At 45.2% G+C, this 70,937-nt stretch overlaps 4 protein-coding genes and 1 long non-coding RNA gene across 9 annotated transcripts in view; 3 read left to right on the plus strand and 2 right to left on the minus strand.

Annotated features, from left to right (window-relative positions):
* Positions 1–3,866: 3,866 nt before the first annotated feature.
* Positions 3,867–23,593, plus strand: LOC147019545 (toxin MIT1-like). Of its 2 annotated transcripts, none has more exons than XM_085894121.1 (3): positions 3,867–4,791; positions 5,248–5,373; positions 22,595–23,593. In XM_085894121.1, exons 1-3 carry the CDS (start codon positions 4,717–4,719, stop codon positions 22,724–22,726), a joined length of 333 nt encoding a protein of 110 aa, XP_085750247.1. In that variant the 5' UTR covers positions 3,867–4,716; the 3' UTR covers positions 22,727–23,593. The 2 variants fall into 2 exon arrangements, with proteins under 2 accessions (XP_085750247.1, XP_085750248.1); XM_085894122.1 differs by lacking the exon at positions 3,867–4,791 and adding an exon at positions 4,820–4,907.
* Positions 23,594–24,969: 1,376 nt separating this feature from the next.
* On the minus strand, positions 24,970–28,730 carry LOC147019546 (putative G protein-coupled receptor 85). The gene has a single exon (XM_085894117.1). The coding sequence runs from the start codon at positions 28,243–28,245 to the stop codon at positions 27,085–27,087; it is 1,161 nt and encodes a 386-aa protein (XP_085750243.1). The 5' UTR covers positions 28,246–28,730; the 3' UTR covers positions 24,970–27,084.
* A 563-nt stretch (positions 28,731–29,293) lies between these two features.
* On the plus strand, positions 29,294–41,089 carry LOC147019547 (uncharacterized). Its single transcript, XR_015061455.1, has 5 exons — positions 29,294–34,035; positions 35,992–36,113; positions 39,553–39,717; positions 39,898–39,930; positions 40,841–41,089. It is a non-coding gene; the product is annotated as an uncharacterized LOC147019547 (long non-coding RNA).
* Positions 37,292–48,239, minus strand: LOC147019548 (uncharacterized). 3 transcript variants are annotated; one of them, XM_085894115.1, is made up of 12 exons: positions 48,162–48,239; positions 44,109–44,266; positions 41,269–41,305; positions 40,790–40,978; positions 40,227–40,382; positions 39,844–40,023; positions 39,472–39,711; positions 38,800–38,904; positions 38,461–38,658; positions 37,787–38,110; positions 37,566–37,664; positions 37,292–37,465 (listed from the first exon to the last, which is right to left on the minus strand). In XM_085894115.1, exons 1-12 carry the CDS (start codon positions 48,222–48,224, stop codon positions 37,382–37,384), a joined length of 1,833 nt encoding a protein of 610 aa, XP_085750241.1. In that variant the 5' UTR covers positions 48,225–48,239; the 3' UTR covers positions 37,292–37,381. The 3 variants fall into 3 exon arrangements, with proteins under 3 accessions (XP_085750241.1, XP_085750240.1, XP_085750242.1); XM_085894114.1 differs by having other exon boundaries at positions 40,227–40,415; XM_085894116.1 differs by lacking the exons at positions 41,269–41,305; positions 48,162–48,239 and having other exon boundaries at positions 40,227–40,415; positions 44,109–44,242.
* Positions 48,240–62,810: 14,571 nt separating this feature from the next.
* The window catches only part of EIF4E3 (eukaryotic translation initiation factor 4E family member 3), a 34,381-nt gene continuing 26,254 nt past the window's right edge, over positions 62,811–70,937 (plus strand). Inside the window, exon 1 of one of the 2 annotated variants that reach the window (XM_085894118.1) lies at positions 62,811–63,265. Coding sequence is in view for 1 of the 2 variants with exons in the window: in XM_085894119.1 (XP_085750245.1) it covers positions 63,093–63,265 (173 nt within the window). In the remaining variant the exon portion in view is untranslated. The remainder of the gene's footprint in view (positions 63,266–70,937) is intronic. The other variant, XM_085894119.1, reaches the window with a different exon arrangement.

Below are 70,937 nucleotides of genomic sequence, written 5' to 3' on the forward strand. Positions count from 1 at the left end.
CGATATATTCAGAGTTTGAGGAGAGAACGTTACCGATATATTTAGAGTTTGAGGAGAGGACATTACCGATATATTCAGAGTTTGAGGAGAGGACATTACCAATGTATGCAGAGTTTTTGGATAGGATGTTACCAATATATTCAAAGTTTGAGGATAGGACGTTACCGATATATTCAGAGTTTGAGGAGAGGACGTTACCGATATATTCAGAGTTTGAGGAGAGGACATTACCAATGTATGCAGAGTTTGTGGATAGGATGTTACCGATATATTCAGTTGAGGAGAGGACGTTACCGATATATTCAGAGTTTGAGGATAGGACGTTACCGATATATTTAGAGTTTGAGGATAGGACGTTACCGATATATTTGGAGTTTGAGGATAGGACGTTACCGATATATTCAGAGTTTGAGGAGAGGACGTTACCGATATATTCAGTTGTGGATAGGACGTTACCAATATATTCAGAGTTTGAGTAGAGGACATTACCAATGTATGCAGAGTTTGTGGATAGGATGTTACCGATATATTCAGAGTTTGAGGATTGGACATTACCGATATATTTAGAGTTTGAGGATAGGACGTTACCGATATATTCAGAGTTTGAGGAGAGGACGTTACCGATATATGCAGAGTTTGAGGATAGGACGTTACCGATATATGCAGAGTTTGAGGATAGGACGTTACCAATATATTCCATGTCTGAGGAGAGGACGTTACCAATATATTCAGAGTTTGAGGAGAGGACGTCACCAATATATTCAGAGTTTGAGGAGAGGATGTTACCAATATATTCAGAGTTTGAGGGGAGGATGTTACCAATATATTCAGAGTTTGAGGAGAGGATGTTACCAATATATTCAGTGTTTGAGGATAGGACATTACCAATATATTCAGAGTTTGAGGAGAGGACATTACCAATGTATGCAGAGTTTGTGGATAGGATGTTACCGATATATTCAAAGTTTGAGGATAGGACGTTACCGATATATTCAGTGTTTGAGGATAGGACGTTACCGATATATTCAGTTGTGGATAGGACGTTACCAATATATTCAGAGTTTGAGTAGAGGACATTACCAATGTATGCAGACTTTGTGGATAGGATGTTACCGATACATTCAGTGTTTGAGGATAGGACGTCACCAATATATTCAGAGTTTGAGGATTGGACATTACCGATATATTCAGAGTTTGAGGATAGGACGTTACCGATATATTCAGAGTTTGAGGAGAGGACGTTACCGATATATGCAGAGTTTGAGGATAGGACGTTACCGATATATTCAGAGTTTGAGGAGAGGACGTTACCGATATATTCAGAGTTTGAGGAGAGGACGTTACCGATATATTCAGAGTTTGAGGATAGGACATTACCTATATATTCAGAATTTGAGGAGAGGATGTTACCAATATATTCAGAGTTTGAGGAGAGGACATTACCAATGTATGCAGAGTTTGTGGATAGGATGTTACCGATATATTCAAAGTTTGAGGATAGGACGTTACCGATATATTCAGTGTTTGAGGATAGGACGTTACCGATATATTCAGAGTTTGAGGAGAGGACATTACCAATGTATGCAGAGTTTGTGGATAGGATGTTACCGATATATTCAAAGTTTGAGGATAGGACGTTATCGATATATTCAGTGTTTGAGGATAGGACGTTACCGATATATTCAGTTGTGGATAGGACGTTACCAATATATTCAGAGTTTGAGTAGAGGACATTACCAATGTATGCAGAGTTTGTGGATAGGATGTTACTGATATATTCAGAGTTTGAGGATTGGACATTACCGATATATTCAGAGTTTGAGGATAGGACGTTACCGATATATTCAGAGTTTGAGGAGAGGACGTTACCGATATATGCAGAGTTTGAGGATAGGACGTTACCGATATATTCAGAGTTTGAGGAGAGGACGTTACCGATATATGCAGGGTTTGAGGATAGGACGTTACCAATATATTCCATGTCTGAGGAGAGGACGTTACCAATATATTCAGAGTTTGAGGAGAGGACATCACCAATATATTCAGAGTTTGAGGAGAGGATGTTACCAATATATTCAGAGTTTGAGGAGAGGATGTTACCAATATATTCAGTGTTTGAGGATAGGACGTTACCAATATATTCAGAGTTTGAGGAGAGGACATTACCAATGTATGCAGAGTTTGTGGATAGGATGTTACCGATATATTCAAAGTTTGAGGATAGGACGTTACCAATATATTCAGTTGTCGATAGGACGTTACCAATATATTCAGAGTTTGAGTAGAGGACATTACCAATGTATGCAGAGTTTGTGGATAGGATGTTACCGATATATTCAGTGTTTGAGGAGAGGACGTTACCGATATATTCAGAGTTTGAGGATTGGACATTACCGATATGTTCAGAGTTTAAGGATAGGACGTTACCGATATATTCAGAGTTTGAGGAGAGGATGTTACCGATATATGCAGAGTTTGAGGATAGGATGTTACCGATATATTCAGAGTTTGAGGATAGGACGTTACCGATATATTCAGAGTTTGAGGAGAGGACGTTACCGATATGTGCAGAGTTTGAGGATAGGACGTTACCGATATATTCAGAGTTTGAGGAGAGGACGTTACCGATATATGCAGAGTTTGAGGATAGGACGTTACCAATATATTCCATGTCTGAGGAGAGGACGTTACCAATATATTCAGAGTTTGAGGAGAGGACGTTACCAATATATTCAGAGTTTGAGGAGAGGATGTTTCCAATATATTCAGAGTTTGAGGAGAGGATGTTTCCAATATATTCAGAGTTTGAGGAGAGGATGTTACCAATATATTCAGAGTTTGAGGAGAGGACGTTACCAATATATTCAGAGTTTGAGGAGTGGATGTTACCAATATATTCAGAGTTTGAGGAGAGGACGTTACCAATATATTCAGAGTTTGAGGAGCGGATGTTACCAATATATTCAGAGTTTGAGGAGAAGACGTTACCGATATATTCAGAGTTTGAGGAGAGGATGCTTCCGATAAAGGACAATACTATCTACTGACACAAACTAATGGACTGAGGCACAAAGCACAGAGCGGAGAGAAAAGGTCATATCCTGTGGTGGCTCGCAGTGCTGGGAAGGGTTTGTGGGAGATATAAAGAGTTTGCGTTATTCGTCTCGAGAGCTTCGTTTCATTATTCTCTCTTCGGGATCAACAAGGCCATCGCCGGACATCAATCAGTCGCGACATCGTAATGAAGGCTGTATTCACTGACGAGGGGTCCCAGTATTCACTGTACTTTTTCTGGGGGTCCCAGTGATCCCCAGCATCCAAGCGAACTTTATCCCCGAGCGTTTTACTCAACAAAGAAAGGCAAAAGAACGCTCGGGAATCACATTTCCTTGAACCTCTTCAACAAGTGCCTGGCAAAACGACGTTCTAAAGTTAGCTATTGACAGAGTGCTGTGAGGTGATGAACCTCCACAGCAGGAACTTTTTCATTCCTTCAGAATTTGTGTGTCTGACAGTGTCAACACATGATACAAATGGAAAGTTCAGTTGTGCATGCACGACATGCTTGGTCAACATCGCCGTGTCTCGTATTCAGATTTCCACTCGCTGGAATGCAGGTTAACACCTTGAGAACGCGCGAGCCGATTTGCAGTGTGGGGGAAGGATATGTACACACAGGTGGGCTTGGTTCAATTCGCATGTGGATGTGCCATCCCCAATACGTTGGGCAATGTTGCGCGTGGGTACCGTGTTTCATGATCTTTCGTGATCCTTGATCGGGTTTTGAATGTTGGAGTTGGATGAAAAAAAGGAAACGGTCACCATTGGAGCAGCAGTCAATGTCGCAAGGTACGTTTACGCTGTGTACCTTTACTAATGCCAAATGGGACTGGGCAGGCAGAATTCAGGTGGAGGACTGTGCAGGCGCGGAATGGTCTAGCCGAGCGTGACGTCAACGTGATGACTTACCTGCGGCCGGACAATCTCCAATCCGGCTCAGGGTATCGGAACAGGTAAGTCTCACTGCTCAGGTTCCAGACTGGTGGTCTTTCAAAGCGGTGTGAATGTAATTTAATTACCTCCCCAACCGGTCAAGTTGGCCATTAAGAGCGTCACGAGGGTGCTGCGGTTTTTCACTTCCATTAGTATAATTTAGAAGGACAGTATTTCTTTTCGAAGAACCAGCAGCATGAATGTTACTCCTCTTTTAATTGGCGAAAATTGCAGGCAACCGATTTTGACCCCCGAGCAACATGCCACTGAGCAAGAGATGGGCTCCAAGTTGGGTCGTTTCAGACTCGATCACACTTCACCCGAACCTTAAACGTAATGAACGTTGAACACAAAATTCCAAACATGCAACAGTTGCAAGATATAATCATCTTGTTTTCAATTTTCAAACTTAGAAACCCATTTATGTTCCAAATGCTTTTTACGCAAAACACAAGACTTAGTTTAATGATAATGGGTGAATCTTTGGGAAATGTGATGGTGTTTTCAGTGCTCTGCTGGAAGACATTCAGCATTGCCCATTAGATTTTTCTGAAGGAGAAATGCGAATGGACGATTTAAGTCGTGCTTTTTCATGCGTCATGTCGTCACCGGCGTATATATGTGGCGGAGTTGCTCATGAGAAGGCGAGGGTGGATGCTCGGAGCATCGTAGAGAGCGAACACAGCATCCGAGCTCAGGGAGTGAGCAGCCAGCCAAGCGATCATGCGAACTCTACTCTTCCTCTTGGTCATTCTTTGCATTTTCAGCCTCGTCACTCAAGGTGTTGTCATTACGGGGGTGAGTCTGTCCGGTTCTTGAGAAATCTGTGACTAGATGTTACTAAGAACTATGTATTGTGAAGAACGATGAGGCTTCACTGCTTCTTTCTGCAAGTTTTGATGAAGACATTGCAGGTATGTGAGTGATGGCCACATGATTATTATTCTTGATTTGAATTTTGGGACCTCACTTGGTCCAACATTCACCTGCCTTTCTCAATGGGGAGGTTCTAATGAAGGATCACATCAGATGTACAAAGATGGGTCAGTAAATGTGTGGACCAACTGAGATGTACTGTGATAAAATAATGGTGAATGATTGAAATTGTTCAAAAATAACTACTTGGGAACATATGTTTCATCAAGGTCTGTAATCGACTTTTTGACAAGCCACAGACTTGATGATCTTGCAAAAGAACCGTGCAAGATGTGCTATATTTTCTGCATCCCAATCACCTGGATGTGATATTCACAGGCGTGTGAAATGGACGATCAGTGCGGGACTCGGACATGCTGTGCTGCGAGCCTGTGGCTACCGGGTCTTCGGATGTGTACACCGCTGGGTCTACACGGAGACGAATGCCATCCGTATAGCCACAAGGTATTTGCAGCAATGTGATCCACTCTCCAACCCTTAATCCTCATGTAATACTCATAATAATTTCACAAATTCATCAGGAGCAACTTTTAATCCTATACTAGGTGTGTGCACTCAGCGCACACTCATCAAGAATGATGCGCAATCAATACAAACGAAAATCCAGCTAAATATGCAGATACCTGTGTGTGAACTGAATGCTTGGTGTTTCATATATATGTATATATATATATATATATATATATATATATATATATATATATATATATATATATATATATATATATATATATATATATATATATATATATATATATATTGTTTCTGTTTTGTCCATAAAATACCAAGCTTCTTAAACTTTGTTTTCTGGAATTAAAACAATGGCTCCAGCCTCCAGAAACAAGTATCAGCTCTGTGGCTTTAAAGGAGACATCCGAACGCTTGTTAAATTAATGGCGATGCAGAACAAAACTGCATGTGAATTGCACCAATCAATTTTTGCATTTATTCTTAACACTTAACTGCATTTGAGAACGACTCAGTCACGGGTATTTTCTTCCTCGAAAGACAAATGGATGTGCACAGCCACATCCACTGCATTTAGAACACTGCAAGTGCACGGTTGAAGGTCATTTCACCAATGGATGAAATATATATATAAATATATATATATATATATATATATATATATTCATACATACATACACATATACACAAACGTCAAAAGCAGTCAATACTTAAATAATAAAGACCCACCCACATCTCTCACCTGTGAATGGAGGTTTGCACCTGGTACATGCTTGGGAGCCTCATTGGTATGCAATCCTGTCTTCGCCATCGCTGATGATTCGCCAACATGTGATGAAACCGGTCCGGTACCTGATGGGGTGTCTGGCATTGGAATTCTCATGTGTGTACTATGTGTGAACGTCTTTACAGTTGTTGAAGAACTCTGGGAATGGTTTGAAACAGCAAAGCACTTCCCTTGTATGTCCTTGAGAGGACATTACCAATGTATGCAGAGTTTGTGGATAGGATGTTACCGATATATTCAAAGTTTGAGGATAGGACGTTACCGATATATTCAGTGTTTGAGGATAGGACGTTACCGATATATTCAGTTGTGGATAGGACGTTACCAATATATTCAGAGTTTGAGTAGAGGACATTACCAATCTATGCAGAGTTTGTGGATAGGATGTTACCGATATATTCAGTGTTTGAGGATAGGACGTCACCAATATATTCAGAGTTTGAGGATTGGACATTACCGATATATTCAGAATTTGAGGATAGGATGTTACCGATATATTCAGAGTTTGAGGATAGGACATTACCGATATATTCAGAGTTTGAGGATTGGACATTACCGATATATTCAGAGTTTGAGGATAGGACATTACCGATATATTCAGAGTTTGAGGATTGGACATTACCGATATATTCAGAGTTTGAGGATTGGACATTACCGATATATTCAGAGTTTGAGGATAGGACATTACCGATATATTCAGAGTTTGAGGAGAGGACGTTACCGATATATGCAGAGTTTGAGGATACGACATTACCAATATATTCCATGTCTGAGGAGAGGATGTTACCAATATATTCAGAGTTTGAGGAGAGGACGTTACCAATATATTCAGAGTTTGAGGAGAGGATGTTACCAATATATGCGTTGGCTTTCTTGGCTTTCTTTCTTTTCTTGTGTTAGCCTTCTTGGGTTGCTTTATGCAGCAGCTTCAGCTTGAGGAGTGTGGGAGGGGTTAATTATTTATATAATCCTAGCCACCTGGGTTTAGTTGATTAGGTGAGAGCTGAGTGGATATTCCCTCAATTCATAGGTGAAAGATGTGGGTGGGTCTTTAAGATATGTATATGTATATGTATATATGTATATATATATATATATATATATATATATATATATATATATATATATATATATATATATATATATATATACATATATACATATATATCATCAGTTAAACATTAAACAGAGTCCCTTATCCAAAGCATTAAACTTATCTTTTTCTACTGTTTGGAGAATTATATTCAGTGAATAAAAAATTTGGAACGTGCCAAAATTAACGAGCTTCTTTGAGTTATACGATTAAAAGAATGCATTCACTGCGAGACATCGCGCCCTCTCCCCCAGAGAGACTGCCTATCCATAGCATCTGCCGGATGTGTGTTTATATTTTCGGAGGTTTCGCGAGGTGCTCTGCAGAGGTGCTCTGCAGGGAATCCTCTGCAGGGAATTTGCTCTAACAGCAAATCTGGTGAAAAACGGACGTTTTAAAATAAAGTGATAATGGTTGCGTGGACCACGAACGATGTTCCACATGACGCGTGCACAGACAAGCAGGCAGCATGACATTATCTGCAATGTTTATTTCATGGGAGATTGAACTTTGCAATGTCTCCAGGGTTGTTCGACATTAAGCAGAAACTCTTTTGTGGATAAAGTCATTATTTGAATGAATTCATATAATTTCATTAACTGCTGCGGGCACGGTGAAGACCTATATGGTATTTAACTGCTGTATGGTATGCGGCTACAGTCTGGCCAGACATTCTTTATTAACCATTTAATTGGAGCGCATACTTGAATGCTTAAGCCACTTTCTGAGCACCCTTGTCATTCTGAGCGAATCATTTCCTGGACGCTTTTGCCATGCCATGTCATCCTGAGCGAGTGGTTCGTGCTCCATCAACCTGAGTGAGTGGTTCGTGCTCTGTCATCCTGAGCGAGTTGTGAAATAACACCCAATTTCCAAGCCGTTTGCCATATTAATGTGTTTTCTAAATTACCGAGCCAATTTTTTTTCCACCTGGTCACACGCAACTGTTTATAAAGATTAAGATTTGTGAACATATCCCTGAAATGTCTATATAAATGCAATGTTGTTTATCGGTGAGAGCTACTCAAGGCTCTTGGGTCGTGTACAGTACATACTGTAGTTGGTAATCACACTAACTCTAACCTGCCAATTCCCCAAAAATTGCCAATATCGGCCAAGCACTTGAGTGTGTGTGTGTGTGTGTGTGTGTGTGTGTGTGTGTGTGTGTGTGTGTGTGTGTGTGTGTGTGTGTGTGTGTGTGTGTGTGTGCGTGCGTGCGTGCGTGTGTGCATGCACTTGTGTGTGTGTTCATAAAGCATAACATATTCTCTCTGCTAAATCTCCTACCCCCACCCCTCACACTTTCTTTGTCCCATCCTTGCACTACCCCCTACCAAGAAAGTGCAGCATCCTCCTTCCACACCTCTCTCACTCTCCCCAACCCCATCCCCCCTCCCCCTCTCTGAGTATCTCTGTCTCTGGAAATATCCGGACTGTGGTTCTGCCTGGACGGTGTTTGTCCCCGGATGTGTCCGGGCAGTGTTTATGTCCGAACGGGAGTTTGTCTCCGGACTTGTCCGAGCGATGTTTGTCTCCAGACAGCTTGGCTCCGGATGCGTCCAGACAATGTTTGTCTCTGAAAGTATCCGGGCGGTGTTTGTCTCTGGATGTGTCTTAGCAGTGTTTGTCTCTGGACGTGTCTGGGTGGTGCTCGTCTCCAGACACATCCAGGTGGTGTTTATGTCCAGACAGGATTTATCTCTGGACGGAAGTTTATCTCTGGATGCATCCGGGTGGTATTTATGTCCGGGCAGTGTATGTCTCCGGACGTGTCTGGGCGGTGTTTGTCTCTGGACAGCTTGGCTCCGGTTGCGTCCGTGCAGTATTTGTTTCTGGACGGGAGTTGTCTCCGGCCAGGAGTTTGTCTTCGGATGTGTTCGAGCAGTGTTTGTTTCCGGATGGCTTGGCTCCAGATGTGCCCGGTGGGGTTTGTCTCTAGACGTGTCCAGGCCGTGTTTATCGTATGACCGTTAGAAAATGGATTTCAGACATTATTTTGGTTCCATCTACACTGTTATTCTCTGCAGAATAATTTTGTTGAAACAGTATGAATCGTAATAAAATACTCCACCGCATGTCTGCCTTCTCCACCGCACCATGCAATCTGTGGAGTGGTTTTTTGAATTCCTCAAACTGGACTCAAGGTGGGCTTTTTTGAGTAATTGCTTCCTTCTTGCCACCCTACCATACAGGCCAGACTTGTGGAGTGCTTGGGATATTGTTGTCACATGCTCACAGTGACCAGTCTTTGCCATAAACCGAGCTCATGGCCTCTCTGATCAGTTTCCTCCTTGCCTGGTCATCCAGTTTGGAGGGATGGCCTGATCGAGGCAGTGTCTTGGTGGTACCATACACGGCCACTTGTTAATGATTGTCTTGACTGTGTCCAAGGGATATTCAAGGCCTTTGAAATATTTTTATACCCATCCCCTGATCTGTGCCTTTCCACAACTTTATCCCAGAGGTCTTTTGAAAGCCCCTTGAATCTCATGGTTGAATCTTTGCTGTGAAATCTGCTACCCAGCAGAGGAAACCTCCAGGAACAGCTGATTTTATTCTGAAATAATCGGAATCACAACAATTTAACAGGTGGAGGCCAATTAACTTTGTGTGAGATTTTGAAGGTGACACCTGAGCTAATTTACAATTGCTGTTATAAAGGGGGGGGGTGGACACTTAACCAACAGAGATATTCTAGCTTTGTATTTTTCATTGATTTTCTGAAATTTGTCGAATTTGTTTTTCACTTGGAAGTTGTGGGTTACGATGTGTAAAGAAAGGTGGAAAAAGTCTCATTTAATGAAATTTAATTTCAAGCTATAAGGTGACAAATGGTGAAAATGTTGAAAAGGGGGTGTAGACGATCAATAAGCGCTGTATAATTCCTCAAAAATATCGGGTTTCCTCCCTTTCAGTGTCGTGTTCAACAGCATCAGTAACCGTATAAAAAGGTGGATAATATGTTTGGCTTATCTGGAATTGGAATTCCAAATAAGGTATTGTCATCGTGCACCATCGTCCGTCTGTTTCCTATTTCGACTTCTCTGGTCAAGCCGCTGGGCCGATCCGGCTAAAATTTGGCAGCAACACTCCGCACCTGACTGGTAACAGGGATTGCAAAGCTCATTCCGGTTACCTGACTTTAAGTTGGTCAAAATGGCGGACTTGGTAAATTCCTTCCAAAATCTTCTTCTCCAGACCCACCAATTAGAATGGTACCAAATTTGGGTTATCACATTCGGACAGGGTCCTGATAAATTTTGGAGGTCCTGCCGATCACATGGCCGGAAGTGTGTCAAAATGAAGGTCACGTAAGTTATTTCAAAAATCTTCCTCTCCAGACACACCGGTCAGAATGCTATGAAATTTGAGTTATAATATGAGGGACCAGAGAAGCTATAGATCCAGTGGTCCTTATGTTTTTTTTTTTCTTATGTTCGGGGTGCCCCACAAAACTCCTGATAAGCTATTTATACATATTAACTATCTTAACACAGATTTGGTTCAAGGTGGAAAAGCCCCTTGAGGACGAGGGCAAGTGAAGTCACGACAACCTCAACCATGTGACCCTTATAGTGTGTAAGCCAAAGGGGACCTATGGAGCATGGAGCATCAATGTACAAAGATGGGTCAGTCTTTGCTTTCCCTTCAAAAATGTTCAACCTCAGAACACGTCACCCATTCCTGTCCAAATGTAAGATTAAAATATCATGAGTAAGAAATTCGAATCAATGCTTCCATGCACATGTATGGGGAAGCATGTTTCTCCGTACGATTCATCGCCACCGTCTGCATCTGAGAAGTCATGTTCACTGGTTAAATCAAACTCATCATCACTTGAGTCCTCTTCTGTTGATTCAAGAACATCAACCAACTTCGGTGGAAGGGTGTCAAGCTTACACCACAATGGCTCCATTTTGTCTCCACTGGCATTCCAACCATGGTTGTCTGTCGGAGAGGGGATATGGGGATCTGGAAGATACATCTGAATCACCTCTGCATTTCTCTTTCATCATTTGTATCCGGGCTTCATCAGCATCTTTGACTCTTGCTTTGCCGTAGGTACAATGCACGTGTGAATTCTTCAAGGCCCGTTATTAATTCATCTTGAAAAGGACCAAGATTCTCCCAAGTTTCCAAGAGGTTGTCATGAACTTGGTAAATTTTTGCATCAATTGGATGGGCTTGATTTTCCGAAACCCTTGAAAGGCACTTGTGGAATCACAGCCAGTGGATGCATGTCGACCGAGTGAGGCAGAGCACTACTCTGGAGTGGACTGTTCGGCAAATTGAGAGACATCAATCAACCTTTTATTGTTTCCCCTTCCTGTATCAAAGAGCAAGGTAACATCTGAGATCCGATGAGCACAATGCAGCAAAATGATGAAAATGTCGCTGTCAGGGCTCTTTACTCGTACATTTTTCTTTATTTATTTATTTTGTATGTACTGTCGAGGCTCGTATGAGAGTGAACAAACAGAATGTACAAGGGGAGCAGGAAGGAAAAAAAAAACTGTGTGGAACAGAGACATGTGGAGATCTATGGGGTGGAGCGGGGTACACAGGGTAAACAAGATGGACACTACAGGGACTTTCAGGTCCTTACATGACAGGGGCTTTCGGGAAGGAAAGCTGGGAATTTGAAGAAGGTGGGTTTGGGGTGGATTAACGGCGGGGAGTAGAAAAGATCGAGGATTTGGATGGGGGGAGATAAGAGATGGTGGTTAATGGCTGTTTTAAAGACCTGGAAAGAAGAGTGGGATTGAAGAGAGTGTGGGAGTTTGTTCCAAAGGCGGGAAAAAAGAGGAATGAAAGAGTGAAGGTGAGCAGTGATTCTTGATTTTGGTAGTTTTACCAGAAGGGGGTTGCTGGCGGACCTTGAGCGCCCTGCGGAAATATGGGGGGGGGGTGGGGGGCATATCTCAGATACAGCAGGGGAGGTGAGGCTGGATAGGAGAAAGACCACCAACCTGCCTGTGGTGAGAGAGTGAGAGACCCAAAGAATCAGCCTCATCATGGGAGATACCAATGATCCTAAATGCCTTGGTTTCCACAGTGTGACGCTGAGAAAGGTGAGGCAGGAGCACCAGCCCAGAGGAAAGCAGTACTCCATCAGGCTGCGGATGAAAGCTTTGTATATGGTCAGGAGCTCAGGTGTGCCAAGGAAGGACTTTGCATGGCGGAGGATGGCCAATTGGTGACTTGCTTTGGAAGCCAGCTTGGAGATGTGGCTTTCCCAGGAAAGATCATAGCAGATAGTGAGACCCAGAAGCTTGAATGGAAGGACTTCTTCAAGAGGATTGTTGAGAAATTAGATTGGGGGGGGGGGTTCCAGACAGTACTTTCAGTGACAATGAGAAAGTAGATGACAGATTGGGGGGAGGGGGGGTTGGAGAGACAATCCTTGTGCTGTTGGTCTTTACCATGCATGCAGTAGAGAATTACACAGAAATCTGTTCTTTCCCGAGATTATTTCAAAAAAGTGATCTTCGATTGTCACACTTGCTTCCCATCTGGAGAGGTTAAACAAGTACGCAGCTCCTTCCTCGATATCATTTTTCCTGCCCTGAAGCTTCTTGGCAATGTCATCTTTACTCCATACATCTTGTTGGATTTCTATTCGCTGTTCCTTGTTCTCATCATTAGTCAGGAATTGTTTCCAGTCTCCTGGTTTCTTTGCATTCCCTGCCTGAATGATTCTCTTCTCTGCGTTTCACGTGACTTGACCGAGTCTGTGTTGTACACGTCAGTGCGGAAGATGACATCTGATCGGGACGATGCTGCATTGAAGATATTGAGGCTCATCTCTCGGAAATTATCTGGTAGCTCCCTCATGTCATAGGAGACAGCATTTCCATCTTCCACTATCACCGTCTCATCACTCGGAGGTGGAGTTGAATCGTCAACATCCTCAACAAGACGATGGAAGCCCTTGGATTTGTCAGTTTTTGCCAGAAGACTGTTCCCTACCTATTGAGTAGGGAACAGGGGTAGGTAAGTGGGTACTTCATCACCTCGTGCAAGTCCAATTGAACACCTGAAGCTTGAGCCTTCACAAGCAGTCGAAAAGCCACATTGCCTTGTTGCTTATATTCGATTACTTTTTGCCACGATTTCTTTAACTTGATTGTCTTTGTGTCCGCCGTGGTCTTAAGCTTTAATTTCTTGATTGGCTCAAAGAAATCTGCCTTCTTCTCTAACCTATTCCTTGAAGAACTATGCCAATGAGATGACATCATCAATTCAAGAGTTGAACTTCGCAAGTTCATCGTACTTTGTCCGAATATTATGCTTCGGACAATGCAGGAACACGTCGAGTTTGGGTTCATTTGAGCTCGAAACTACTGAGATACTCCAATATCAAAGTGCACAAATTTCAGGAACCTCGAGAAATGGTGGAAATGTGACAAGCCAACGATGAAAATTTACAAAATCAAACGAAGGATGTGTGATCCTTACGGTTTCGTATGTCAGACGTGACCGCGAGTTGCATAATTTGCTGGGAGCAAGGCTCTTCTGCTGATGCAGTGTCCCCTTGTAGGTTAGAGCAGCAATTTCTAATTTGGTCAGGGTGTCGGCGATAGCTCGCTTACTGCTCTTCGCCGCGAAGGACACCTTGGGATATTTCACGTCCACCGACTCATGCTGGCAGACGGGACGCCCGCTTAACGTCCATCAGGGGGATGGAGTACACATTCAGGAAACACCAGGATGACGGTTTATTGCTGGGCTGAGGGGTCAAACCCAGGCTGTGGAGGGTTTTCAAAGCTATCCCATAATGCCGTGCACACCCTGTTGGTTGTATTCACTCCCCTGGCAACGACAGCATCAGCAGCTCGACAATCGAGCACGTTTATCTCGTTATTCTGACTTACTGCAATGGAAGGTTACGCTAATTATTTGGCCTCGTTAGGTCTTGTTTATCTTTTCTCGCTCGTTTAGCTCGCCATCCAATACGTCATCCGAACACTGCATCATGGGTACTGAAACCCCTCCATACAGGGCAGAAGCTCGGTGCCATTGGACCTCATTCCCTTATAAAGGGAAGAGAAGGAGGAGAAAAAGAATTTTAATCAGCTCCGTTTGTCTGTCCGTCCGTCACACCATCTCCTCCTAAAAGGTTGTGCAGAAATTCACCAAACTTGGTGATGATCACCACATGGCAAGAAGGTGTGAGAGCCATATCATTTTTGGCCCCAACCTCCTGGGGTGCGGTCAAAAGGTCAGATACCAAAAATAAAAATTACGGGCAAATTTTTTGATGAAACTGTAGATGCAATCAGCATTGGAGGACGCATGGAATGCGTCATGATTTTTTGGATGTGACCCCCCGATTCATGCCCTGGGGCAATGGGATGGCGATGGCCCCATATTTGCGATGCCGCGCCATCGACTTCGCTCAAGTTTTACTTAATAATTGGCCTCAAAGGTTGCTCGTGAGTAAAGTTTGCACGTCACAATAAGCAATCGGTGAAAGCAAAATATTTGATAAATCAATTTTACTTTCTCCTTTATTGTCCCAGTTCGATTGACCATTTTGGTCATCACCTTTGCTGTTTCAGAAAACACTTTCTTTCATTGATCCATGTTCGTGACATTTTGTGTTCGGTTCGCAGGACTTTGTTTGAAGGATTTGCTCTTCACTCCCTCCCATTGCTCCGCTCCACCCATCCGGTTGCCTACGTTATTGCACTCCATCCTGAATAAGCGAATACATCATGCAGATGCAAATTGCTCGGTAAAATCGAGAGTACCAAAGCAATGAGTTGCATTTCCTGCAATCATGATCTTTTCTCAAAATGCCTTTCTTTGATGAATATCGTGGAATGCATTGTGCATGATGTATTACAATGTGCAAAGAGGGTGATGTGATGATATTGAGGAAAGAAAAAACACTCAAGAGGCTATCGGAGCAGTCTTTGACATTTCATTAGCCCGTATGTTTGGCTGAGTTTTCGTATAAAGCATTCATAGATTACCTTGGGATGCAGGAATACGATTCGATATAGAAGAAAATGAAAGTCGGAAGTTCAAGCGGTTCGTGGTAAACATTTTTGGTCATACCTGTATCCATCTATACATCTATTTTACACCTGCAATGCAAAATCATCCTTTTCGTTACCTCTTTCCAGGTAAAATGTAGTGGCAGCAGAAATAGCACATAGGTTTAAACTGGAATTAGATAGGTACCCAGGGGCATTGGGGATTGAGGGGTATGTGGACATTGGCAGGAGTGGTGGGTACCTTGGGTATGGATGATGAGTGATTGTGTACACGTGTCACGATTGTGATGTCTCTGAGAGGGTCTCGTCCAAAGGTGAATGTGCGGTCAGTGTTTATTCATTCCCCCCCTCTCTTTTTTCAGAGTAAAAAAAAAAAATAAAAGCCACACGGACACACACACGTTTCGAAAAAGCTAAAAAGGCGATTTGTGTTTTTCAGTGTTCACGCATATAATTCGATTGAAATAAAATAAACATTTCGAAGATCACAGGGGGAAATAAATAACTAAATAATAATAAAAAATAAATATATATATATATAATAAAATTTAAAAAACAGTAGTTTACCACCGTTGATGCAGCTTCGACACCACCTAATCGAACATGTTAAATTCGTTCCTCATGCCTGTTGTTTGTGTCCTTTATGACGTCGTTAAAAAACCGTAAGTTTCCTGTTTGAAATGATTTTCAATTTCCTTTGACTGCTGGATAGGCAGACAGAGGAAAAACATTATCCCACTCCCCTCCGCATACGTGCCATCGGGACAAATTCAGAGCCAAAGTACTGTTAAACTGCAGGTTTGTTTTCCGATTAATGTTCAAAATAAAACATTCAATTTAAATCAAGTTGTTCCTCGATCATAAACTGACATTCGTAGACAGGACAGACAGACAGACAGACAGACAGACGGACAGACAGACGGACAGAACTGAAGCAATTGCTTCTCCCCGCTTTTCGCTTTGTGTGCGCGGGGTAATAATTGTAATTATTGGTGAGGTACAATCTCCACTTATTCGTTCCTCTGACAACTGTATTCTGTCCAATCGCTGCTGGTTCAGCAATTCCTTCACAATATTAGGAAGTTGCACTTTTAAAGACATGAATCAAGATACGGCTACCCCAAAAATTAAACCACACACAACTTGGTAGATGGTGGCGGTTTTCAGCGAATACCAAACCAAACGGTACCGTAGCAATTTGAAACAGCTTTGAAGACCTGACACTGGTTCCTATCATTCACAGTCTTGAGGGTTTTGGCTCCAATGTGGTTTTGAAAATCATCTGTGCAGTTGACCAAGTCAACCCAAGGACAAAATGAATGGTGGCCTTACATGAGGCTTACATCGGCAAGCTATGCAATGAATAGTTTGCTGCAGAGGAGTCAAGGTGTGGGGGAAGGAAAGAAAAAAATAGCAGCATCTGTAGACCTGGCTGAACACTTTGCCTATGAAACAAGTTCAAGTGGTTTGGCAACATATTTTAGCGAAATGCTTGAATAAGGAAAGAGGTGAATTGTGCTTGTTAGTCTCATGATGCTGCAATCCCAGGATCAAATCTCTTACGACATGTGGATTTGTTAAGCTCTCTCCCAACACAGTGGGATGTCCAAATGTCCTTGTACTGCGTGAAAATTATTCACAAGCTCCTTCATGACACCTTCAATCACTGTAAAACAGAATAAAACGTCTCACAAACAACAGGGCAGAGGTATTCTCAATTAAGCTGAATACAACAGCTCGATGTCAGTGAATACCAAGGTTGAGGGTGAAAATAGAGGACCAAGAAAATTATTCCGCATCAAATTGACAAGCAATGTAAAACTGCAGTAACGTACTGAACAACCAAACACAACCTTCTTGCTTGGTGATGTCAGCTTTTTTTTTACTCTTCTTCTTCTTCCTCCTGTTAAACAGTAGTTTATCAAATCAACCATGACATTACAGTTTGACTTCAGTTGTGGGGAAGGTGTTGGAGACATTAATTAAGGACCATATGAGGAACCATTTTAACAAATACAAACTAATTAAAGGGAGTTAGCGTGGGTTTACCAAAGGTAGTTCCTGTTTAACAAATTGTTTAGAGTTCTATGAAGCAATGTCTGATTGGGTGGATGAGGGAATGGCAGTGGACATAGCATATCTAGACTTTAAGAAGGCATGTGATAAGGTACCACATCGGAGGTTGTTAGCCAAAGTGAGGGTTTGTGGAGTGGCTGGTCAGGGAGGTAATTGGATTGCAAACTGGCTTAGTGGCAGGAAGAAAAAGAGTGGCTGTGAGTGGGAGGATGTCTTGCTGGGAGGATGTAAGTAGTGGGGTGCCTCAGGGATCAGTACTCGGACCGTCATTATTCATTATTTACATCAACGATTTGGATAATGGGGGAAAGAGTAGGCTTTCCATGTTTGCAGATGAAACAAAGCTTGGAGGTAAGGTGGATAGCAGAGGGGGTGACGATCAGATTCAGGAAAGTATTGATACTTGTATGGATTGGTCAAAAGATTGGCAGATGGAATTTAACCTGAGCAAGTGTAAGGTGTTGGGGATGGGAAAGAACAATGAAAATAGAGATTACAGGATGCAAGGGGTAATTTTAGAGCGTGTCACACAGGAGGAGGATCCGGGGGTGGTAATAGATACGGGAGGTAAGCGGGCAGCACAGGGCCAGGCAGCTATAGGTAAAGCAAATAGGGGTTTTAGGCTGTATCAGGAGGGGGATCATTTATAAATCAAAGGAGGTGGTTTTAACATTGTGCAGGAATGTAGTGAGGGCCACATCTAGAACATTGTGTACAGTTATGGTCACCACAGTTCCGGAAGGACATAGATGCCATAGAGAAGGTTCAGCGTGGGGCTGCGAGATTTATTTTACGCCAAGCTAGACTCAGTTGTGAGGAGCGGTTGAAGGAGACGGGGCTTTTTTCACGAGAAAGGAGGTGGTTACGAGGAGATATGATAGGCATGTTTAAGATAATGAAAGGCAAAGATAAAATAAGTGCAGATGAATTATTCAACAGAGTCGACAGTGACAAAACCAGGAGCCACAGCTTGAGAGTAAAGAAGAGGAGAGTTAAGACTCTTTTTTTCACTCTTTCACAGAAAGGCAGGAGACTTTCACTCAGAGAGTCGTTAATGCATGGAATGGCCTCCCTGGAAAGGTAGTGGCAGCAGAAACAGTCGATACGTTTAAATTGGAATTAGATGGGTACCTGGAAGTTATGGAGAAAGATGGGTAGAGGGATGTTGGCAGGACTTTTAGGTAGCTTGACTTTGGATGGGTGATTGTGTACATCTGTGCGGATTGTGATGTCTCCGACAGTGTGTGGTTAGTGTTGTATATTCTTAGCCCTAAAACCACCATCGTCCAACTCCCTTCCCCCAAAAAACGAGCCTTTTCCCCCATTTTTAAAAATTATTTAACACCCTTGTGATATCCCTGAGCCTGTCACACTGTTCTCATAACACCTCCTCTCATTCCACCAATTAAATTGAGTCGTTTTGATGGATTTATTACCGCTGCCACCGAAGGTGGAAGGAGATTATGTATTCACCCATGTTTGTCTGTTTGTGTACAAGATATGTCAAAAAGTTATGGACGGATTTGGATTAAATTTTGTGGACAGGTTGGGTGTGTGACAAGGACGAACTGATTGGATTATGGTAAAGATCCGGATCCAGTGACTAGGATGTTTAAGTGATTATTCACCACTAGCAAATCCAACCAGTCGCTTCGCCGACGGTGTGAATGGGAGGGAGGGGATGTAGAGAGGACGGAGGGAAAGTGAGAAGTGGGTGAAGAAGGGGAAGCTAGGAAGGGGAGAAGAGCGAGGAAGGGGTGTGGAGAGCAAGAGAGACAGAGACAGAGACAGAGACAGAGAGAGACAAACAGACACACGCAGACAGAGGTGTGGAAGGAGAGTGCTGCATTTTATTCAGAGGGGGGAGTGAGGAGGGGACAGACAGAGAGAGTGGGGGGGGGGAGGAGGAGGAAAAAAAAGAAGAAGATAGGTGAGCGGTGGAGGTGACGTTAACAAAGAGTGATATGTTATGCTCAATGACCGAACACAAAAAAAAATCTCATATCAGAACAGCTGCACACACGACACAACAGAGTTTGTAATGTTAACCACAGGCACATCTGCAAAAACTTTGATATCCCAGTTCTAGAATGACCCCTTACTGAAATAAAGGTGGATGCTTTGAGCCAACCCTGGTCGGACTCCATTCCACATTCTGAAACCCGCATATGTAGATACCAATCAACGACACGCACGCACACACACTTTTATTAGTATAGATTGAGAGATAGAGCCAAAAAAATCCGATTATATAGCACAATATATCGTTTTTGGTCATACCTCTCAATGGTGAAGAATCACTTTAAAAAATATTCTCGTATCCAGATCCGGATCTTCAGAAATTCGTCCTTGTCACACACCTAACATGTCCAACAAGTTTCATCCGAATCCATCCATAACCTTTTGAGATATCCTGCTCACAAACAGGTTGAAAACATAACCTCCGCGTACCTTCTGTGGCAGAGCTAACTATTCAATGCAATCCAATCTAATGGCAGTACTCTTTCCAGAATATATTGGTACTGCTGAAAGTCTCATGGCAAAGATTGGGCCGCCAGGGTGGCCTCGAGGTATGGACACCGGCATCTAAGCTGTCTAGTCTGGGTTTGTATCTCGATGCAGCTATAAACTGTCACCATTGTGTTTCACAGTCAGGGCGAGGCATCAATGTGTGCGTCGTCTCTCAGATGGACATTCAATTGGGTGTCCTGTCCATCGGCATTCGTCGGTGGACGTAAGGATCCCGAGGTAGTTTTCATGAAGAGTAGGTGAGCTATCGCCAACACCCTGAACAAATTACAAATGACTGCATGATTAAAAAAAAAATCTAAATGATTTTACCTGCAGAAAATTATGCTGATGAACTCGATAAATATGGACCTTCTGCCGTTATGGACGGAGGTGGAGAAAGATCTCCACATGGGAAAGGTTCTTGTACTAAACACCTCTGCAGATCGAGGCGTGCACCAAGCTTGTTTCTTGTCCGTTGACGCAGATCAACCAAAGAGCTTAATGCAATTTCAGTGTACTCCATTATTGGAGATTACAACTGGATGGAATCTGCTCAAAATAAGGCAAATCCAAGTCAAAACAAGAAGTATAGCACAGGCCTCAATTATCGCTATGCCCTTTGGAGATGTCTATCAATCAGCATCGTCTTATAACAACATAACATAATCTCCATCTTCAGAGTCCGTTGGCATAACCTTTTGCAGGTAAAGGAATCAATTTTTTTTTATATTTTTTCGATCAGTGTTCATCCGTCCATCGTCAATGCAAGTTCCTGGAAGCTCCGAGTTGAACCCAAGGTACAGCAAAGTAGCATTTCAGCAAATTGACACAGGTTTGAATATTATTATGGGATGTCAAACTGGATGGCACAGATGTAGTGCACTTACTCCAAGCTGTCTCATCGGAATTTGAGTCTTACGACTAGAAACTGTTTCAGAGGCTGAGTGTTGCATCAGTATGTGCGCCGTCCCTCGGATGGAGGTCAAGCTGAGTGTCCCATCTCGGTTGCATTAGCGAGTGGACGTTAAAGATCACACGGTGTTTTTTGCAAAGAACAGGAAATTATGTGCAGGCACTTTGGTCAAATTCCTACCATAATGTGCACTCACGCTGCATCAGCACCATCACCGTTCCTCAGTGATGATGCAACCAATAGGCCAAGCTTGAGGTTTAGTCCCATTTCCAATACATATTCACTCTTGATAGCTCCATATATACCATTATAAGATAGGGTTTCCAGCATCAAGAGTTGGCAAACACAAACAATTGCAGGTGAAATGAATGACTTGTTTGCCTACTTTTCATTTCAAACTAATCAAGAGTCACGAGGTTGGGATTTTTGACTCAAATCTCTTTTTTTTTTTCCATGAACCATGCTCTATGCAGGGAATTGGTTTTGCCAAATCATTTTCTTGACCAAGGTTACAATCCTCGATGGGTCGTCACTCCTGTATATGAAGTTAGGGTAGGAATTTGGAATTCGTTCATGGTGCCGACGATAGCTCGCCCGCTCTTCGTGAAGGACACAGTGAGATCTTTAACGTCCACCAACAACTAATGCCGGCAGACGAGACGCCCAGCTCGATGGCCATCCGAGGGACGGACATGCACATCGATTAATCGCCTTGCCTGTGAAACACCGGGACGACAGTATATAACTGGGCCGAGATTCTAATCCAAGCTAGACAACAGACGTGAGTGTGCATACCTCCCAGCCCCAAATCTCATCTTGTGTTTAATTTCCTAGTCTCCTGCAGTTCTCGTCCTGCATGTAAAACGTGGGCAAGCTCCTCCACAAGCTGAAAAAGAATACAAAAAAAAAAAAATTTAATCTTTTTTTTTTGTACATCTCATTCTGCTGCAATTAACAAAATGCATTACGCAGCAGATCGTTGTCCACAAGTTATGATCGAACCCCCGAATTTGCCAAGAGATGGAATATCTGCCAAATGCAGATGATAATGGTCACCACAATTCAGGAAGGACATCGATGCCAGAGAGAGGGTTCAGCGTAGGGCTACTAGATTGATTCCAGGTCGAGCTCGACTCAGCTATGAGGAGCGGCTGAAGGAGACAGGGCTTTATTCACGAGAAAGGAGGCGGTTACGAGGAGATACGATGGAGATGTTTAAGATAATGAAAGGTATAGATAAAATAAGTGCAGATGAATTATTCAACAGAGTAGACAGTGACAGAACCAGGGGCCATAGCTTGAGAGTAAAGAAGGGGAGAGTTAAGATGGTAGTGAGGCAGAGGACTTTCACTCAGAGAGTAGTTAATGCATGGAATGGTTTCCCTGGAAAGGTGGTGGCAGCAGAAAAAGTAGATAGGTTTAAATTAGAATTGGATAGGGACCTGGAAGTTATGGAGATAGAGGGGTATGGGGATGTTGATAAGACTTTTCGGTAGTTTGAGTATCGATGGGTGATTGTGTACGGAGTGTACAGTTGGTCGGGGTCTTGTCAAGGGCGGTTGTGTGGTTGATGTGTGTTTTAACCAAACCCATGCCCCCTCCCCGAGGGGAAGAAAAGGGGAAAAAACAACAAACAAAAAAATTATTTCATTAATGAAAACATTTTTTGCATTTTCTTCCTTGGATCTTGTGTGGATGTAATGGATTTGTGTGGTGTTCGCGTCGGCATGATGGGCTGAATGGCCTCCACCTGTGTTGGATTTCCTTGTTATTATTCCGATTGCATTGCAAGTTGTGTTTGTGTGTATACGCAGGCTCCTTTCATGGGCAAGAGAAAACACCACACGTGCCCGTGCGCACCTACCCTCATGTGCGCTCGTCTGGCCAATAGGAAATACCAGTGTACATCAAACTTCAAGAACTTAGCTGGATTTTATGCAGCCTAACATTGCTCAGCATCGTTGGAGCAATTAGCCAACTGTACAAGTGATAAAAAAAAAACAAACAAACAAAAAAAAACAACAGCTGCACAATGTGAGTAAATCATACCAGTGGTTACATAAGACCATAGGGACAAATACTCTGCAAAGAAAAGAAAAGAAAAAAAAAGGAAGGTTTGCTTTTGAGCATCATTTGACCAAGGATGTCCACCTGTTCTCGTCCGTGCTTGGGCCATCTCATAATACAGCGCTTTACACATGCAAATGCACCTGATGTCGAATGCCTCCAGAAATCCCATCCCCATGTTTGTTTTTAAGTTATAAATGAACTCCCCACCCCCACCCTGTATGCAGGAGATGCTTCAACCCAGACTTTGTAGTCCAACAAATGCATTCACAGATTGTGTTTACGGGGAGGAATCAAAATGTCCACGGCCACCAACCATCTCTCCCCCCGGTGTCAAAAACACAACTTACTTTGCAATCGGATCAGGGAACTCGCCCACCGGCAGGAAACACCTGATGCTGGTTGGAAACATCAAAAAAGAATAAGAACAACAACAAAGCACCAAAGTCCGTGCGAAGGTCGGCCGGCAAAAGAGTGTTGACACTCCCTCTTACTTGGAACTGCTGCCTACACAACCTCAGTGAACCAATGTCAATTGTCGTACAAGAAATATTTGTAAGACACATGCAATTGTTTTCCTGCGTGGCCTACATGCTGTTGAGTCATCAGAAGGTTGTTTTGAAGGAGATTTAAGCGTCGCGTGTTGCAACGGAAGATTCTTTCACATCCACTACCCACACATCAAGTTGCTACATTTTGACGCTCCATCTGTACTTTCCTCTTTCAATAAAATTATTCCAATGTTATTTCTCAATTTGACTCTTTTACAGCATTATAACACACACACACACACACACACACACACACACACACACACACACACACACACACACACACACACACACACACACACACACACACACACACACACACACACACACACACACACACACACACACACACACACACACACACACACACACACACACACACACACACACACACACACACACACACCTGTTATTGCAAATACATACAGTACTTGGCCTGGCAGGATGGTTCAGAGGTTTGCACACTCGACTTTCAGCCATCTGGCCTGGGTTCAAATCTCGACCAAGCTATGAACCGTCATCCTGCTGTTTGCAGGCAAGGTGATGTATCGACGTGAGTACCATCCATTGGAGGGACGTTAAAGCGTTGGACCCACAGGCCGGAACATGGATCATTCAAGATCTCACGGTGTCCTTCGTGAAGAGTCGGCGTTATCCCTGGTCACCTGAACAAATTACAGATTCCTGCCCAAAATCAACTTTGGTCGATGTCCTGCATTTGAAGTAACAACCTGACTCGGCTCGATACACCCGGAGCCCTGTAAAGAGGACAAGCCTCTAATCAGGATCATCTTAAAAATAATAAGCTGGAAGAATGACCTCGAGGTATGCGCACTCACATCTAATGTTGGCATCTAATAATAATAATAATAATGTTTAAAACCTGGTGTTGGCTTAATGGTTGGGGTGGTGGCTTGGGATTCTAGGGTCCTGAGTTCAAGTCCCGTTGTCTGCTGAATTAACACCAGGGGGTTGACTCAGCCTGTCATCCTTCTGAGGTCAGAGAAATGAGTACCAGTGTAGCAGCCAAAAAAGCTGCACACAAAGGGAAGGGGTATCAACGAATTGATTAAGTCTGGTATTGGTGTGGTGCAGGCATGATAGGCCGAATGGCCTTCTCCTGTGCCTAAATTCCTTGTAATCTGTCGAGCCTGGATTTGAATCCTGAACGTGCGCCGTCCCTCGGATGGACGTCAGAGATCACGCAGCATCCTTCGCGAAGAGTAGGCGAGCGATCGCCGGCACCGTGGACGAATTCCAAGTTCCTGCCCTAAACCAACAGGGGCGCTGCATCAGTGGAACAGCCATGCTCACAGCACTGATGCAAATCAGCAGCCATAGGCTGCACACAAAATAGTGATCTCGAAACACTACAAAGGAAAAATCTGAGAAAGTTTCTGCATCAACAAACATGGCACAATGTCAGTGCAAACACAAATCGCAAGCAAATCGAGAACGTGCCCACCTTTCAAATCCAAACACACGGTACGAGTCACCGTCACGTTGCCAACACCACGCAACACTGGCTCGCTTCAAATGACGAGCTGGACTGCAGCAAAACTTGACGTCACTTTGGTTATGCAAGTACGAACATTTTATTGGCATAAAACAAAACAAAACGGGAAATAAAACAAAATAACAAATGTCACATTTGTAACCGCTCTATGTACAAGTCCTCCAAACATGTCTAAAATGGATAAAAATTACAGGTTCTGGGATGAAAGGAAACTTAAATCTCGCGAATGCAAACCAAATCACTCCAGACGTACCTGGCGAGTATTTACATTTAAAAGGCTGCGGGGGACAAATTCCATCCCTCCTGAATACCCGGGGTATCAGAGGTCCGTCGCACAAAGTTGGCTGGCACTGATGACGTCTGTAGGTTCAAGGCAGTGCTCGTGGTTTTACAAAATTCCAAACAGCATCGAGGATTGGGGTTAAACGCAACAAGTCGGGTTGGTGTTGGAGATTGGGAGGGGGGGGGAAGAGGTCAATCAGCCACGCAAAGAGGAGGATAGGGTGTGGGTCGCTTTGTCACACGAGAGGGGGGGGAATAGGTACTCCGGGCGGGACGAGGCGGACCGGATTATCATTCCAGCCGCTGTCCACGCTCTCGATAGGCGGGTGTGGGAGAAAGAACGGCCATAGACCCCACTCGCTACACATTGATCGAACAACCAGTCATGCTGCAAGCGCAACGAATGAAAAAGAAACGAGCACAACGCCTTCCTCTTAAAACAATCCTCTACGCCAGGGGTCTCCAACCTGCGGCCCGCGGGCCACATGCGGCCCCTTGGACGGATTTATGCGGCCCGCGGTGCCATATTAAGTTTACATTACAATGTGGCCCGCGATACTGCCAATTTGTCAGGGTCAATGATCAAAGCGTTCTGTAATTTTTATCATGATTTTGATTCATATTAGATACGTGTTTTTAACACGATTATTCATTTATCATATTCGTTGGCAAGAAAAATATATTCAGCACTAATCTTTGTTTAAATTTCCGCATTTTAATAATATATATATTTTTTTCGGAATTTAGCATCCTTTTTTGGGGTGCGGCCCTCTGCCCCTCACCACTTTGGTTTTGTGGCCCTCCGCCCAAAAAGGTTGGAGACCCCTGCCAGTCTACGCTAAAAAAGGCAAAGCGTGCCGAAATACTTTCCGGATACTTCAGCGTGTTCGAGGCTAAAAAGGAACGTCCTGGTTTATTCCGTTGGTCCTTCGTTCTCCAGCGGAAAAATAAAACGACGCAAGCACAATGTTCTTCGTCGCTCGATTTCAGCTACCTTCGTTTAAACTAACGCGAGTGTTCAGACTTCATCTACCTTTCATGTCTACGAGTCCACAAACTGCGAATAAAAATGGCAAAGCAATTCATACCTGGTGGATTAACTCAAATGCCAAATGTGATAAAGTGCAACACAAAGTTAGTGTCAGAAATGCATGAAAAAAATAATAATAATAATAATGATAATAAAATACATTTTTCTTTTTTTAAAAGACGCAGACAAACCATTCTTTCGAGCAACGAACGATTGGTTTGAACACCAAGCGGCTTCACTTCAACTTGGTCCCAGAGGCAGGTCCTCGGCGTGCCCGCATGAACAAGCGGCGGCATCGTGACACCTGGAACGCTTGGCACTCTTTTTGGCCAAATAGACCCTTTTAAATCGGCCTTGCAGACCCCATAGCTTTTTAAGGCCTTGTGGATGCAATCGCTTTGATGTCACCTCTCTGTACAAGCAGTTATGAAAGTAAAATGGGATAGTTGTAGCACCCACCCCCTTTGTTTCTTTGATGTAATTTGGGCAGTGGGAGGGGGAGTGAGGGGGAGAAACATAAATAAGTAAAAAAAAAAAAAAAGAAGGCAAGTGTCGGGAATGGAGCAGAAAGTGGTGAATTAGGGGGAAAATAAAGAATTAACCGACAAGTGAAGAGCGACGAGTAAATGAGTAAAAGTTAGTGTGAGAGTGAGAGCGGGGCGAGCGTCGTGTCACCTGCACTGAGAAAAAGGGACAAAAAGACAAATAATTTAAATGTTTGGTCATTTCAAGAGTAGACGGTTCAAATCCACAAGTACGGGAACTCGATCCTACACTTTACTCAAGCTTGCCCTACAGATCACTTACAGTAGGTCTGATCACCATTAATCATGAGAAAAAAAGTGGCAATTCCGTGGATCATGCCACGTAATACGCCTCGACGGGAAGTCTGCGCCGGTGACAGTACGGTGCCGCGCTGTAGAGACAGCGACGCAGTTCTTTGTTGGAGATGAAGCACACGAAAGGGTTAACACCTGCTTGGGCAAAGCTCAACCACACAGCTGCACTCAGGTAGGCAGAGGGGATGCTGCATGCCTTGACAAAAACCCTCCAGTAGCAGGCAATCACGTACGGTGCCCATAAGAGCAGAAAGAGCAGCGTCATGATGTAGAACATTTTACCAAGACGCTTCTCAGTCTTGAAGTCGTCCAGGACGAGCAGCCGCTTGTTCTGCGCGCCGCCGGCGTTCATGGCCGCACTGGGCCGGATACCCACCAAGGTGGGGGGCGTGGGGCCACGGCCGAAGCCCGCAATCCAATTGGCCGCAGCCTGACCGGTGGCACCGGGTCCATGGAACGTCCAGTTCTGGCTAATGGCCGGCACGAGCTGCACAGGCTTCATCTTGCGGTGGTCGTAGACAAACAGAATGAGCTTGAGGTACACGACCTGCGTGGCGAACACGATGACCACGAGCATGAGCATGAAACCCAAGGAGTCGTTCTCCTTGAAGTACCGGTGCTCGAAGATGCACTGGTCCTCCTCCGCGATGAAGGCGTACGTTCCCACGTCGAACACGGGCGGAAAGGCCATGGCGATGGAAAGGATCCAGGCCATGAACACGATGGCCGCGCAGGTCCAAGAGGTCATGCGCTTCGAGTAGAAGCGGTGATGCGCCACGGCGATGTAACGGGTCACGCTCACGCAGAAGAGCATGAAGGCGGCGTGGAAGCAGAACAAGACGCTCGTGAAGGCCAAGTACTTGCACGGCCTCGGCCCGTACGCCCAGGCCGACGATGCGCCCCCGGCGATGGACGCCAGCACGAACGGGAAGCACACCAGAGACCTGAGCAGGTCGGCCACGCACAGGTCCAACAGGAAGTAGTAGGGCACCTTCCACAAGCTGCGCTCCTTGACGATGATGAAAGCCACCAGGAGGTTGCCAACCGCGCTCGAACTGATGATGAGACCCAACGACGACAGCTTGGCGACGGAGGCGGCCGCGGGACCTGGCCCACTGGCGTTTAGGCCCAGGAAGGCGGCGGCGGCGCCTCCGACCAGGTGCTGGCTCCCGTTCGACATGGGCACGACCGTGGGTCCCGCTAGCCCCTGGATCGCCGCAGCAGCGAGGGGCCCGAGGCACCGGCTCGGAGCTGCGGCGTCAACGGCGCAACAAGCATTTTAATTCCCCCGTAATGAATGTGTAAAAAAAACGGTGGTCGGCCTCAACGGTCCCAGCTCGGCATCACCGCCAGCTGCGCCACCGCCAGCTTACCCGCGGGTCATTTATCAGAGCACGAAGCGACAGGCCGTGCTGGCTGCAAAAAAATGGTGCATCGGTGACGGCGAGCGACGCTTCACTCGTTTGGTTGATATTTCTCCGCCAGGAAGTCGGTTTTTGTCGCCGGTTTGGTGCCTCGGCCTCGCAGGTTTAAACCCGCGGAGGGGGCCGAGACGCAGCGACACAGCGACGGACCGTCCCGGGCCGCGCCGCCCTTTGTTCCCTCGTCGAGGCTCAACTTCCGGGCCTAAGCACCGGGCGCGCCCTGCGCATGCGCACTGCGTGCTCGGAGAGAGGAGGACGCGAAAACCATGCTGCGCATGCGCACTGCGAGCTCGGAGAGAGGAGGACGCGAAAACCATGCTGCGCATGCGCACTGCGTGCTCGGAGAGAGGAGGACGCGAAAACCATGCTGCGCATGCGCACTGCGAGCTCGGAGAGAGGAGGACGCGAAAACCATGCTGCGCATGCGCACTGCGTGCTCGGAGAGAGGACGCGAAAACCATGCTGCGCATGCGCACTGCGAGCTCGGAGAGAGGAGGACGCGAAAACCATGCTGCGCATGCGCAGACGACGGACCAAGCGTGAAGAGAATGAGGTTTTGGTTTGTGTGTGCAAAAAAAAAAAAATGTGTGAAAACTGTGGTGAGACTTCAATAACGAAGTGTGAAGGGAAACGGCCCAAGGGGGATTTAAAAGTGACGAGGTCACTCTGAGGAATTTAGTGAGGGACACATCCAGAATATTGTGTATTCATCCAGTTCTGGTCACCACAACTCAGGATGGACATTGTCGCTGCCATGGAGAGGGCTCGTGGTTGCGTGTTCGAATCCCGTCGACATTAGTAAGTATTCGCTATTGTTAATTATCGATGAATGTTGTGCTCATATGTCAATGAAACGCAGATGTTTTAACCTGGTGGTGGCTTTGGATCCTCGGCTCCTCAGTTCAAGCCCTGGCGTCGTTGAATTAACACCATGGGGTTGACTCAGCCTGTCATTCTGATGAGGTCGGTATACTGTGAGTACGAGTTTTGTTGCCAAAAGGCTGCACACCATGACAAGGGTGGAGGGGGGGGTGACGGATTGATTAAATCTGGTGTTGATGTGGTGCAGACATGATGGACCGAATGGCCTCCTTCTGCGTAAACATTTTTTTAGCCGCGTTGCGTGGCGAACGCTGGCTCTTTGAGAGCTCTGCGTTGTTGTTGTTGTTGTTGTTGTTGTTCTTCTTCTTGTTCTGGTAAAGACAAAACCTTTCTGGGGGTGAGAATAGGAGTGAAGCAGACAGGGAGGCTACGTGGAGGTACCTGAGGAATCTGATGCCCTAAACGCACTTGACGCCCTGAAGGCACCTGATGCCCTGGAGGAACCCGATGCCCTGGAGCACTTGATGCCCTGAGAGCACTTGATGCCCTGGGGGACATCTGATGCCCTGGAGGCACTCGATGCCCTGGAAGCTGGCATAGCAAGGAGATTGACTGGTGGAATGACGCGGCTCTTGGACACATTTGTCCTTGTTTTGTAATCCTTGGTGGTGGTCGTATGGCAGCTTAGCTGCCGGGCAGGGTAGCTATCATTTCTTGAAGCGCAACTGTGTCGCTGATGCAGTGCCCCTCTACCAGTACACACACTGGAACTGGTACTCATTTTGCCGACCTCGGAAGGATGACAGGCTGAGTCAACCTCCTGGTGTATATTAGTTCAGCAGCCGACGTGGTTTGAACTCAGGACCCTAGGATCCCAAGCCGCCACCCTAACCACAAAGCCAACACCAGGCTATCTGGTATTGATGTGGTGCAGACATGATGATGGACCGAATGGCCTCTAACTGCGTAAACATTTTTTTTTGTAATCCTTGGTGGTGGTGGTCGTCATATGGCAGCTTAGCTGCCGGGCGGGGTCGCTATCATTTCTTGAAGCGCAACTGTGTCGCTCATGCAGTGCCCCTCTACCACTACACACACTGGAACTGGTGCTCATTTCGCCGACCTCAGAAGGATGACAGGCGGAGTCAACCCCCTGGTGTATTAATTCAGCGGCCGACGAGGCTTGAACTCAGGACCCAAGGATCCCGAGCCACCACCCTAATCACTAAGCCAACACCAGGCTCTTTTGTAATCCTTGAGACATGGCTTTATCTACGAGAAAGGAGACGGTTATGAGGAGATATGAAAGAGATGTTTCAGACGATGAAAGGTGTAGATAAAATAAGTGCAGATGAATTATTCAACAGAGTAGACAGTGATAGAACCAAGAGCCCATAGCTTGAGAGTAACGAAGAGTATAGTTAAGACGGTGGCAAGGCAGGGGACTTTCACGAGCAGAGAGTAGTTGATGCAAAGAATGGCCTCCTTGGAAAGGTTATGGCAGCAGAAACAGTAGATAAGTTTAAATTAGAATAAGACAGGTACCAAGAAGTTGTGGGGATGTTGGCAGGACTTTGAGGTTGTTTGAGCATTGATGGGTGATTGTGTGCGCACGTGTATGGATTGTTGGTGGGGATCTCGTCAAGGGGTGTTGTGTGGTTGATGTGTGTTTTTAACCAAGCTCGTGCATGCCCCTTCCCCTGGAAAAAAAAGACATTTTGCATTTTATTATTTGATCTTGTATTGATAAATTGCTGTGGTGTTGATGTGGTGCAGGCATGATGGGCTAAATGGCCTCCACCTGTGTCTAATTTCCTTGCGTTTCCATTGAAGGACAAAAAGTGGACGTTTCTTGAGTGTGTCTCTCGTTCTGATAACTTTTTGAACGCCCCTCGAATTACGACCTTCTGGTGGAAACCCACAGTGATTGGACAGAACTTCAAGCTGACGTTTTGGTGGTGATGCCTTTGTTGCTCATGCTCCAACCAGAATGCAGACTGACACGAGCCATCACAGTCTACATTACACCTGAACAATTATTTCACAGATCAGACAAGGTGGCTGAGTGGTGAATTGATGGACTGTGAATCCATTGTGCTATGCATGTGTGGGTTCAAGTTCCATAATTCCACCCTTGTCGTGGTGTTTTCAGTTGTGTTTCTTTACCCCCACGAGTTTTTTTTTTCCATGAGACCCCACCACGGAGGGAAGACCTTTGCCCCCCTTTTCCACTCACCTTTAAATCCACTGTTACTTCGTATTCCTAATGGATCCAACTGATTGAGAGTTTCCCGAATGTGCAAACGGAAGTCGTTTTGAACTCTCGATACTTCTTCATCTCAGGCGATAAACATTTCACATCGAAGGCTACCTGCTTAGAAGGTGTATGGATATGGACACCCAGCAGGATATGAGACAAAACCTGTCAAAGGGCGGAGCAGCTCCTTGTAAGCCAACGTCCATCCATATATAATGCCCAACTGTGTCTGCAGACATCCTCCTGCAGTTGGGTTACTTTTCATTAGGAGGATGGTGGCAGGATTTGCACTCCGGCCACCATAAACGATACCCAAGGAGTGAGGAATCCTTCATCTCATAATACACTTGTTCACCGGTGTTACCTCAATTATTATCATTGGACACAGCTCCAGCAACTCCTTGAGCAAAAAGCCTGGTGTTGGCTTTGTGGTTAGGGTGGCGGCTTGGGATCCTAGGGTCCTGAGTTCAAGCCCCGTTGGCCGCTGAACTAATATACACCAGGAGGTTGACTCAGCCTGTCATCCTTCCGAAGTCTGCAAAATGAGTACCAGTGTACTGGTAAGGGGGACACTGCATCAGCGGCATAGCCGTGTCCCAACCAATGATGCAACCAGCAGCCACAGGCTGCACTCGGTAGAGAGAGTACTCCTTGAGCATCGTAACCATCAGAGCGACCCGGTGTAACCACCTGCCATGATCTCACCGCAATCCGGTCTCCGAACTTCAGGGAGTGATGCAATACCGATGTCCAAACGCTTGAGCTCAGATGATAACAGAGACAAGTGATCATCCTCTCTTTGGGATAGGACATTCCAGGCACTCACCCGAAGGGACCACCTCAGGTTAAACCCAAGGAGACTGCCCTCTGTTGGACGACACCTCAGCAGCACCCCAACACATGCTGCCGCAATCTGACCCGGGAAGGTTACCCCGTGGTTTTCCTCCTATTATCAAATATTGGGGGTGCCGAAGGCTTTGCCCCAATCCCGTAAGTCGGTGAGCTGCCCTTCGCAGGGCAGCTGCACAGGAGGTATTCCCACGGAGTGGGTTTTCAGATTTTTTTTTTGTGCTTTTCGTATGTTTTGCGGAATGAAGAGTTTTACGGTGGGCAGAGTGCAAATCCTGCCACCAACCTCCTGATAAAAAGTTACCCAACTGCAGGAGAAACAACTCTTTGTTTCACCTTACAGGTGGACAAGAAATAACATCATCTGGCATTGTTTGCAGATGTGCTGAGACTGAGAAGTGTTTTCAGAAATGTTCGACTCCTGAAATACAAGGAAATCTAACACAGGTGGAGGCCATTCAGCCCATCATGCCTGCGTGAAGGAAATACAGGAAGGAAGACGTCAAGAGGAAAGCTCTCACAGGGTTCTGGGATCTCAGCAGCTGTACAAAGACACTTCAGAAAAAACAATCTTTCCAGAAATCCACGACCACATGTTTGACATAGCAGTCGATGATGATCACGTGCACAATCTGGTTAAGATGGCTTCATCCTGCCACACCAAGATCAAGCTGTTCCATCTTGGGAAGTGAGCGACAGCAGCGACATTATTGGGACACGTGTTTGCAAACAGATGTCAAAGTTGAATCTGTTTAACCATCGGTGTGTGTGTGTGTGTGTGTGTGTGTGTGTGTGTGTGTGTGTGTGTGTGTGTGTGTGTGTGTGTGTGTGTGTGTGTGTGTGTGTGTGTGTGTGTATTAAAGCTTGGTGTTGGCTTCACGGTTAAGGTGGTTGGTGTAACGATTTTAGGGTCTTGGGTTCAAGATTTCCCTGGCTAACTTAACTCACTTAATTTCCCCAACTCGTTAAAAAGGAGACGTTTTAAGACTCAAATCGGGTATGTTTTTAAATGGCTCATCCACAAAAATATTCTCAATAAATTCAGAATGACAATGCTTCAATGAAATGATAATGCTCAATGAATTGAAAATCTTTTTTAAAATAATGACCTTGGACAGATTTCTGCAAACAAGAGTTTCATCTCTGCTTGAGAGAATGCCACGCAGTTATTTGTGCCGTGTAGAAGTTAACAGACCACTGCGTCGATCGCTGAGGCTGATTTTCACAAGACCTGTGACTTCTATCGGCTCAAAATCCTTTTACCCGTTGCTTTGGTAGTTTTACAATGAAGGGAAAATGTCCAGGAAACGCAAAGTGATTGTGAACATGAAAGCTCGAAGGTAAAGCGTCTTTGGCTTCGCAGAGCAGTGAGAATCAAAATTGCGGCCGTAAGATTTTTCATCAGGATGAAATCGTGAGTGGGTGGAGTCAGGGCAGCTGTCCAACCAATCACTGGAAAGGATTGTTCCAGAAACGTACACACAAAAACAAGCCGATTGTGATGCAGATAGAAGATTGCAGATGAACGGATGAGATATCGTCAGAGAGGGCTTCATCAAGGATATACCTTCTCACTTAAGGGGTGTCGAAGATCCCAGCGATGTCAAAGATTTCCCCTGTAAGTATTTGTAATTGGTGTTACCAGCCCAAAGTGTGAATGAATAAAGACATTGTTCCTTACTCATAAAATATTATTTGAACGTTGGTAAAAGACTGCACTTGAGAGGATTCCGTTGTAAACATGATTATTCATGTATTCTGGTACATTTGCTTTCTGTAAAACATACATCTGTCTTCAGTTAATATTGATATGTCATTTTTTGATTAAAATGATGTAACAACCTGGAAATGTTTCATAAGTTCCATGAAGACTTAAGTCTATTCATAAGTACATGATTAAACATAACTTTAGATATTTCATATTTAGTTCACAAATTTAATGAATACTGGACGACCCGTGAAACCGTTGGGTTCCCGTTGTGACAGCGGTTGATAAAATAAAATAAAAATAGTTTTATTTTTATTTTTTCAAAAAAAACAAAAAAGATACCTCCAGCAAACTATACTGCTGAGGTTGTTTGCATTGATCAAATAATCCTGAAGAGTACTTGACTGAATCCGGAATTGATTTTTTAATAATTTTTTTCTTTGCCCGATTGGATACAAACTTGGTACTGCACACCACAGGAGAATGGTGAGTAAGGTGGCTGAGAATTTTAGTGCTATCGTGTACCGTTTTGGCTGTATTTCGGGAACATACATACGTACAAGATGAGAGTTTTCGTAATAAACGAGATGACCCTTGAACCCGGTGGGTTCCCGTTGTGACAGCGGTTGATGAAACCAGAGTGGTGTCAAAGCCACCCAATGCTTGCCTGTTTATACATTTATCGTTTTTCGTTTTTAAAAGACTAGTCTAATAATGTTTTTTATAAAGCATTGCAGTGAAGTCTGATCCAAATAATTTTAAAGCAATATATCTATTTGTATATTGTAATCAGTAAAAAATAGTGTGGTAGATAAAAACATTAGAAAGGAAATAACTTGCACCAAAAACTTTAACATTTTCACGCTGACGCTCACACCGGGGGTATCGCTATAGCTCTCTGTACTTCGAACAGGCGAGCTAAAAATCATTTAAAAAAAATGTAAATCAATGTGGAACGCCACATCCGATCAGTATGAAAATTTTTGAGGGTCATCTTGGTATAAAATGGTCCACAGAAAAAAATTTCATGATGTCATGATTCAGCAGCCATGCAGTTAAAAAAAAAAACCTTCAAAAATCTTCATTTCTGAAGTGGCTGAACAGATCGAGGCGAAACTTTACACATATGACCACCTGTCCATGGGGAACAATATGTTCACACATATATCATTGGTCACATGATTTGTCAGCCATATTGGATTTACCCGAAAACCTGTAAAAATATTCTCCAGAACAGCTGCACAAATCGAGGGAAAACTTCACACAATTGTTCCCCAAGCCATGGGTGTGCAATGGCACATGGCAAGCACTCCTCATGGGGAATGTGTGGTATTTTTATCTTGACAAAACGAAGTTTTTGCAAGATATGTTTGTCAGCTTGTATGTTTTTTTTGTTTATTTTGTCTGTAATCACGTATAAAAATTCTGCAGAGCACAGTTATCATTGGAAATTTTTGTAACTTCACATATCAGAGGCCTATAGAGGTCCCTTTCAGCGCATAAAATTTTGAAGGTCAAGGTCAAAGGTCAAGGTCACTTTGTCGCAAATCAGGGGAGTCGATGAAACCCTTATTTTTTGAGTAATTTTGATCGGATAGTCTTCAAACTTCATGGGAATATAGTTCATGGTCTGGCGCTCAGCTGATTAATTTTTGGTGGCGATTGGCCTTGACCTTCATGGTTAGCGCCGAAGGTCAAACATATTTGACCCCAAGGTCAAATTTTCAAGTTTTAGGAACCATATCGTGTAGTACCTCAAATTGAACACCTCGATGAGTGCTTTCTAGATATGTCAAGCTCGAGACATTATGACGTCATTTGGTGACGTTATGAGGCAAACACATATTTTTCATGGTTACTCTGTAGAACGATTCTCATCGGAATCTCTCGGAGGCAGATATTCCTCAAGGAGTCGCTCCTGGTGGATAGCAGCTCTGTTCACCTCAGTGTGACCTTAAAGAAGTCACACGTGGTCACCTTTTGGCAAGGTAGGGTCACCCTGCGGGTTACATTGGTTTATTATGATGTCATCGGTGCTTGCCTTCATTATGATGTCATAATTGTATTTGTAGAATGCCACATCCGATCAGTTTTAAAATTTTAGGGTCATCTCGGGATGAAATGGTCAACAATTTTTTTGATGACATCATCGGTCACGTGATTCGGCAGCCGTATTGTTTTTTTAAAACCTTCAAAAATGTTGTTCTCTGAAATGGCTGAAAAGATTGAGGCGAAATTTTACACGTATGACCGCCTATCCATGAGGAACAAAGGAGTCACACATATGATATCATAGGTCACATGGTTTGGCAGCTATATTGGATTTACCTGAAAACCTATAAAAATACACCACTCAAAAGAAATCCTGGCGAGGGTTTGCAATCTCTGATTGCTCTTTTTCTTGTTCAAAAGTGTATTGGGCCCGATATGTTATTGAGGATCACTCATTACAGGGTGGAGGTATGCGCTCCACTGAGCACCCTTCTAGTTTAGAATGTTTCACTCCTTTCCCAGCAGCAGAAAGCAGTTATTTTGATTTCGAACTATGGGAATAGTTACTCTTTCGCAGATGAAAAGCTATTTCTCTTTTATCCTGCTTGTTCAATCATTCCCCCCACTTGTCCCTGTTTCATACGTAGAGCTTGCATTGGTGTGGTTTTTTTTGAGAATATCATTGTTATATCATCTCCCGTGTGTGCACATACGTATCTGTATTAAAGATTCGACTTTGTTTGCTGAACCATTGTGGAAATTGAGTTCATTTCCACCACAGGGGGTTGGGGATATACAGTATGTTCCCCACTGATTATAGCCAGAGCAAGAAACACGTGAATACAGATTATACCTCCCTCAAGTGAAAGATTGAGGTTCACAGCATTGCATGGATTAGTAGAACAAATGGGTATCTCAGGGCCTTTCAATAAAACAGTCTTTTGATAACAAATAAGTTCCAAGCTTTATTGACACAAATGCAGGAACATATTACATTGATGCAAGTTATGATGTTGGTGTGAAATTTGGATAATTCCAGTGTGTAATTTTGGATGAAAAGTTCCATGAGGAAATAAGATGATAAATAATTTACATGATGAGTGATGATGTTGGGAACAAATTTGTAAAATCCATGATATGATCATTATTTGTTGGTCCACTCGTATCGTTTGTAGATGGGAATATTTTGGAGAATAAAATAATTTGAAATAATCTTGAGAATCCAGAAATATAACAACAGCAGCTGGAAACGTCACATGTGGTGTCAGTGTTGCTCTGCATCCGCTTCCTCACGGATATTCTGAAGGTTCGTTGGTCGCTCTACCTTCTGACGTGGAATCCAGTTACGCTGAGGAAGGAAAGAGCACACATGCGGTTAGAAATTCAGGTGATTTGAGGAAGGGATTAATTGTGAATTGACACACCTGAGGAAGATAGGAATGACTTACCATGCGAAGATCCATGAGATCTTGCAACATAAAGCGGACACGTGACGACATTTTGCGCTCTTTCAATAAGTTGGCCAAAACAGTGAAATGCCCATCCATCTGTCAAGACACAAGAACATGGAGCTCAGTCAGAAAAATGAAGATGTCCAAGAAGGATGATTAAAAATCGCCAGAAGAAGAGTAAACATGTTTATAAATCCTCAAAAATGAAGATTCCTTACCATTGAGGATTGTGTCGAGTCGAGGATCTTGCCAACAACACCAACGAGCCGACAGAAGCACTCGAGGGACAGCTCTCTCCCATCATCGAGCAACCCCTTCACTGTTGTGGAGATCAGCGATTCATGGAAAACTTCAGCGTTGAAAAGTTCCCCGATGAAGACGATGTTTCCCAGAGCACGTCGTCGAGCTTTCTCTTTCGACGTATCACCGTCCAAGCTGGAGTTCACGTCAAATCCTTTTTTCACCTCATTCTCACAGCTTTGAATGAGGAGTGTGCGAAAGTTGAGGATGTTATCTGGCCGGCTTGTTTCCTTCACTTCAATCTGTGAAAAATCAAAGAATATTGGAAAACGAGATATTATAAAATAAAGGGGGAATATATTTTTAAAATAATTTTTGAAGAGGAGTGGTGGGTGGAGATAAATTGAGAAAATTAAAAGTGAAAATGGAAGTGACGGAGTGTAGCGAGGCCTGGAATGAAGTGGTGGGAGTGGAAACAAGTTTGGGAGGAAATATCAATAGGAAATGAGACTGTTGTGGCAGAATGTATCATTGTGTGAAAAGGGGAGGTGGGGGAGGGGGTGGAGAGAAGATATTCTCATGTTTCAGAAAAAGATATCTGTTGGTAGTGTTCTTCCCCTCATGGGTTGTGGTGGTGGTTGACTTGACTTACCTCTGCAAGGTGGTGGCACATGGTGGCATACACCCCTGAAAATTTTGATTCCATTATCGCCTTGTCCAGGACAAGCTGTACAATGTCCTTGAGATGGTCTTCGTTGGCGATATGGATGACCTTAATCTGATTTATTAGTCGATCAAAATTTTCAGGTGTAATTTTGTTGAGCAAAGATCGGAACTTTCGAATGATATCCTTGGGAAAGAAAATGGGAGTGAAAATAAGGAGGCATCATTCGTGAGGAGTTAAAATAATGAATGAGTGAAGAAAGGAAAGTATATTTTAACATTAAATCAACACGAATTACCACCCTTTCAAATATAACAACAAGCTCACCTGATCAGGACTTGATACGTCTTCTTTCTTGATGGGTCTCCAGGCATTGGTGGTCGTTTTCAGTTCCACAGAACCAGTTATCACGTGGTTGATAACTCGAGGACCCTGTTGAACATAATGAATAATGTTTCAAGTAAAACATCAACAGATAAACATGAGATTGATAATTATTGTGAAACAACAGAATTGGAATCGCACAATTTATCATTTGAGAAGTGTTTGTTCGTGATCTTGTTTGTTTGTGTTCGTGTTTGTTTATCTGTTTGTTTGACATCTCTGTTCTCAGGAACCGTGCACGGAATGAGTTGAAAACTTTTAGTTGTACTTGGGGTGTGCATGGGAAAGTTTTAAGGGGTAAAAAAAAGTTTCATCGCCCCGGGGTTCAGTGTGGAGGTGGACACTAATTCCCTCGATGTAAATGTTGATGTATCATGCCTCCTGGTGTAAATCGACATTTCAAGTCATACGAAAATGCGCCTTGTTCGGGGGAATCAACCCGTACCTAAGGACTTGTAAATATGATGTTCTAAAGGAAAACCAGATTGGAAAATGATTCGAAGGTTCAGGTCAGAGTCGTTTTCAAGATTTGATGACTTAGACTGACAAGGTTGTTTTTAGTATACTTGGTAACGGTGGTGTTTGTGTTGGGTTCTTGTGATTGTGCTGCTCTACCTTATTTTCCTGTCGTTGATACTGCTGTGGATTATTTTGATGCGTCTGTCGCTGTTGTTGCTTCCCTTGTTCACATGGAAGCTGTGGACGTGGCTCGTGCTGGGGATGCTGTTGACTCTGCTTCAGTTGTTGAATCCGTCTGTACAGTTCGTACATGGCTTTTATGGATTCACTGTGCTTGAACATCATTGTTTCCAGGCATTTATCTTTCGATTTCAAATCCGACTCCAGAAGCACGACCTGCAGGTGATTAAAACACATAAGCACAAATCAAGGGAAACATTATCTTCATCTCTTTGGTTTCTGTTATTTTGTATTCAAAGGTTAGACAGTACAGAGCAAGTTCCACTTTGTTAGACAACAGTTGCTTACTTGGCGACGGTGCTCATCATTCTGTTGCTCCTGCTTCTGTTGCTGTTCCTGCAGGTGCTGTTCGAATAGAGAAAACTTGTTGTCCAGGTATGTGTTATGTTCCAGAAGGACATTCAATACGAATGACATCTCGTTGTATTGATTGTCCTTTGTTAGCAACTGCTGAGATAGCAACTCTACCTGTTCGGCAGAAACATGACAGTCATTCACAGGAAAGTTCCTGATTTCTGTTCTACATTCCAATCAACAATCTTCCATTTGTAAATGTCCCATTAGCAGAATGACCCCTGCAAGGTGTTAAAACTCATCAGAACATGTGCAGGTGAACATGATGTTCATCCCTTCGCATCGATAGTCCCACATGTTTGATTACGGCTCCTTACTTGTTGGCAGCTCTCAACGTTCTTCTGCCGCTCTTCTTCGTGCTGTTTCTGCTGCATCTCAAGCTGAAGTTGCACGTCTGAGAATTTGCTCCTGATGTTTTTGAGATCTTGTGAAAGTGCGTTGTTTCTCACCGTGATCTCACCGAGTTGATCATCCTTCATACACAAACATTGAGAAAGTGCCTCGACCTGTGCGGTAGAAACATGGCAGTGTCATCAACGTTAAAGTTGCTGTTTTCTCTTCTACATACCCAGAAATAAATAGTGACAGGTTTGAAAGATAATTCAAGATCACATAGCTCACAGCTGATCACTCCTTCGAATCCTTCATCAACAAACATCAAGACCCTAAGGAGATGTCCCTCTCAAGTCTAAACTTCGTTCAGCTCTGGTGCAAAGTTCACATGGAGTTTCACAAATTACAATCAACAGTCCTCTATTTTTAAATATCTCATCAGCATCATGATCCCAAAGGTGTAAAACTCATCAGAACGTTTACAGGTGAACATGATGTTCATCCACTTGGTATCTGTTGTCCCACATGGTTGATAATGGTTCCTCACTTGTTGGAAGCTCTCATCGGCCTTCTCTTGCTCTTCCCCTTGTCGTTGTAGCTGTTTCTGAAGATGAAGTTGGACTTCTGACAACTTGGTCGAAACGTTTTGGAGACCCTCTGAAAGTACCTGGTTTTCCATGGTGAGCTGATGGAATTGGTCATCCTTCACATTTAACTGTTGTGAAAGCACCTCGACCTGTACGGTACGGTAGAAACATGGTGTTCATGAAGAGATATAAATAGCAAAATGAAGAAACATCACCAAAGATAATATAATTCACACAGAGAAGCAAAGATGATGATAATTAGTGTATATAGTGGATTCAAGCTCCAATTGGTCTTCGTTTTCCTGTTCCTTCTGCAACTCTTGTTTCACGACCAATGCATTTTTCATTCCGTTCTCTGATTCTCCTCTTCCTTTACCACTTGCATCTCTACCACTTCGTTCTGTTGAAACTCCTCGACCAACGGCCTCTCTTTATTTACCTTTTTCTTGTATTCGTACTTCCGGCCACATTGAAAACTGCAGAAACAAAGACGATGCTTGTCAGTTGGAGAAACAAGTGATTTTATAAAAGATAAAAAGCATGTTCCATGAGTGTTACATTTTTGTTGGATATGAAACATTGAGCTTTCCGGTAACCCTTGTGTTGGCTAACGGGCAAGGTAGCTGCTTAAGATCTGAGGATGTTGAGTTTGGAACTCCTGTCACCCGTTAAATTAACATCAGGGAGGGTTGACTCAGCTTGTCATCATTCCAAGATCGGAAAAAAACGAGAAGTAGCTTACTGGGACGGGGGCATGCATCAGTGAGGAAGTAAAGGTTTCACCAAAACAATTGTTCCTCCTCTTCTTCATCCCTTTTCTTCTTCCAAAATAATGAACGCAGACTATAATTATTGCTAAATAAGCCAAAACTCAAAACGGACAGGATCGATTCAGGTGGCTGGTTGGATGGCTTCGAGGGAAGCACACTTGCCTCTGAGCCGTCGAGCTTTAAATGTGTGTGCCTTCCCTTAGATGGACGATAAACTGGGCATGAGTTGGTGGAAAGCAAAGATCCCATGGTGTCCCTCACAAAGAGTAGAGCTCCCCCGGCCAGCCCCACAATAATGTGGCAATAATCGTGGCCAGAAGAGGAGAAGAAGAAGAAAAAGAAGACAGGATTTATTCAGGAGAATGACCCAAGGGATGATTCTGATGAAAGACAGAATGATAGTTTTGTGGGAATGGCTCATTGGGGTGAAGATTCCAAAGTTGAATAATAGTTATTTCCATGGTGCATCCATTTGCATAAGAGTGAGCCAATTTATTCCTGGTGTTGGTTTAATGGTTTGGGTGGTGGGCTTGGGATCTGAGGGTCCTGAGTTCAAACTGCTCTCAGCAAGTGAATTAATACAAGGTGGGTTTGACTCAGCCAGTCATCCTTTTGAGGTTGGCAAAGTGAGTCCTAGCTTTCTGGGATGATTGATCCATTTTAGAGTCTTGTGTTGGAGTGGTGACCTGTCCAGGATTGTTCCCAATATCCAGGAGACTGCTTTTCCAGAACCAATGTTCTGTGCAGAGTATCGTCCTGATGGATGGATGGAGCGAATTTAATTGTGATATCGGACTATGTGTCTATTTTTAGAGAAAGCTGTCACCATCCCTCCCCAATGTGCGTGTCCAAAAATGCTTTTCCCTGAAATCCCTCATAAATGTTCTTTCCTTTGTAATCTGTCCGAAATGTGTTTTAATAGGGAATTCAGCCTCACAAAAGCATAGGCTTTGGTGCGAGGGTGAGCCCCAAAAATTTTCCCTGAACATTTGAGGAAGAGTCAAGAGGCTTCCCCTGATTGATGCCAAAACAAACAATATGTGCCGTGGGGGAGCAGCCGGGTGACTGCATAAGTTGGGGTGTGCACCAAAGGGATAAAGATGGGTGAAAAAGAGGGCCGGGAGGAGATGCAACTTCGTCCACACTGTGGGAGCTTCATAGTTTTCTCTTCCTGCACGGTCAGCACATTGGACAAAACCTGCTGCATCGGCGCTTCTCCGACAAAAACCTGCAATCCTTCCTGTAATCCCGTGATGTTGCGCTGCAGCTCTCCACCATCGTGCCGGCCTGCATGCGATCTGACCTCGGTGCGAGACTGGACGAGTTCCCCGCCGTGCCCACCTTTCCCTTTGGGACTTACTGTGCTCAACTGAGCACATTTACGGTGTTCTCTGTGTTGTCATGGTGTCTTTGAGGCTTTCAGGTGAACTAATTAAGGACCTACCATTCGCACAAAACCCTGGCACGTAGTGTTTCATAGTTTGTATTAATTGGATAGCCATTGGATACTTTGATATCCATCCATCTTCAAAATATAACGTAATAAAAATAAGTAATATAAGTTTAACATCATAAAAATAAGTAAAATAAGACGGAATAAAAAAACTTCATAATAGCTGTTCACCAACACCTCTTATTTGGATCAACACCCCATCCAAATCCTCGATCTTTTCTACCCCCGTTAATCCACCCCAAACCCACCTCCTTCAAATTCCCTGCTTTCCTTCCTGAAAGTCCCTGTAATATCCATCTTGTATTCCCCATGTTCCCTGCCCCATCCCTCTCCCTTCCACAGATCTCCTTATGTCTCTGTTCCCCACTGTTTTGTCCTTCCCACACCCACCCCTCTTGTCTCATGCTCCCCTTGCTGTGCATTGTGTGTTCGCTCTCATACGATCCTCGACAAGGTCTACAAAAAAACAATAAAAAATCCCCCTGTTGTTTAATACACTTTGCGAACCAACTTGGTCTCCATGGAGTGATTCGAGTTGCCTTGATGAAAAGCCACAGCATGGCTCTTGATTTTCCGTTACTATCATCCCATTTGAAATGTATCCCGCATCCGGCACGGCAAAACTGCTCGAGCCACCAATTCCGTGCCGGACATGAGTGAAGTACCAGCACGTCGCTCGACCGGCTGAGATGTTCCACCGAAGTGCGGTGAACCAGCACATAAGCCCTTGACTCTCACTGGAGCATCTGAATCGGTGGACCAGCGCGACCACTTTAATCATGGTTTGTCAGGATTCGGACAGGAAACTGGTCTGGTTTCAGTCGACTGTAACATTATTTCATGTTTCCATGACAGGTTTGATTGGTGACTGATTGCCACGTTACAAGGAGAGTGTGCTCCATGTTCTGATACTCTGTTGTCATTGGACCAGACATTAGTTTATCAGACTTGATTGTTCGTTATAATTTAATGTAAACGTTTAAAATTTCTGAACTATCTTGTCCCCTTAGATGAAGGCATTACAAATGTTGAGGAAAAGTCACTCGTGTTCTTTACCAGTGAATGCAGGGTGTCTTTCTCTGCCTCTTCTTCCTGAACCACCGCGATGGTTTCACTGTGATTACCCATGAGAAGAATAACAAGGCAGTCATAATAATCACGACATCGCGAACTCTGGAAAACGTTCCTTCCTCCACCGCAACATTCTGGAACATCTATGGAAATAGACGAGGGCAGGGACAGGAGAAATGTTTATTCCATTTTAAATAAAACTAAACAATATTTTTACAATTACTTTACAAAATCCAAAACTTTGTGATAAAAAAACATTTTCTTAAAAAGTACAAACACAATGGTTCATAAAACGTGCAATGAGGGATCGCAACGACTAAAGGTCAGACAGGGAAGATGAAATGTGGGATTTTAACTGTGTGCCAACACACACTGGCCTTCTCCTTTTTAAAGGATACTCCTGGAGTCTTTGATTTCTTCAAAAAAAAATGTACCATGAGTCAAGATAGCCAACTTGACAGGAATACAAAATGACAAAACAGTGGGTCCTGATGAGATACCAGTGGAAGTATGGACCTGCCTCGGTGAATATGTGATTCAGGTCTTGAATAAATTATTTAACTGTTTGTGGTTTGGTTTAACGGAGCGCTTTGAGTTAACGACCTGAACTAGCGTGGTGGCAGCTGTTCTCGAACCCATCGTTTTCGCCGACAGACAAGCGGCATTCCCACTACGTTGGTGGTATCCATGAGTCACGACAGTTGATGGACTATTCATGCCTTATCTAACCTGGATACAATAGAAGTCAGTTCTTGGGAGTGGAACTTATTTTGTCCTTTCTGGCGAGCACACACCAGGCACCAAGACAGTGGTGTCTCATGACGTCACAGACAGTGAACTCGTTTGACAATTGAAAACAAAACTTACATTTCATGCTTTCCCTTAATCCTAACTTCACGCCACTTCTCATTGTTTCACAATGGGAAAACAAGAAAAACAACAATAAGAGATTGCAGGCCCTTGCCAGGACTTGTTTTTTGTGGTGTTTGTGTGGTTTTGTGTGGTGTATTTTATGTGGTGTTTGTGAACTGGTGTGTTACGTAATCAATAAGAGACATAATTCGAACTGCCACTTTATAACTGCTGGCAATGATAACTGGGTCTAATGCTGGCGGTGATGACCAAAACGTCCCGCTTTGATGCGACCCCGCTTTGATTGGACACATGACCCTAACCCATGACTTAAAAAAATTATGATTCAACTAAATTTAGAATGGGATTAAAATAAATTCAATTCAGATGAAATGGAAGACCAAAATAGGTCGTCCTGCAATGGAGTAATCAGAAGGAACCTGACCAAGCAAAAAGCAAAGATAACGTCATCAGGAGGAACCTGGAATTGGACTCGGGTTTCAGCTGCTACTCACCAACCCTCAAACCAATCCAGGCACAGCCAAGTGAGCCTTATTCAAAAAACAAACAAAAAAACAGATCAAAAATATGAAATAATTCTGCCTGCCAGACCATATGCCCAATCAAATTGAAATTAAAAACATGTAGTCCCCATCACCACTGGATCATAATTATAAAGTTTCACTTCGATTGATGAAATGGTTCTGAGAGAGAAAACATCATTTAATACTTTTCTTCAATCCAATGTGACTGTGAAACCACGTGACCTATCAATTATTCCTTAATGAACTTGTACACCCATGGATTGGGGAACATTTGTGGGAAGTTTCCCCTCGATCTGTCTCGTCGTTCTGGAGATTTATTTTGATTGGTTTTAGGGTAAATCCAAAATGGCTGCCACACCATGTGACCGATGACATCATATTTGTGAACCTTTTGTTCCTCATGGATAGGCGGTCATGCGTGTAAAGTTTTTCCTCGATCTGCTTCGCCACTTCAGAGAGAAGATTTTGAACTCGGGATCCTTGAATCCCAAACCCACCACCCTAAAAATTAAGCCAACACCAGGCATATTCACGGCCTATGACGTCATAATTATCAATAAAACATTCTCCTTGAGTAGAGGCTCCAATGGTGATTTTTTTTGCCTCGATCCAACAAGCGGTTGCGGAGAAAAACACGAAAGTTCTGAGTGGACAAAGAAACAAACAAGAAAAAAGGTTGCCATGGATACCTCAAATTGTCCATTTCATTGCTGTGAAAATTGACAATCTTAACCAAAGCTCAGGTCAATCGGATGAAAATTCATAATTTTTCGATTGAAATTGGTGATTCAGAAGTTTGACCTTGAATTGACCTTTGAACTTTTGATCTAAAAAAAAAAGTTAGTTTCACAATTCAGTGATGAACTCTGTAATTGCTGTTTAATCTCCGATTTAATTGGATAAAAAATGATGATATTAGAAATTTGACCTCAAGATGACCTTTGATATGAAAATCGATCGGTTTCTCAGTTGAGACGATCTCTCCACCTCGGTGAAGTTACGTGAAGATCGGTTTGAAATTGTGTCGTGTCGGCGATTGATAAACAATCAAACAGAGAGACAAACAAAATCGATTCACCAATACACTTGGAAATCTTCGATTTTACAAGTAACAAACAAAGAGACAAACAAATGGACCCAAGTACAACACCCTCTCCTTCAACGAGGGTAATAAATCGGGACATCACTCCTGTGTGGTTTTACAGACCACTGGGAGAGTGTGAGGTTGTTTCCCAGCTCAATTACTAGACTGTCGAACACAAGGTAACCATGATGTAACTAACAACGCTGGGATAAATATCACATGACTGCTCCATCATGGCTCGGAATACCATGATCAAACATTCCACCTGCATGCAGAACATTTACAGATGATTCACTTCCATTCCCACTTCCATTCCCACTTCCAGGCCACTGGTGCTCATTTTTTCGACTTTTCATCCATTCATCTTGAATCTGATGAACGACCAGAGGACTTGGATCAACGATTAATGGTCTTCATTGAGGACAGTTTATTGTTTCTGGATGGAGGCCAATCACACCGTGGGGAGGATAGAACCGAGGATGAAGAACTTTCTGCTTCACTTGAAAAAAATGTTGTCTTCCTCACGTGGTTAAGACTCATCAACCCAGACTTACCCTAGTTCGTAAAACAGAGGAACGATACAGAACCACGGACTCGCAAACTTGTGTCCGTCAAGCCGGAGATTTCTCAAACTTCATTATCTTCGGATGAGGAAACGAACACAAACCGAAAACGATGAAGTGATGTTCGCTTGGACATCTCGTGTGAAGGTATCTCATGGTCAATGTGTCGGCTCTCACTCACCTGGGAATGTCAGGCTTACAAACTTCAACGGCCACAAAGATCAGGGGCTTTATGTGTTCAGGTAGTGAGACTGGATCACCACTTCGTGATCAAATGTAAAAGGATCCCCGAGCAGGACCACAAATATTGATCAAAAGCTCGGAGATTGTGAACCTCTTGGAACGGTGGGACGATGATACGGACAACCCCACTGTGGGTTCACCAGGTGTACTACCTGAAGATGGCCGAGTTTATTTTGAGAAAATGTATCACATTCATGATGACGTTGATGTTCTGTAAAAACATGTCCATTGTGGATGAAATGATAAATATATTCTCTGTTAATATGGACCACCGCACAACTGGAGGTGTTCCGCGAACAAGCGGCTTGCTATCGCTTATGGAAAGGGGATAGCAAGCCGCTTGTTAACGGAACACACCCCCAGGGGGTTCCAGAAGGAGTAATTGTGTATCAAACCCCCCAATCCTACGAAAATAATTTCCCCAGAAAAGGCAGCACGAGCGGCCATGACGTGCTCAGAACCCCCCGGTGTTTACTAGCAATGGACGTCCTCACAAGAACGTTATTTTCCTTTTATAACGTTTTATATTTGAATTACACCTGATGTGTTCTCTCGCACCTTCACACGGACATCTCCTCGAATCGAATTTCTCCTCGAATCAAAAACAGAGAAAGTTAACCTGGAATAAATGATCACCTGTTCGCTCTTCCATCAAACCATCAAGGTATTTCACAAACTACAAAGGTATCAGTTCCCACGGTGTTGTCTACTTTCCCCGAGTACGTTGGTATTGTTTACAATCCCCTCTTACCTGCTGCGGTGGTCGGAATGCTATGAGACCGACGAAAATGAACAGTCCGGTAAGGAACCACATCTTTTCTCGTTCTCGGTACCCACGGAATGAACGTTTCACGATGTACAGCTGTTTTTATTCGTCTTTAGAATTCTCATTGTGACGCTAACAATCACCATGACGTCACAGAGACTCCTGGACTTTAGCCACGCCCCCTATTTTCCCTCATGTGTATTGATTGTATCAATCTGTACGGGTATTATTTATTTATTTTGTTGCACAGAATAATCTCTTTCAATGAAAACCACGTGACCCAAGGTTGAACAACACGAGTTTTTTGTCTTCCAAATATTTTCCACCAATGAGTGGTGTACAGGGTGTTTGAAAACGTTCAGTTTGATAAGTTGGGGCACTCCATCACATAATCTGATATTGCACAACACACGTGGGTTTCTTCCTTTATGTTATCGATGATAAACCTTGTTGTCAAGGAGTTTACAGAGTGAGTAATGGTGCACGTACTTGTTCATTAATCCACTATTCAGACCCCTCACACTCTCCTTGGGACAAGATTTAACCTTCATTTTGTGTGTGCATGTGCGTACGTAATAAATAGATCCCCACCATCTTTAACAGATCCCCACCATCACGTTTTATCATGATCTCTGCCAGAGAAGGTGGATGGAGGAGATGTTTTCACACCTGCCTGTGTGTGTTATTTCCGAACTCGAAGATTCCAAATATATTTGTCGGTCTGGTCTGTTATTAACCTCACCAGAGGAGGGGGGATTACATTTCGGTCCGTTTGTTTGTTTGTCTGTCTGTCTGTTTATCTGCACAGAACTTTCATGTTTTTCTCCACAACCACTTGACAGATTGAGAGGAAATTTACACCATTGTTGCGACTACTCCTGCAGAATGTTGTGGTGATAATTATGACGTCATAGATCACGTGCTGTAGCAGCCTTATCTATCTATAATTCCAGCAATCTGTGTGTGTGTGTGTGTGTGTGTGTGTGTCTGTTTGTCTGTTTGTCTGCGACCGCCGTTTCTCAAGGACCGCCGGTCCGATCGGATTGAAACTTGCCAGGAATATTATCGGGGACACGCGGACGTGCCTTTTCGAGGTTTGATGTAAATCGGACGCGCGGTTCCCAAGTTACGGCCATTTATCTGTCGACCAATGACAAGACACGGTGCTATGACGTCACAATTAATATATATATATATTTTTTTTTGCACGATTGACGGTCCGATCTGATTGAAACTTGCCAGGAATATTGCTGGGGACCCGCGGATGTGCCTTTTCGAGGTTTGATATTAATTGGATAAACGGTTCCCAAGTTACGGCCATTTATCTGTCCACCAATGACAAGATACGGTGTTATGACGTCACAATTAATGTTTATTTATTTGTTTTTTGTGAATACATTTACAGAGTGGGGTGAGAGAGGAGGGGGGAGAGAGGAGGGGGGAGAGAGGAGGGCGAAAGAGGGGGGCAAGAGAGGGGCGAGAGGGGGGCAAGAGAGTGGACGAGAGAAGGGAGGAGAGGGGGTGAGAGAGGGGTGTCACAATTCAAGAGAGGGGGAGAGAGGAGGGGCGAGAGAGGGGGGATGAGAGTGGGGGGCGAGAGAGGGGGGGATGAGAGTGGGGGGGGCGAGGGACGGGGGCGAGAGATGGGGGCAAGAGAGAGGGCTGCACATACTGGCACTCTCCTACGGGCCCGCCCCTACGGGCCCGTACTAGTTTATCAAGAAGGTCGGTGAGCATCCAGAGTGGGTGAACTCACTTGTCAGAATAGAAAAAGCAAACGGCAAAATGAGATGATGCATCGACCCCAAAGCCTTGAATAAGGCGATTCAAAGAGAGCACTGCCAGCTGCCCACCAAGGAGGAAATCTTGAGCTCGCTCACGGGAGTAGTTCTTTACGAAGATGGATGCAGCAGCATCGTTCCAGCAAATCAAATTAGATGCCCACTCATCCAAATTGACAACCTTCAATACTTCATGTGGGCGATATCGGTATCTTCGCTTGCCTCTGGATATCTCGTCCGATGCAGAAGTGTTTCACAAGAAACTTAGCCAGCTACTGGAGGATTTGCCAGGTTGTCGAGTGTTATTTGATGATTTGATAGTGTGGGGAAGCACAGCTGAGGAACATCATACACGGTTGGAGGCAGTACTTGATCATTTCGTTGAGGTGGGACTTTGCCTCAACCTGCAGAAGTGTTATTTCACGCAGATTGAGATTATGAACCTTGGAGATCGTATAACGGTACAGGGAGTGCAACCTCATCCAGCCAAGGTGGAGGCGATTACCAGGATGCCCACAGCCTCTGGCAGTGATGCATTGCGAAGAGCGCGAAGAGCTGGTGACATGCATTGGTAGGTATATGCCGAACCTGTCCGCCCGTACAACTGCTCTCAGATCATTGTTGGAGCAAGATGCAGATTGGCAGTGAAACCACGAGCATGATAAAGAGTGGCAGGGTATTAAACGGCTCTTCACCAAGGAGCCCGTACTGCAATACTATGATCTACAAGGCCGACCAAGGTGCCAACAGATGCCATCAAGAATGGTTTAGGAGCCGTACTCCTGCAAGAGAGAGAGAGGGACATGAGCTATCCATCGCCTATGCTTCCAGATCAATGACTGAGGCAGAGACTAATTACACCCAGATTGAGAAGGAAATGCTCGGTGTAGTGTGTGGTATGCCTGGTGTTGGTTTAATGGTTTGGGTGGCAGGCTTGGGATCCAAGGGTCCTGAGTTCAAATCCCGCTCACTTTTGAATTAATACCAGGTGGGGTTAACTCGACCTGTCATCCTTCCGAGGTCAACAAAATGAGTATCAGCATGCTGGTATACTGTGTCGGAGTGGTGACCCATCCAGGATTGTGCCCAATAGCCAAGGAGACTGCCTCGGCAGCATCAACGCTCTGCACACAGTATGGTCCCAATGGATGGATGTGTATGGTTGCAAACGTTTCCATGCGTACATTTACGGCCAGAAAGTCATTGCGGAAACAGCTCACAAGACGCCTCTTGGCGTTGCACCGCCTCACCTACAAAGACTTCTCCTACATCTGCAAAAGTATAAACTGCAGTGGCAATACACACCGGGAAAACACCTGGTGGTTGCACATACACCGAGTCATGCATGCCTGAGAGGAGCAGTGGGCAGGACGATTGAAACAGATGGAGAAGTTCATGTCTGTACGGTCCGAGTGAACCATCCAGTCTCTGTGGCTAAGTGATCTGAGCTAGCAGCAGTGATTGTGGAGGATACAATCTTACAACAGGTGATCAGCTCCATCAAGGACATGAGTATTCAGTGCCCAAAGTCTTACTTCACATTTCAGGACGAACTGAGTGAGGTCGATGGAGTCCTTCTGAAAGGCCAGCAAATAGTTGTTCCTTTCAGCATGCTTCATAGTATGGTCAGCAGGATCCATGAGGGCCACCTGGGCAAAAAAAAGTGCAAACGATGGGCATGGGAGGCCTTATATTGGCCAGGTATGAATGGACAGATTGATGACTATGTGAGCCGCTGTGATGTGTGTTTGAAATACCGCAGTGCTCAGTGTGCAGAACCCCAATAGCCACATGAAAGGCCGAATAAAGCATGGGTTAAGGTTGGATGTGACATATTCCGCTATGCCAGTAAGCCTTATCTGCTGGTGATGGACTATTTCTCCAACTGTCCAGAAGTTGCCTTGCTCACATCAGAGACGAGCAGGGAGGTCATCACCCACCTTAAGCCTGTATTTGGACGTCAAGGGATCCCAGGGCAAGTGGTGAGTGATGGAGGACCACAATTTACGATTGCTCAATTCAAGAAGTTCTCATTAGATTGGCAGTTTGAGCACATCATGTCAAGCCCTTACTATCCCCAATCAAATGTTGTGCCTGAGAGTGGTGTCAAGATTGTAAAGAGACTTCTTAAGAAGGCTGGACAGCGAGGAGAAGATCCATACTTGGCTATGTTGGCCTGCAGAGATTTCCCATTGGAAAACGGGTGGTCACCAGTGGAACGCCTTATGGGGCGGAAGCTCTGAACCCGCCTTCCAACAATAACTTGGAAGTCAGCGATGCAGCACCCTGAGCCCCGATCTCTCAAAGGCAAGGAGCTGTCACAACTGAAAGCGATGCAAGCCATCTGTGTGTGGAACAACGACCGTTGGAATGACCGAGGCAGAGTCGTGTGGATGGTGGGTCCCACATCATATGAGGTGGAGCTTGATGTGTGTTTGAAATGAATCTTTCGAAGAAACAGACGACATCTCTTGGCTTCCAGGGAGAGTTACACACGACAGAATAGGTGGTCTGAGTTTGATGAGAAGTTATTGGCCAAAGAGGAGTCGGAACAGAGACCACCTCAAGGAGAGCAAGCAGGACCAGCCACCCAGCTAGTGCCAGCGTAACGTCAAGTGCAGAAACAAATGCCTGTACCAGCTATGACACGCAGTACTCGGATCTCTAACAAGCCTGCCAGATTAATTGAAGAGATATAAAGATAACATCCTACTATCTATATAGTGTTAATTAACATGAAGGTGACAATGACATTCTATAAACGAGTCAATTTAGCTTTGCATTGTTGCATTACTCAAGTTGATTGATAAATAATAGGTTACTTATCACCATCTAAATAAGTAATGCCATCTTGCCCAAGATTTACTTCATACTTACATCTGATGTCTCATCTCAGCAATATTTGCTAAAAGGAAAAGATATTATATGTTGATACCAGATCATATCTCATGATCCTGGGAAAGCTTCCAGTTGTTAATGTTGTTGTTCTTGTTAGTGACTCTTGTGATATTGAACAAAGTGACGCTGAGACTTGGTGCGGTGATGGCGTCCGGTTCCTGCTTATGATCACTGCAGAGAGCAATGAAGATCACATCACTATCTGGGATTCTGATTCTCACAGCATCATATCCATGCTCTTGGGCATACAAACAGTAAAGAATGATGAGTGTGTCCGTCTCTTCCTGTGTGGAGTGCAGAAACTGTGTTTCAGTTTGTGTTGTCGTCTTGCCATCTTCTGTTGTCAGCAAATGCACACTCCCCTCAACCACAGTAACCACTTTTCTGTGTGAGAGCTTTGATGCAAAGTCATTGTCGCTCCAGACATCACAAAGCACTTGATTAAGCTGTGAATTATTTTCATCGTTCATCGGAAACATCCTCCAATTGACGGGCTTCTTTGTTATCGGCCCCTTGACAATCAACTTTTCACCACTTCCACGCCTTTCATGTTCCATTCCCTTTACTGATTGAGTCTTGCACAGATCTGAACTGAATATGATGTCTGGCTTCTTTGGTAGAGCATCAATAATCCTGTGAGCGATCTGCTTGAAGTTGCCTGGGATTTTCTGCAGTGTGTGGAACGATGCATTGCCATCCTGAACAACCAGTGTTGTTTCATCCTGGGGGAGTTGAACATCTTCCACGTATTTCAAAAGATATTGAAGACCCTTTGCTTTGTCTGTTTTTGCTAGGAGACCATCGCCAGTCCCGATTCTGTGTGGCACTGCAGTTCAGGGGCATTTCATGAGTTCTTCGTTGAGATGGTCGAGATGTACTTGGTTTTGTCGTTTATTCATCTTGACAGCTCGACAAGCCACTGAGGTTCAAAGTGAAATGTTCATAATCCCAGTGGTCGCCGTGCTGATGAGAAAGCATCTGTGGAATCTGCGCACATCTGCCAGTCATTCGGTATGCGGAAATAGCAGGGGCTGTTTGTCTCCTTTGGACAATGTCATGCAGCTAACAAAGTCTCTCTTTGCTGAGCTTCATGAAATGTTTTGAGTTGCACTGTGCATTGTGTTTGATACAAAGTTCTGCTGTTGTGTCTGATTGTCCTTCTAGAAATTCACCTGCAACTTCATCATGTTTGCATAACTTCGCACTTTGCAGCCTGCATTGTGGTGTATAGGTTCACTTCATCTCAACATCTGAAATTACATAATGTACCAACAGTTCTAAAATTACATGTAACACAATATACCAACAGTTGTAACATGACATCCTTCCTGTAATTCACAGACCGGTCGGTGTTTGTGTGTTTGTTTGTTTTGTCGCACTACTCCTCCGACAGTTCTGGGCTGATTACATGCAGACTTGCTACAGAGGATCAGCATGACCTCATTTAGTGTTTAGGGGTGTCTTCATGTTTGCCAGTGATCCTGGGGGGGGGAGAGAAGCAGGGAAAGGGCGGGAAGGGTATTACAAGTGTCCACCATTTACAGCACAGTATTCCTGTTCCCACGTTTATCAGTGAAGTGATGTGTTTTGAATTATAAACAGGAGGTGTGTTTTTGCTTCTTGCACGTAACCTGGGTTATTAAGTTGTTTTTTTTTCCTTTCCAGAACTGTCAGTTGCCCATACCCCGCCCAAATAAAGGTGTGCGTCAGAAGAACGTATTGCTTGCTTCATGGATTCCTTGAATCTCAAAACATATGAAATGTCATTAAATTCAAACTTGTGTGTTACGAAATGACGGAGATATGAGAATCGGTAGTTCTTCACGGTTCTATGGTGGCCATCTTGGATTTTCTCAATTCTCACAACTTATATGATGTTTGGAAATGCAAAATCCACCGAGATAGGGTGACATGCATGCAGGAGAAGAGTAATCGGTGGTGGTTTTTGAAAATGAGTTTCTGTGCGTTTGGACGAGTCTGTATCATGGATTACCAATCATCATGTCTGAACCCAGCGAACATGGTCCTGCATATGACATGTCTCCAGAGACCGCATCACCTTCAACAGTCGCGGAGGTTGGACTGAAACTCCCTCCCTTTTCGCCCAATGCGCAGGTGGAAGCACAGTTACTGACCCAAAATATTACCACGCAGAATAGAAAATTTGCTTACATTGTTGGCTCCCTGCAGAGGTCAGAGATTTTCTTTCCAACCCACCAAGCACGGACAGATAAGACAAGCTCAAGACTGAGCTCATACAGCATACCTCCCTGGTTACTGTCTCCACCAATTTGGTAGGCCTGAACCACATTCTGGTGGTGGAGTTGCATGCACTGATCTTACATCTCCCAACCCCAAGAGTACCTCTGCCTGCGACTTCCACTGCACTCCCACCTCATGTTTGTCTGTGTGTTGTACTGTCCTCTTCACAATTTTGACTCCATCATCATCTCTCTCTCTCTCTCTCTCTCTCTCTCTCTCTCTCTCTCTCTCTCTCTCTCTCTCTCTCTCTCTCTCTCACTCTCACTCTCACTCTCACTCTCTCTCTCTCTCTCTCTCTCTCTCTCTCTCTCTCACTCTCTCTCTCGCTCTCACTCTCTCTCTCTCTCTCTCTCTCTCTCTCTCTCTCTCTCTCTCTCTCTCTCTCTCTCTCTCTCTCTCACTCTCACTATCACTCTCACTCTCACTCTCACTCTCACTCTCACTCTCACTCTCACTCTCACTCTCACTCTCTCTCAGACAACATGGAGAAACCTCTAACCACTCATTCCAACTTGATCTTCCTCATGTGTGGCGATTTCAATTGTCACCATAAAACTTGGCTGGGTATTGGTCAATCCAATCGCTTCCTCCGATCCAATCGGTTCTTCTGACCACGTCCTTGTCAAAGTGGACATCTCTCTTGCTGTTGTCAGAGAACCACCTCAGGGCCATCAAGTCTGGCATTTCACTCAAGCCGACTGACAAAGTCTCCAAGCAGCCATCAAACTTCGAGACTGGTCTCCTATCGCTACTTTCTCCAACATCAACTCAACCTGGGAATTCTTTCAAAGAAGTTTGCTCTCTCTCATGCACAGATTTATCCCCACTCGTCTTCAATTGTCCTACCCTTCCTCCCGCCTATGGTTTACTGAAGCTTGTGGCGAGGCAGTTGTCCTGAAACAACTTGCCTTTGCCTCATGGAAAGCAAACCCAACTGAGGTTAATCTCAGTTCCTTCAATAAAGCTCGGAACAAGTGTGTGTCTACCCTCAGGAGAGCCAGAAAACAACATCTTTCTGAGCTCAAGTCTGAACTCTCAAACCTCTCTCCTTCCTCCAAATCCTGGTGACATCTAATCAAATCTGTTTCTGGTGTATGTTCCCCCTCCTTCCCCTCCCTTACCTCAAATGGCCACACTGCTGATACCGCACGTGAAAAGGCTGAATGCCTAAACTCGGTGTTTGCATCGAAATCTTGTGTCCAAAACCCATCGCTTTCTGTACCCACCTTACCCAGTTGCACCCAACTGTCCCCGGACGCTGTGTCCTTTTCTCCTGACAAAGTGGAGAGCTTGCTGTCAAGCCTCGACTCAGATTCTGCAACCGGTCCAGAGGGCATTAGCCCACGTGTCCTAAAAACCTGCTCCTCTGTTCTTGCTCACCCTCTCTCTGTTCAATTCACCCTCTCATTTGCTCAAGGTCATCTGTCATCTGCTTGGAAATCAGCAAACATTGCTGCTCTGCATAAAAAGGTGCAAAAACAGATCCCTGCAACGACAGACCAATCAGCCTTCTCCCAATCATCAGCAAGGTTATGGAATCTATCATCGCTTCAGACATTAAATCCTTCCTCTTCTCCAATGGCCTGATTTCTGATCATCAATTTGGTTTCAGACCAGGTCACTCTACCCTGGATATGCTGCTTCTGCTCTCCCAACAATGGATGGAGGTCCTCAATGCCAGACAAAAATTCAGAGCCATATCCCTTGACATATCACGTGCTTTTGACACAGTCTGGTACCCTGCCCTGCTCACCAAACACTCTTCCTATGGTATTCAAGGCCATCTCCACTCATGGCTCACAGACTTCCTCTCCTGTCGCAGTCAACGTATGGCCCTAAATGGAGTTCTTTCATCCCCTCTTCCTGTTCAGGCTGGAGTTCCTCAAGGGAGTGTTCTGGGCCCTGTTCTTTTTCTGGTTTTCATCAACGATCTCTCCGACTCTCTAGAAAATCCTCTTTATCTCTTTACTGATGACTCCACCCTCTGCCGTAAAATCTGTCATCCCTCAGACCGACAAGCAGCAGCTTCTTCGCTCACTGCAGATCTGGGTAAAATCACAAATGCTCCAACACATGGAACATGTCTTTCAATCCGGACAAATCTCACACTCTCACTCTCTCCAAAAGGACCGTTTGGAACCCCCCCCCCCCATCCACTTTCTCAACAACCCTCTGGAAGAAGTCCTTTCTTTCAAGCTTCTTGGTCTCACTATCTGCCATGATCTTTCCTGGGAAAGCTACATTTCCAACCTGGCCTCCAAAGCCAGTCGCCGACTGGGAATCCTCCGTCGTGCAAAGTCCTTCCTCGGCCCACCTGAGCTCCTGACCACATACAAAGCTTTCATCCGCAGCCTGATGGAGTACTGCTCTCCCCTCTGGGCTGGTGCTCCTGCCTCCAACCTTTCTCGGCTTCTCGCTGTGGAAAATAAGGCATGTCGGAACATTGGCATCTCCCGCAATGAGGCCGAGTCTTTGGGCCTCTCACTCTCTCACCGCAGGCAGGTCGGTGGTCTTTCTGTCTTCTACCGTCTCCTCTCCAGTCTCGCCCGCCCCCCCTGCTGTGTCTGCAATTTGGCCCCACCATATTTCTGCAGGTCGCTCAAGATCTGACAACAACAACTTCTGGTAAAACTACCAAAATCACGAATCACTGCTCACCTTCACTCTTTCATTCCTCTTTTTCCCCACCTTTGGAATAAACTTCCTCACTCTGTTCAATCCAATTCTTCCCACCAAGCTTTCAAAACAGCTGTTCACCACCACCTATCGTCCCCCATCCAAATCCTCGATCTTTTCTACCCCCGTTAATCCATCCCAAACCCACCTCCTTCAAATTCCCTGCTTTCCTTCCTTAAATTCCTGTAATATCCATCTTGTATTCCCCATGTTCCCCGCCCCATCCCTCTCCCTTCCACAGATCTCCTAATGACTCTGTTCCCCACTGTTTTATTCTTCCCACTCCCTCCCCTCCCATCTCATGCCCCCCCCTTGCTGTGCGTTGTGTGTTAGCTCTCACACGAGCCTCGCCAAGGTATACAAAAACAATTTAAAAATTCTCGGGTCATGCCTCTGCGGTGATTTTTCCTTTCGGTGTGCTGGTTATGATGATGTCGTTTCGACCAGAAAAATTAAATCTCACTCTCATTTAAAATGCAATGACGTGTTGTAAATGAAGTCTGATTGCTGATTAATCCTCCGTCTTCTCTCCTGTGGTTAGTGAAGAACAAGGATTTTCTTGACGTCGAGCAGCTTTCAAAATGGCGTTGAAATTTGGCGAGCAGAAGAGGAGACTCGTTCGTTTTTGTCATGGTTGTTCACCAAACAAACGAAATCCACTTCACTCAATTGTCTTGATGATGTAGAACAAAAGTCACTCTTAAATATTGACGTGTTGGGTGACTCGTGAACGAGAAAAGGCTTGTAAGGAAAAGCGTGCGAGCTTCTAACGTGTCGTGATGATGAGCTCTTCTGAGTGCCTTGTGTTGTCCTCCACGTCAATTGGCTCTCTCTGGAAGGACTCCACTGATTGGCTCCCAGTGTTCACACGTTTGCTTTATTATCAATATGAAGAAAATGTAAAGAAAAATTAACGAGTCACTCCACTTCTTTCTGCAGAACGAACAGCTTAAGTCATTGTGCTGCAGGAATGGAGACTTGTATCCTCTTCTCTTTGAAGTCCACCTTTCATACCAATTCTTGGTTAAATAAATTCTGCTCTGGGGCCATTCATGTAAGGGATGTGGTGAATCCGACAAGAAAAACTTGTCTTCCTCCAAATTCTAGATATTCCATGGGTCTCGACGATGTATACAAAATTTTCTCACAAACGTTTAAAGCTAGATATGTCTTGCGGTGGAGTTGCTCCCAGTGATCACCTTCCCAGTGTCTATTTGAGTTCCCATCAATCAGCCCGGTACCCCTAATGGAGCGGATGCCACAGAGCTGCAGGTTGGCATCACCGTGGCAGTGTGAAGATAACGCCACATAATGATGGCAAAAAATGGAGAGGGGGCAGGCTCGCATGAAGGACAGGCTGGGGGCTAATGGGTGGTGACATGGACAGGCTAAGGTCAAGGGCGTAGCCAGAGGTCCAAAAGCGATGAGGCGAAAAGAGGTGAACTGTCCTATTTAGGTATTGTGATAGGAGTGGAGATAAGAGTATTCAGAGCACTGCCGGGTAGCTTTGATAGTTTACTCTCCAGGGAGCTCAGATGGCCAGAGGGCTCAGGCCAGATCATATTTCAGGAAATGAGCGACGAGGCAACTGCCTCGTCTGCCTCAGCCTGGCTACACCCTAGGGTGTGGCGCTGCCGGTACCTGTGCGGGAGGACGAAAGTGCGAGTCTTCATGTCCTTGGTGCTTCCAGTCTTGCTCTATGGATGCGAGACTTGGACTCTGACCAAGGATCTGAGACGGAGACTTAATTCCTTTGGTACCAGGTCTCTTCGGAGAATCCATGGCTTTCGCTGGTCGGACTTTGTGTCCAACGAGCGGTTGCTGAGAGAGACTCAGATGAGATTTGTTACCTGCATAGTTCGTGAGCATCAGCTGCGGCTGAATGGACATGTGGCTCGTTTTACTGACGCTGATCCTGCTCACCAGATTCTCTCAGCAAGGGAGTCTCCTGAGTGGAGGAGGCCAATGGGCCAACCACATGCCTCGTGGTTGCAGCAGGTTGATCGGAATCTCAAGGAGATGGGGATGAGCCAGGCATCTGCCTGGGGGATGGCCAGACGGAGGCCCCTGGAGTACCGGCGGAAAGTGGATGCAGCGCCGCGCTGCTCTGGCGCATGCTCTCATACCTGACCTGACCTGAAACATCAACAAAGAAGGGAATTGTTGAAGCTGAAGTGTACTTTTACATTTACTTATGCAACCAATAGCAGCAGTGTAGGCATGGTTTTTAAAATCTGATTTTGAACCAATCATTTTGCCCAACACGACTCCGGGTCTCGATCACCTCTCTCGCGGGACGAGGAGAGGAAGAAAGGGCTTTTACTTCTGGCAGCTCGCTATTTTACACCTTGTTTTACTTCTTGTCTGGCAGCTTACCATTTTACACCGTCGTAGAAATGATTCACAGACTTAACCATCACTGGTGTCCACTGGAGTTTTGCTGGAGTTCACAGGAGTTCGCTTGATTAAAACCACATTCGCAGCACTATCTGCAGCGACGCGTTACCTCTCTTGACGAATGGAGATTCATACCACGCACCGTGTTGCGGCTCGCTATCTCTGGTGGGTTTTCACTCTTTTCAACCACGGGACTTCTATCATCATACCCCTTTTGGGAGCAGCTTATTCTCATGGGCATTAGACATTTATAACACCCGCATCATCGAGTGAATTATATTGTTGTGGATTTCAGAATCGGATCCGAGTAATGCACACAACATCCAGGTCCTCAGAGTTATATCCAAAATTGCATGTTTGGAATAGATCCATCCCCTTGTCTGGTGGGATTCTAACTCTTGATGCGTTGGAGAAGGGCAGAGAACAGGTTTCCCTTCTTTCCTATGGGATAACCTTTTCCTCTTTACGACATGTTCATCAGGGAAGTATGGTTTTACGTTCTGCGTGAGCAATATTCACCATTCCTGCACGCGATAAGGTAGCAATGAGCTCAACGGAGACTCGCTCTATTCCCTTTCCATCAAGACACATTGGCTTGGAAATACACGATTTATTTACACATTTTATTTTGGTTATCATTTTCACATTGGACTTGCAGGACATTTGAGTCATTAATCACACCGCAAGCTTTTCCTGAACAGTTCATTCTGACAAACATGGTTGTGGTCTCAGATCATTGACCTCAGGACCCACCTTTTTCCATTGACATTTGACACCCACCTTCTTTCATCGATGTTTGACACCCACCTTTTTCCATCGGTGATCGACACCCGGTTCAGCAGCTCCATGGATGCTAACCAGTTCTTCTTCGTGCCGTGCTGAACAAAGAGGTGATAATTGCCTGTTTGACGTTCTGTGGGCGCTTCCTGTTTCCGCTCGGTTGTTCTGGCAAGTAGCTGGTTTCTGGCGCTCCTCCAGCGCCCCGAACATGGCATGGCTTTGCAAGCCAGGCCTGTGATAATTGGGAGTTGCATCTCGTTTGATGGTCAGGAGGGAATGACCGTGAGACTGGACGGTTGGAGGTCTCGTGCAGCGATGCGCCAATAGGCAAGCTGGATTTGGCTGAAGTCGTGCTTGAGGCTCCGCCCACACTGGTCGCCTATAAAAGGATGGCAGGAATGCCATGTTGGGGTTGGTGAGAGATCCTGCTGACGGTTGGTGACAGCTCCTGACGGTTGCGGACAGCAGCAATGGCGGTTGGTGACAATTAGACTGTTCCTGCTGGTTCTGCTGGGTACCTGGTTCTTGGCGTACCTGGCTCTTGGCGTACCTGGTTCTTGGTGAACCTGGCTCTTGGCGTTCCTGATTCCTGGGGGTGACGATGTGACGTCAATTGGTGTTTGAGCCTGTTTGCGGGTGGGTGCATGGTGAGGCAGGGTGCTGGCAGAGGAAACGAGCCAGGCTGTGAAGAGCTCATTTGAAGAGGTAGACCAAGGCACGCTCATACATTTCGGGTTATCTTAATCGACGCGTGACAACTTCTGCCTTGGTAAGCCGAGACCAGATTTCTTTTTTTCCCCCTGAATGATCTGATGGGTACCCGTATCTCGTGTTCAATTGTCAAGTGAGCCATTGTGATAAGCATCTGCTCTTTGTCCATTTTTCGATAAATGTTTGCTGAATTCTATAGTTGTTTGAGATTATTTTATTGATTGAACATTTGATTTGAAGTCATCCATTTAATCGGCTCCGAGGTCGGCAAAATGAGTGCCAGCTTGCTGGTATCCAGTGTCGGAGTGGCAACCCGTCCAGGATTGTGCCCAATAGCCAAGGAGACTGCTTAAGCAGCATCAACGCTCTGCACAGGGTATGGTCCCAATCTCCTCATTTAATCGGCAAGTCAATAAAAACACCTTCAGTTTATTTTTCTTAATAATAAATTCCTTGTTGGTGTTTCACCCTGTCCGTGATTGTCATTTCTTTCCATTGGTCCAGCATTGTCTGAACCTACACAGATTGGGAGATTATAATTCCCAAACTAATTCACCTGTCATCGTCGGTGTGCACCAGCGGTAATTGCTCGGCCACATTACTTAAGATCAAATCAAGAAATGATTGGTGCATTGCGGAGGGCGTGTTCTCCCGGTCAGAAGGCCACGCGACCTCGAGTTAAACCGAAAATTAGACGGCAGACACTGGAACTCGTGGTTAACTGATTGGTGTTAGTGGTTGTTCAGCAACCCACCTTACCATGAAGTTAATTGTGAGCAGTGGCTCCAGGTCCGGTTCTTCCGAGGAGAAACGAGGATTAACCCCCTCTTCATACACTCGGTACCCGTGGCCGTAACAATATTGTTGTGGGGAAAATAGCGATCAATTTTCCGACTGTAAAAGTCCTTTTTTGATTTCCTTTTGTACAAATTTACTTTCCAGACTTTCTTTCAGCGCAATCGTCTACCATCTCTTTCAGCCTGGTGTTGGCTTAACGGTTTTGGTGGCTGGCTCAAAATACCATTAAATTAACACCAGGTGGGTTGACCCAGTTTCAAGCAATCAAAAGCACGAACGTCACGTGACGTCACGTGGTGCTCCACCCCTTCTATTCAGAGTGCAACGGCTGACTGGGCCGAATCTCCTCACGGGGTATTGATATCTCGGCTTGTGGCAACTATCGCGAGACTTCCGCATTTGTGTTTTGGTTGCGCATATTATCCCGCCAAAAATCCGCCCTAATCCGGTTTTAAGGTCTTTTTCAATACTCGGCCACAGTACACGTAGCGTGTCGAGGCTCCGAAGAGGAGGCCGTTGAGGCAGAACGAAGATGAAAAGGAAAAAAAAGTTCAAGAGAGGCAGGTGTGGTGACCCAAGTCGCGATGACGTCACGGCAGCACCGCGCGCGCTGATGGCGGCAATCGGGACTGTTGAGAGGCAAATTGAAGTGACGCAGCGTCCCTCTGATGGTCCTGACGATAATCAAGGGAAAAAAACCGATTCCGTGGATGACAACATCGAACTTGCCGCATTCGAAGAACATGGACTGCCTCTCCATACTCCGTGGATATTCTGGCTCGACCGGTGAGTCGGTGTTCAGATTTGTCTTTCCTCTCACTCTCCTCACTCTCCCTCTCACACTTTGTCCCACTCTCAACTGGACTCGCTGCGACTTTCGACGGATGAGTTGTGTGCGAAGTACTTGTGTGTGTGTGTCATGGCCTCAGATGGAGTGAACCAAAAATAAAAATGGTTTCTATTTACTTCTCATGTCGATTCACCTCAAAATGGCTTGATTCCACAGCTCGGTGCGATATTCTGAGGGGAAGTGTGTTCGCCGTTCGGTTCGGTCACGAAGCGCCGTCACGTGGTGACGATGTGACCTGGGTCGGAATGTCCACGACGGGATCGGCAGGGTTTGTTTACCTTGTCACAATGGTCTCACAGGGTGGTTCTCGCTCACCTTCACTCACCTTCACTCACCTTTCCAGTTTGAGTTCGATTCCGATGCTGTGCGATTGGTGTTTCGCATGCAAACCCCATGAGGTTTTACCACACATCACTGTCCCTCGGATGGACGTTTCGCCCAAACTCACGTTTTGCTCCATCACTTGATGAACGTTAAATATGGACCCCTCGGTTTGTTTTTTTGTGAACAGGAGGCGAGTCGTCACCGGCACCCTGAATGTATTGTAATTTCACCTTCACCTGAACGTCAGGCCGAGCAAGCCGGTTCGTAAAACACCTGAAACGTTACTCGGTCGACCCCAACAAGTTAACGGGGAGTGGAGGGTGATCCTCGTATTGGGTGGAGGGTGGGTGGTGAGGGGCGGAGGGTGGGAAGTGTCGGTGGTGATTGGGGCAGAGGGTGGGCCGTGTCGGTGGTGAGGGGGGGCGGAGAGTGAGCAATGTCGGTGAGGGGGGTGGAGGGTGGGCCGTGTCGGTGGTGAGGGTGGGCCGTGTCGGTGGTGAGGGTGGCGGAGGGTGGGCCGAGTCAGTGGTGAGTGGGGCAGAGGGTGAGCCATGTCGATGAGGAGTGAGCTGTCAGTAGTTTTGGGTGAACCTTGTTAGTTTAGGGTGAGTCGAGTTGTTGGTTTAGGGTCAGTCGTGTTGTTGGTTTAGGGTCAGTCGTGTTGTTGGTTTAGGGTGAGTCGTGTTGTTGGTTTAGGGTGAGTCGTGTTGTTGGTTTAGGGTGAGTCGTGTTGTTGGTTTAGGGTGAGTCGTGTTGTTGGTTTAGGGTGAGTCGTGTTGTTGGTTTAGGGTGAGTCGTGTTGTTGGTTTAGGGTGAGTCGTGTTGTTGGTTTAGGGTGAGTCGTGTTGTTGGTTTAGGGTGAGTCGTGTTGTTGGTTTAGGGTGAGTCGTGTTGTTGGTTTAGGGTGAGTCGTGTTGTTGGTTTAGGGTGAGTCGTGTTGTTGGTTTAGGGTGAGTCGTGTTGTTGGTTTAGGGTGAGTCGTGTTGTTGGTTTAGGGTGAGTCGTGTTGTTGGTTTAGGGTGAGTCGTGTTGTTGGTTTAGGGTGAGTCGTGTTGTTGGTTTCGGGTGAGTCGTGTTGTTGGTTTCGGGTGAGTCGTGTTGTTGGTTTAGGGTGAGTCGTGTTGTTGGTTTCGGGTGAGTCGTGTTGTTGGTTTCGGGTGAGTCGTGTTGTTGGTTTCGGGTGAGTCGTGTTGTTGGTTTCGGGTGAGTCGTGTTGTTGGTTTCGGGTGAGTCGTGTTGTTGGTTTAGGGTGAGTCGTGTTGTTGGTTTAGGGTGAGTCGTGTTGTTGGTTTAGGGTGAGTCGTGTTGTTGGTTTAGGGTGAGTCGTGTTGTTGGTTTAGGGTGAGTCGTGTTGTTGGTTTAGGGTGAGTCGTGTTGTTGGTTTAGGGTGAGTCGTGTTGTGGGTTTAGGGTGAGTCGTGTTGTTGGTTTAGGGTGAGTCGTGTTGTTGGTTTAGGGGGAGTCGGGTTGTTGGTTTAGGGTGAGGCGTGTTGTTGGTTTAGGGTGAGTCGTGTTGTTGGTTTAGGGTGAGTCGTGTTGTTGGTTTAGGGTGAGTCGTGTTGTTGGTTTAGGGTGAGTCGTGTTGTTGGTTTAGGGTGAGTCGTGTTGTTGGTTTAGGGTGAGTCGTGTTGTTGGTTTAGGGTGAGTCGTGTTGTTGGTTTTAGGGTGAGTCGTGTTGTTGGTTTCGGGTGAGTCGTGTTGTTGGTTTCGGGTGAGTCGTGTTGTTGGTTTCGGGTGAGTCGTGTTGTTGGTTTCGGGTGAGTCGTGTTGTTGGTTTAGGGTGAGTCGTGTTGTTGGTTTCGGGTGAGTCGTGTTGTTGGTTTAGGGTGAGTCGTGTTGTTGGTTTAGGGTGAGTCGTGTTGTTGGTTTAGGGTGAGTCGTGTTGTTGGTTTAGGGTGAGTCGTGTTGTTGCCTTAGGGTGAGTCGTGCTGTTGGTCCAGGGTCAGCCGTGTTGTTGGTTTAGGGTGCGCCGTGTTGCTGGTCTAGGGTGCGTCGTGTTGCTGGTTTAGCGTGCGTCGTCTCGTTGGTTTAGGGTGCGTCGTGTTGTTGGTTTAGGGTCCGTCGTGTTGTTGGTTTAGGGTGCGTCGTGGTGTTGGTGTAGGGTGCGTCGTGTCGTTGGTTTAGGGTGCGTCGTGTTGTTGGTTTCGGGTGAGTCGTGTTGTTGGTTTCGGGTGAGTCGCGTTGTTGGTTTCGGGTGAGTCGTGTTGTTGGCTTCGGGTGAGTCGTGTTGTTGGTTTCGCGTGAGTCGTGTTGTTGGTTTCGGGTGAGTCGTGTTGCTGGTTTCGGGTGAGTCGTGTTGTTGGTTACGGGTGAGTCGTGTTGTTGGTTTCGGGTGAGTCGTGTTGTTGGTTTCGGGTGAGTCGTGTTGTTGGTTTCGGGTGAGTCGTGTTGTTGGTTTCGGGTGAGTCGTGTTGTTGGTTTCGGGTGAGTCGTGTTGTTGGTTTCGGGTGAGTCGTGTTGTTGGTTTCGGGTGAGTCGTGTTGTTGGTTTCGGGTGAGTCGTGTTGTTGGTTTCGGGTGCGTCGTGTTGTTGGTTTAGGGTGCGTCGTGTTGTTGGTTTAGGGTGCGTCGTGTTGTTGGTTTAGGGTGCGTCGTGTTGTTGGTTTCGGGTGCGTCGTGTTGTTGGTTTCGGGTGCGTCGTGTTGTTGGTTTCGGGTGCGTCGTGTTGTTGGTTTCGGGTGCGTCGTGTTGTTGGTTTCGGGTGAGTCGTGTTGTTGGTTTCGGGTGAGTCGTGTTGTTGGTTTCGGGTGAGTCGTGTTGTTGGTTTCGGGTGAGTCGTGTTGTTGGTTTCGGGTGAGTCGTGTTGTTGGTTTCGGGTGAGTCGTGTTGTTGGTTTCGGGTGAGTCGTGTTGTTGGTTTCGGGTGAGTCGTGTTGCTGGTTTCGGGTGAGTCGTGTTGTTGGTTTCGGGTGAGTCGTGTTGTTGGTTTCGGGTGAGTCGTGTTGTTGGTTTCGGGTGAGTCGTGTTGTTGGTTTCGGGTGAGTCGTGTTGTTGGTTTCGGGTGAGTCGTGTTGTTGGTTTCGGGTGAGTCGTGTTGTTGGTTTCGGGTGAGTCGTGTTGTTGGTTTCGGGTGAGTCGTGTTGTTGGTTTCGGGTGCGTCGTGTTGTTGGTTTAGGGTGCGTCGTGTTGTTGGTTTCGGGTGCGTCGTGTTGTTGGTTTCGGGTGCGTCGTGTTGTTGGTTTCGGGTGCGTCGTGTTGTTGGTTTCGGGTGCGTCGTGTTGTTGCTTTCGGGTGCGTCGTGTTGTTGGTTTCGGGTGAGTCGTGTTGTTGGTTTCGGGTGAGTCGTGTTGTTGGTTTCGGGTGAGTCGTGTTGTTGGTTTCGGGTGAGTCGTGTTGTTGGTTTCGGGTGAGTCGTGTTGTTGGTTTCGGGTGAGTCGTGTTGTTGGTTTCGGGTGAGTCGTGTTGTTGGTTTCGGGTGAGTCGTGTTGTTGGTTTCGGGTGAGTCGTGTTGTTAGTTTCAGGTGTCCATCACGATGCAGTTTTCATGCTTGAGTGGAAAACGCAACTGAACATTCCCATTTCTTTCTGGCCTTTCTTGTATTAAACGTGTACGTGCCCTTAAAAAAAAATAAATAAATAAATAAATAAATTTCAAACCGTGAGCAGCAAACAACAACCACACAGGCCGTTTCTTCGCTCGCGCGTGCCCGTATGTGCGTGGCCCGGAAGTTCACATGTTATTCGCAGTTACGATTATTGGCAATTTAGTTTTAATATTCAATTAGCGCCAACGTATTTTACCTTTTCGCAATGTCGTGGCAAGGAAAAACAAAAAGAGAAGAGAAAGAGAGAGAAAAAAATTACTTCCTGTTTTGGAGCATACCAGCACTCTGATCTTACCGAAATTTATGCACCGTCTAATATGAAAACGATCATAACTTGGGGCATTGTGTTTATCTATAAATGCCCATAAGAAATCGAGAAATTATTATAATACAGTAAGTCATCATTATCCGGAAGCCCGTACGTTGTAACCCGTAATGGGGAACGCGGCTGAGCTTCCCTTCCCCATCGGCCACACCCACGCAACAACGTGTCTTGTCATTGGTTTGGTAAATCAATGGCCATAACTTGGGACGCACTTGTCCGATTAATATCAAACCTTGAAAAGGCACATCCTCAGGTCCCCAGCAATATATCTGGCAAGTTTCAATTAGATTGGACCAGTGGTTGTCGAGAAACAGCGGGCACGCACGCACACACACACACATTGCTGGAATTATAGATGAATTATGGAGTGATGGTTTAAGTCGTCGTTTATAAGACAGCATGCTTCAAACCTCATTCATTTGACTTATCCAAAATCATGCCGTGTGTACTCGTCGTCGTCCTCTAGTCATATGCATCACAGGACAAATATAGCTTTCACAACTTGGAAGATACACTGTGATGTGGGAGTAACTGTGAAGGCTTGCCAACATCCGTTTGACCCAATGAGTGGTTTTGCCCAGCATACACTTGAAACTGGTGAAATATTTACCCCGTTTGTGTTTGTGTATCCTTTGCCGGCATAACACCGTGGATAGAAACATCTTCTCTGTGTTATGCCTTTGGCAATGTGTAGTTATGTTGTTTTGTAGCCACATACATCTTGGGCATTTGGTGTTTGCTGCTTTTTGTTTAGTAGTCTTGTTTTTATTTATTTTTGCTTGACTATCGTGTTGTATTTTTAGGATTGTCCTTTACTTCTGAGATTGTTGAATTGATTGCAGTAATCTCAGTAACTGAGCTTTACAGCTTTAAAACACTCACCATAAACTGCAGTATGGTCCACAAAAATCTCGAATGCCCTGGGTCATGGCAATTATAGCCATTCTGAAGATGTAGTGCAGATCTATTTAGTAACATGTACAGTATTTTAAAATCGTTCTGACCCTGCCTGAGTTGCACCAAAGGCTTTTAAAATGGTGTGTGCTGCTTCCTTGCTTGACATTCAGTATTTGGAGAATATAGCACGGGCAAACCTCATGGGTTGGCATCGTGGCGGTGAGGAAAGGTTGTCTAACTCAAGAGAGTTCTGGATAACTCGCCGATCCGTCGTGAGACACCGTGACATCTAACGGGTCCTCCAGGCTTTACGTCCTCGATTGCCCTGCTGACTGCGGAGAGAAAAGCCACGGATGGAGAAGCACCCTGAATGCACCTGAAAGTTGTGTGAATTCCCCCAATGTCACACCGGCTTTGTTTGTCTGATTTTTTTTTTAACTTGTCTAATATGATGGAATGTCTCATGTCTGTCTGCATGCAACAGCTTCTCTGTGAGCTTTACAACCTGTAAATGTAAAATGACTTTGTGTCTGCTGGACATGTACTGAAATCTTTTTTAGAGGTGAATTTTGTCTTTGGTTATGTGCGACAAGTGTCAGAAGGAAAGTAGAAAACCTTTTCAAAATCTTCAATATCAAATTTATGGGCTTGCCTGCTTTTTCCATTCATATAAATAGGAGTGGTGATTGAATTTAACCAATCGTTCACCTTTTCCTTTTGTAAATGCATTAATTTCCTCTGCCACTAAATGTGAATGAGGTCATGTTTTCACCCCTCTCTGTCAATTTGTCTGTCTGTATCTATTTTTTGTGTGCTGGATATCTCAAAAAGATATGGAACTTGGTGGAGACGGGTGTGTGACGAGGAAGAATTGATTCAATTTTGTTGAAAATCCAAATCCAGATCAAATAATTTTTTTTCAGTGATTCCTCACCATTGAGAGATGGTGCCAAAAATGATATACTGTACAGTAAAACATATCTCAAAAAGTTGTGGACGGATTTGAATGAAGCTTAGTGAACACGGGTGTGTGACCACGACAAATTGATTCAATTTTGGAGAAGATCCAAATCCGTATCTGGATATGGGAATTAATTATTTTTTTGTCATTCTTCACCATTTGAGAGATGGGGGCAAAAACGATATATCGCATGACATTAAAAAATATATATATATTTGGCCGATATGTTCTCGTGGACCAGGCATGACGTGACGGAGGTGTGCGCTCTTCCGAGTGCCCTTCTCGTTTAAATCATCCTTTATAACCAGCCCCTCACCCTCCCGTCCGTCCCCCACCCCCCACCTCCACATCGCCCTCCCTTCCGTCGCATTCACCCCCATCGCCCCCCTTTCCAACTTCCCCCTTCCATCTTCCCCCGACCTCTTTTCCGTCTTCCCCCGACCTCCTTTCCGTCTTCCCCCGACCCTCCTTTCCGTCTTCCCCCGAGCCTCCTTTCCGTCTTCCCCGAGCCTCCTTTCCGTCTTCCCCGAGCCTCCTTTCCGTCTTCCCCGAGCCTCCTTTCCGTCTTCCCCCGAGCCTCCTTTCCGTCTTCCCCGACCCTCCTTTCCGTCTTCCCCCGACCCTCCTTTCCGTCTTCCCCCGACCCTCCTTTCCGTCTTCCCCCGACCCTCCTTTCCGTCTTCCCCGACCCTCCTTTCCGTCGCCCCCCTCTTCGCCCTCCCTTCCGTCGCCCTCCCTTCCGTCGCCCCCCCCCTCTTCGCCCTCCCTTCCGTCGCCCCCTCTTTGCCCTCCCTTCCGTCGCCCCCTCTTCGCCCTCCCTTCCGTCGCCCCCTCTTCGCCCTCCCTTCCGTCGCCCCCTCGTCGCCATCCCTTCCGTCGCCCCCCTCGTCGCCATCCCTTCCGTCGCCCCCCTCTTCGCCCTCCCTTCCGTCGCCCCCCCTCTTCGCCCTCCTTTCAGTGACCCTCCCCCTCCCCCCATCGCCTCCTGCTCATCCTCCTCCTCTCCTTCCTCTTTGTCGTCTTCTTCGGACAGTTTATCACTGGGTCGAGATTCAATCACAGGCTCGACAGCTCAGAGCCGAGTGGGTGTTCCTCTTGTCTTACCTTCCGGCCCTCAAATGTAGCATCAGTGTCCAGTGGTGATGATAATAAATTAAGATACCTATTTGCCACAGCCACGTGAAATTGTTTCCATTTTATGATGGTGTTTGTTTTTGTTTTACCGGCTAATTTCTTCATCAGCTTTTTCTTTCAGCAATGAACTTGTTGACAGACAGCATGTACAAAGCCTGTAAAAGTAGCTTCTGTGTTGTGGCATTTAAAAGTTTGGAGCAGCATCGGTAACTTTATGCATTGCTATCTCCAGCAGCAGGACCTTGGGATCTAGTTTCTTTGTTCTTTGTGAGATTGATCTGTGCTCATCGATCCCCAATTTTTGCTATGGTCTGCCCTCTCACTGACTAATGTGTCCAAGTGCATTCTGAAGATGGGTAGTTTGTTTCAAAGTCCCATGCCATTGCCCTCATCATAACTAGCCAAACCCACGCTCCGCCTGAAGT

The sequence above is a fragment of the Eptatretus burgeri genome, chromosome 9 (genome assembly GCF_056783735.1).
Source record: "Eptatretus burgeri isolate ZD-2024b chromosome 9, Ebu_testis_v1, whole genome shotgun sequence".
NCBI lineage: Eukaryota > Metazoa > Chordata > Myxini > Myxiniformes > Myxinidae > Eptatretus > Eptatretus burgeri.

Coding starts and splice junctions, on each gene's coding strand:
- LOC147019545 (XM_085894121.1), top strand. CDS start 4,717: ATGCGAACTCTACTCTTCCTCTTGGTCATTCTTTGCATTTTCAGCCTC. Junction 4,792..5,247: donor AAGGTGTTGTCATTACGGGG/GTGAGTCTGTCC, acceptor TGATATTCACAG/GCGTGTGAAATGGACGATCA. Junction 5,374..22,594: donor GCCATCCGTATAGCCACAAG/GTATTTGCAGCA, acceptor GTGTATACGCAG/GCTCCTTTCATGGGCAAGAG.
- LOC147019546 (XM_085894117.1), bottom strand. CDS start 28,245: ATGTCGAACGGGAGCCAGCACCTGGTCGGAGGCGCCGCCGCCGCCTTC.
- LOC147019548 (XM_085894114.1), bottom strand. CDS start 48,224: ATGTGGTTCCTTACCGGACTGTTCATTTTCGTCGGTCTCATAGCATTC. Junction 40,416..40,789: donor CCGATGAGAGCTTCCAACAA/GTGAGGAACCAT, acceptor TCTACCGCACAG/GTCGAGGCACTTTCTCAATG. Junction 40,024..40,226: donor ACGTTGAGAGCTGCCAACAA/GTAAGGAGCCGT, acceptor TCTGCCGAACAG/GTAGAGTTGCTATCTCAGCA.